We start from the raw sequence: 60,948 nt of genomic DNA on the forward strand, positions 1-60,948 counted from the left end.
GGGAGCGAGCGGGGCCCCTACTCCGGCCCCTGCCCCTACAAGAACGAGGACGACGAGGACCCTGACGTGGGCCGACGTAGCGGCGATGGCGGCTGGTATGGGACCGCCGGCGCCGACAGCGGCGAGCACGGGGCCGCCTCCTACCACGGTGTCTGCGGCGACAGTGGCTTCGGCGGCTCCCTCGACAATGAGTTCCGCGAGTACCACTTCGACGGCAGGTACCGGACCGGTACCGTCGGGTGGGGCTCACGGGTCGAGCGGGAATCCGAACGTGGAATTGCTGGCGCGGGTATTGACGCGGGTATTGACGCGGGCTTTGAGCACGCCCCCACCGGCATCCTAGGGTCCTACGGTTCAACAGGGAGGAGGAACGAGTCTACCTCCGCCGACGGCGGGAGGCACGGGATAGGGGCCGACTACGTCAAGTGCGGCCGCCCAAGCGTATCAAGCTCCGAGCGCGGCGTGGCCAGTGAGCCAGCCGGTGGTGTCTGCGCAGCCGACGGTAGCGGCCCGGCCGACTCAGAGTGCGCCCGCACGGGGGAACGTGAACCCCTCGGCAGAGGCGTACCTCGACTCGCTGGTGCGGCAGGCACTGCAACAATATCTTGGGGGAGCGGCTGGAACGGTGGCGGCCACGGGAGTGCCGACGCCAAACGCGGCTCCGATGCAGAGCGTGCCTGTGCAGACTACGACGGTCTTGTCTCGACCGGTGCCGTCCGTGCCGACACCGACGCACATGATGGTTCCGGCGCCGACTCCGAGCGCTTTGTTGATGGCGGCGATCCCCTCGTACGGAGGGCTGACGATCGCGCAGACGCCGATGGGCGGAGGCGGGGCGACGCCCGCGAGCGCGTTCTCCCCCTCGTTCCAGCCGGTGAGCGCGATGACGCCGGTGGCGAGTATGCCGATGAGCCAGTCCGCAGGGGCTGCGCCTGGTGCCTATAGTGGGCAGATGGCTGTGAGCGCGGCTGCAACGCCGATGGGGGCGGCCGCGTCGACTCCGTTTAGTATGAGCATGGGATCGTACGGGCAGCAGCCGGGCTACCAGCAGTACGTGCCCCCGGAGACGTCGGAGACGTCGGAGACGCCCGGGTACGGTCAGGGGTACGCCGGCTACACTGCCCCTCTTTCGGCTGGTCTCGCTCCCGCGTTTGGAGCTGGCCAAGGTGGAGGAGTAGGTGCGACCAATGAGGCAAGGAGTGTTGCGTATGGAGGCTCCCACGTGGGTGGCATCCCCACGGAGCTTCGCAATGCGGTGAAGGTGACCGTGCCGTTCTACTCGGAGGTTGCATCGAGCGAACGTGCTACTGCGTTCTGGCGGTCGTTCGAGAAGTGCACCGAGGGCATGGATGACGCTCTGCGACTGACAGCATTCGAGCGGTGCATAAGGGCAAGGTTGGCCAAGAGTAGTGGTTCAACTCCAGGATCGAGAACTTCATGACGCTCAAGATCCGCTTCCACAACCGGTTCGTCAGCCGTACGCCGGCTCAAATGTGGAGCCAGCTACGCACGGCGAGGCGGAACTACGGTGAGTCGGTCGAGGAGTGGGGCGACCGCGTCAACAGGATGTGCGAGGCGCTCCGCTACAACGAGCCGCGCATGCGGTACGAGTTCTTCGTAGAGGGCCTTCCCAACAAACAGTTGCGTGCCATGCTGAACGCGAGCGTGGTCTCGACGATCGAGGAGGCGGGTACGCTACTCTTGTTCAAGGGACTGCATCGACCGGTGGAGGAAGAGGACGAGTTCGCCGAGAGCGGGAAGGCGTCCGGCGGTGGTAAGACGGAGCCGTCCAAGCTGGCCGATCAGGTGCACGAGATGATGAAGCAGCAGCAGAGGGCGCTCGCGTCTGCGCCTCAGGCTCCGCGTTCTCCTCGCCGACCCTCGATCAATGCCGCGGCGCCGACACAGACGGCGGCTGCGAGTTCGGGTGAAACCGGTGGTGGTGGTTCGGAGCGTCAACTCCATATTCGCATGGCGCCTGACACGCGCACCCAGGAAGGCGAGACGGTCTGCGGTCGCTGCGAGCGACGGAACTGCAGTCGCTTGACGTGCTCCCGAGGTAAGGGGGCGTGCAACCGCTGTGGTGAGTTCGGCCACTTCTCCATGGAATGTCACTTGCCCAGAACGCCGACGAATGGCGGTTCTCGGGGCAACGGAGGAGGTGGTGCTCAAGGCCAAAGGACAAGGCAGTGCGGCATGTGTGACGGCACGGACCACTTCATGGCGAAGTGCCCGTACAAGGCGCAGTTGAAGGATCTGCTCAAGAGCTTGGCCGGGAATGACCCCGCAGTGCTAGCGGAGGCCCTGACCGAGCGTGAAGAGGGCAGGAAGAGGGGGAAGGAAGTGTCGCTCCTTCCTCTTGCCTGACGGGTGACACAGCGGAGCACGTCGTGGCGGCGATGGCGGAAATCGGCGAACGGTTGGGTGCTCTGCAGGACGAAGGCAGCGCGTCGCGTGACGAAGACGGTGGCGTGCTCGCCGGGGAATCGACGGAAAATGTTAGTGGTGAAACAGAAGCGAAGGTAGGTACTGCACACTTGCCGATGAAGGACTGGACGACGACACGAGCGAGAACGGCGAAGCCGAACTCGTCGTGCTGAAGGTGGCCGCGGACGGGCGCGTGAAGAGCTCCGTCACGGTGAAAGTGAACAAGGAGGTGGTGCGTGCGGGCACCGTCTTGACTGGAATGCGCGTCCCCGGAGCAACGAAGAGCTCGGGCGCGGACTGCGACAAGGACCCCGACGGCGCGATGAAGAACGCCGTCGTGGGCAACATGAAAGACCAGGGCGGTGCGAAGGAGGGCACTGGCCCGAATGATATGGCAAACGCGGGTGGTGCGACGGAAAGCACTGTCCCGATCAAAACGGAAGAAGCAGCATCGGGTCTGGACGCTGGAGGGTTACCCCGCGAGGTTACCTCTGGCACGGACACGCTGGAAGATTGCATTGAAGATGCTGAGGTCGCGCGGCTGGAGCGGTTCTCCACCGTGACCAAGGCAAACGACACGGCCGAGTCGGATACTCAGGGCCGTGCCGAGGAGGGCGGAACACCTTCGACTGAGAGTACCAAGGGTAGAGCGTATCAGGCTCGCTATGGACGCCTGTTCACCGACCGAGAGCTGGAGCTGCTCGAACAGGGTGAGTATGGGCTGGCGAGCGACGAACCTGAGGAGTACGACAAGGAGTTGGAGGAACGGCTGTTCCCCCGTGACGAAGTGGAGATGAAGCAGCGGATGCAGGAGAACGCCGCGAGGCATAAGGCGATGAGCATCGAAGAGATGAGCAAGATGCTCGGAATTCCAGTCGAGAAGCTGGAGCGGACGAAGGAGGTGGCGCGGCGTGCCGGCTCCACGCCCGAGTACTGGCTGGAATGGTACGATAAGACGCTGGCGGTGTCCAGCGAGGCGAAGCGCGCCAATCGTGACTTCAAGGGGCACGGGCCCTACGAGAAACCAGAAGCAAAGTCGACAGGCCCGTTGGCGGCCGTCGCTGACAGTCCCAACCCACGCGAAGGAGTCGTCGAGGCCACGAGTGCCGCGGCTCGGGTGAGCGGTGGAATGGAAAAGGGGATTATCGAGTCAGCGAGGGACCACGGGAAAGATGAGGCTGCGGTAGAGCAGGAAGTCGTGAGAAATGTGTGCTCGAGTCTCGCTAAGAACGAGGCAGCGTCGGAGATCGAGACCAAGGACGAGATGGACCGTGAAGACAAGACGGTCCCATTTACCAGTCGGTCGGTGATACGGAAGGTCGTTCACCGACGGCTGAAGGGTTGGTGAGGGACGGTGAGGATGGCGCCGACGGCAAGGTGCCCCCGTTCCGTGACAAGAACCCAGCCGGCCTGGCCGAGGACGAGAAGGAGTGGCTACGTGGGCAACTCCGAGTCTCGTTCAAGGGGGTCGACGAGAGGCGGCTGCGGGTATTGGCAGATTGGTCCGAACGATATTACGCCGGGGAGGCGGCGGCCATCTGCGAGAAGCTCAAGCTGCGCGCGAAACGAGGAGTGGCTGAGGCTCGCGTGGGCAAGGATAGTGCCCCGGGCAAGGCCGAGAAGCACGTGTCGTTCCAGGTGGGCGGCACGGTGTGCGTGGTGAAGGGGCCTCCTGAGCGAGACAAGGCTCTGGAAGAGGATAGCCCTCACTGTGTTCACGTGATCGGCGCCGTGGGGCGGCCGAGGCGTCGGAAACCGGGGCTAAGGCCCGTGGACGATGGGGATGAAGACGACGAACGAGTCGTCCCCGAAGGCAAGCGCGTGATTGGAAGTGTGGGTGGTGTTGAGGCCCTGGCGGGAGGTTTCATCGGCGACGTACCGACGGAGATGATCATCGACACGGGCGCGATCGCGAGTCTGGTGGACAAGAAGGTGCTCAAGTGGCTCGGGCGTTCTGCCGAGACGTTGAGACCGTACGCGGGCGGACTGGACAGTGTCCCGGGGCAAGAGGTCCAGATCAAGGGCGTGATCGACCTGCCCGTGACACTTGGCTCCGTGGGGAAGTTGTTGCCGTTCGCGGTCGTGAACCGCCTGCACGTCGATTCGATCCTGGGCCCGGACTCGCTGCAGTCGTTCCGTGCCGTGATCGACATGGAAGCGCAGACGATGACGCTCAAGGATACGGGCGAGGTGATCCCGTTGGGCGAAACTCGCGTGGAGGAGTCGTACTCCGCGAGTGTTGCGGCGACCGTGCATCTCGAGCCCGGCTCGCAGGCGTTGGTACGATCGAGGGTGCGCGGCGGCGCCAGGCAGGCTCCGTCGTGCTCGTCGAAGGACTCGCTGGCGGTGAGGCGTCTCTGCGAGTGGCCAGGACGCTGTGCACGGTGCATCAAGGGCAAGTCCTGGTTGGGGTTTGCAACGCCTCGACCGAGGAGATGGTCATCAGTGAGGGCGCCGTGATAGCCGTCGCGTCCGCCGTGCCTGAGTCGGCCTTCTCGTTCGAGCGTGAAGAGCCGTCCGGGTCGGAGGACGTGAGCAAGGTCATTGGGTCGGTGTCGGCCGAGACGGATCCGTCGCAGGACGCCCGCGAGGCGAAGATGGAGTCGGAGCTGGCCAAGGTGGCTGCGGAAGACCTCCAAGCCGACTTCAGCGACTCGGCCATGGACGCCGAGCAGCAGGAGCTATTCGCGAGCATGTTGGGCGACTTCAAAGACATGTTCGTCGAGACGTCGAAGCGTCTGGGGCGGACGGACTTGCTACAGTTCAGCATCGACACGGGGGAGCATGCTCCGATCAAGCAGCCCCCGTACCGAGTGTCGAAGGCGGAGGGTGACGTGATGGAGGCGGAGATCCAGCAGTATCTGGAGCTCAACCTCATCCGGCCGTCTACGAGTCCGTGGGCAAGCCCAGTGTTGATGATACGCAAGCCGGATGGTGGAATTCGATTCTGTATTGATTACCGGAAGCTCAATGCAGTCACTGTGAAGGATAGCTACCCTATACCTCTTATCGACGACATCTTGGACGTCCTGGGGCGGGCGAAGCTCTTCTCGACGATGGACATCGCGTCCGGGTACTGGAGCGTGCCCATGGAGCCTGGAAGGGTCGAGAAAACGGCCTTCACGAGCAAGTTCGGCCTGTACGAGTGGCTCGTCATGCCGTTCGGGCTGTGCACGGTGCCGGCCTTCGAGCGCTTGATGGAGAACGTGCTGGTCGACTTGAAGTGGAGGACGTGTCTAGTGTACTTGGATGACTGCGTCGTGTTCAGCGACGACTTCGCGAGCCACTTGGTCCGCGTGCGGCAGGTACTGGAGCGGTTCCGAGCGGCGGGCTTCAAATTGAAGATGAAGAAGTGCCATTGGGGTCGTGCCCAGGTTGCGTTCCTGGGTCACATAGTGACGCCCTTGGGCATACTGCCCCACCCGGAGAAGGTGAAGGCGGTACTCAACATCGCGAAGCCGTACGACTTACGCACGCTGCGTGCCTTCCTCGGGCTGACGAGCTACTTCAGGAGATATATCCCTGGGTACGCTGCGATCGCTGCGCCACTGGAACAGCAGAAGCAGAAGGAGACGGTTTTTTGCTGGGGTGGAGACTGCGATTTGGCGTTCTACCAGCTGCAGCGCAGCTTGGTACGCCCGCCGATCGTGGTGTATCCGGACTGCACCAAGAGATTCAAGCTGTACGTGGACTCCTCGCACCTGGCGGTGGGGACGTGCCTGATGCAAGAGGTGGACGGCCGAGACCGGGCCATCGCCTACGCGAGCAAGATGCTGGTGGGGTCGCAGCGGAACTGGATCCGCAAGACGGACGGTACAACGGAGATCGAGTGCTGGGGCGCGGTCTGGGCCACGCGGAAGTTCCGGTGTTATCTCGACCACGCGGAGTTCGACCTGTATACGGACCACCAGGCCCTGACCTGGATCTTCGGTGAGAATACGCGGACGACGAACGCGAATTTGGCGCGCTGGGCTATGGAGTTGTCCCAGCTACGCTTCAAGATTCATCATCGTGCCGGGTCGCTCATGGGTCACGCGGACGGCCTGTCGAGGCTTCGACAGCGGCCCGTTATTGGCGCGGTGACCATGAACGACCTGCTCAACCCGCCCGGACGTCTCGAAGGTGACGGTCCGGGCCGGCTACGACCTTTGCGGCTTGAAGACGTATGGATCCCTGCGGCGACGCCCGAAGGGCGTGGCGCCGACGAAGTCGAGGAGCGTTCGGGCCGAGATGAGGGCCGCGGAGAAGGGCGACGACCGCTGCGTCTGGAGGACGTGTGGATGACTGGAGCGGCTGACGACGAGGGTACGGCCGTCGAAGTCGAAGAGCAGCATGAAGGCGATGAGCGCCTGAGCGAGCGGGTCGAGCCGGACCTGGCTCCGAGAGCGGACGAGCGAGATACCGTCCCAGCCAGAGAGCGGGGCAACGACGAGAGAAGAACGGAGGTCGCGCGTGACTCCGAAGAGGCCGCTCGAGGCGAGGGTCCGCGTCTCACGCAGGAGGAGCAGGAAGAGGACGAGGGCGGCAGGACGGAGGCGGACTCTCCCTCCGTCGTGGACTCGTTCGGGCTCGACAGCGAGAAGTTCGTCGAGGAGCAAGGGCGGACTCCGTGGATGGTGGCGATGAAAGCGTTCCTCGAGAGGGGGGGGCTCTCTCGATGGACGTGCAGCTACGCGTGCTAATTCTACGGATGTCACCGAACTTCGTGATGAAGAACGGTGTGCTGATGCGTCGCGTATACCTGACGGCACGGGCTGGACCGGCGAGCACGATCACGGTGCCGGTCATCCCGTTACCGTTCATCGAAACCGTGCTACACTTCTGTCATGCAGACATCTTTTCGGCCCACTTGGGCAAGACGAAGACTATAGATCGGGTGCGGCGTCACGCGTACTGGCCTGGATGGAAGAAGGACGTGGCCGAGTACGTGCGCTGCTGCCCGATATGCAATGGCGGAAAGGGGTCGCGGCCGTGGAAGGCCGGACGCATGCAGAGGATGTCGATCATGGACTTGTCGGTGTCCGTTCTCGTTGTTGGTCGTGGACGCAATAGGCCCGCTGCCCGCGACGGAGCGCGGCAACAAGTACATCTTGGTCTTCGTGGACTACTTCACCAGGTGGGTGGAGGCGTTCGCGGTGGCGGCGCTGGACTCGATCACGTTCGTGGACGTCATGGTGGACGGGGTGATCTGCAGACACGGGGTGCCCGAGCGGCTACTGAGCGACCGCGGCACGAACTTTACGTCCGAGCTAGCGCGCTCGCTCTACCAGACGCTTGGCATCAAAAAGCTGTTCGGGTCGGCGTACCACCCGCAGACGCAAGGACTGGTCGAGCGGTTCAACGGCGCGCTGCTGGGCATGCTGAGGATGTTTGTGCACGAGTCTCAGGACGACTGGGACGTCTACTTGCCGCGTGTGTTGTTCGCGTATCGGTCCTCGTACCATGAGGCCCTCGGCGACTCGCCGTTCTTTAGCCTCTACAGCCGAGACCCGAAGCTCACGCTGGATTTGGCCTTTATGAACACCGGTTCGGACTGGAAGTCGAGTGAGGTGGCCGCATACAGGCGCCAGCTGTACCAGTCACTGCACGACTCGCGACGCATGGTTGAGCGCCAGCTGGTCAAGGCTCAGGACCGTCACGAGAGACGGCTGAGAGGGCAGAAAGAGGTCGTGTTCGCAGTGGGAGATGCTGTGTGGGTGTACCAGCTCTTCCGCGCGCGAAGAGGGGAGCGGAAGACGAAGAAGCTCGCGTTCACTTGGCACGGACACAACCGAGTGCTCGGCCAAGTCGGGGAGAACGCGTACAGGATCGACATCCCGAGCCATCCCGACAAGGTCGTGACCGTGAACGTGAATAGACTGAAAAGGTTCAAGGGGCGATGGAGCCGACCCTTTGTGGACGACGTGCCCGAAGGTGTGGACGGCTCGCCCGAGGTCGAAGAAGAAGGGCCTCTCGAAGAGGACGACTTACCGGAGACGAGCTTCGTGGAACGCGTAACCATCGGCGGTGAGGAGACGGCGTTCACGAACGCGGGCTCGCCTGTGATCGACATTGTGGGGAAACGCGTCGAGAAGAAGGAGGTGCAGTATTTGGCGCTGACTGCAACGTACGAGACGTTCTGGCTGTCACGCGCTGCGCTCTCGCCCGAGTATGACGTGCTGATCACGGCGTATTAGAACGCCATGCGGAGACGGAAGGTCTACCTGAACTACGGCGAAGCGTGCGGCTAATGGAAGCCAACGCCTTGGTCGACGAAGATGAGCTCCTCTTCTGGCGTTGGGGTCGTGCTCGACCCACGCTAGGAAGATGGAGGCGGTAATTGTGGATAGCTTGAAGGGGAGGCAGTGTGCCTCGAAGCTCGTGAGGATTGGATATTGTGTTTTATTGCTTTTCGGGAACTCGGCTTGGAGATGTGGGCGTCTTGGGGAATGCGGCGCTGCTGTGAACATGGAAACAGAGACGACAAGATGAAAGAAGACTCAAGTTGAATTAATCGGAATTACGGGAATTAGCGTGGCACATGCAGGCGTCTGGGGGACGCAGAAACGAAGGACGCCTTACGCGTCGTCAGCAGCAGGGGCGAGCGCGGTCGGCTTGCCTTCATCGTCCTCGAAATCGGAGAAGTCGCCGGTCTTGATGTCGGAGGGCGAGAACGTCGTGATCGACGTGGGCTGGCACGAGCCGTCCTTGATCGCTGGGGCCAGGATGGCCTCGGTTTCTTGGACAATCTTGCTGTCGATCAGCACGTGCCATGGACCGACGTCCTCATCTCCCACCCAGTTGGCGTTTCTCGGCGCGTCGCTCTTGATGTCCATGCGGATGCGTGCGAGCGCGTCGAGGGAGAGACGGTGCTCGGCTGGGGCCTTCGGGTCGAGAGCGCGCGTGGACTCGAGTAGGTGGCGTAGGCTGTGATAGCCATAGTCGTCGATCAGCGCCGGGTTGAGAGCGTTGTCGATGACGAACTCGAAGCGCTCCGAGTCCGTGCGGTAGAGCGAGGCCAGGTCTTCGGCGCACACGCCGTTGTCGGTGCGCTTCTCGCCGGAGCCCTTGCTGCCTTGCCCGCCGTACCAATACAGGTCGTCGTGGCCCTCGAGCAGCCGGTAAAAGCCGAAGTAGCCCCAAGTCTCAATGCAGAGACTGGTGAGGCGGAGGCGCGCGATGGCCGCTCGGAGCTTCGATTTGCGGCGGTTGTCCGTGTCCTTCTTGATCATCAAGGGCGCGTTGAACGCCCAGTGCCAGAAGAGCGCGCGGAACAGCATGTAGAAACGCCAGTGCTCGCGGTAGACCTGGGGGTACTTTACCGGGTCGTACCAGAGGCTGCGGTCGCACCACGGATAGGCGACCCGCTACGGCATCTTGCCCTCGGCGACGCACTTGGCCAGCACGGCAGCGATGGCGTCACGGACGGTCTTGCGCGCAGCTGGGCTGACGCGAAGAATCTCGTCGATGTCAATGGGCTGGACCTCGTCGTCGGTCTCGGCGCGAGCCTTTTTGCTGGACGGCGTGCTCGCGGGGCTGGGCGACGCCGCGCGTTTGTTGCTGCGGCGGGGCGCCTTGCCCTTGCCCTTGCCGGACTTGGGCGGCGGCGGCGGAGAGCGCGACTTGGGCGGACGTGGCGACGACGGAGGATCAGCGGGAGCGGCGGAATCGGTCGAGGGAGGAGCGGAAGGCAGTGGCGGCAGCACGAAGATGAGACCGCCGAGGATCGGGTCTTCCTGCTCCTCGAGCACGGCGCCGACGACTGCCTGTAGGTGCTCGAGTCCCTGGGACTGAGGGTTCGCGGAGAGCACGCAGCGCACGCGCTCCCAGAACGCCGTCTTGATGGTGCGCTGGTCCGTCCCGAGAGAGTCATCAAGAAGCCCAATGATGAGCTCCTTGATTTCCTCAATCTCCTCCGCCGAGAATGCGCAGCGAAGATTGGACATCGTGGCGAGTGGCGAGTGGTACGTGGCGAGTGGTACGTGGCGCGTGGCAGATTCTCAAATGAGAGATTCGCCGAAAGAGCGGCTGCATGCTCGCCAGGAGCGGTCCTACTAAGTTCTTGCAGAACGTTCTGAATGGAGTGGAGTGCGATAACGGCGTCGGCAACTTGCCGAAGAACGGACCTGATGGCAGTTGACTGCGGCAACGGTTGGTTGCCCCCCCCCCTGCATTTTGCGAAACTCGGCGGCAGCAGCTCATGGACGATTGGCCGCTGGCCGTCACGATACTCGCGGACGTGCGTGACTACTTCGAGAAGGGCGTGCATCCGATGGTGTGGGCGGCGCTGGGCGTTGCCGCATGGCACGTCATTACGCCCGTGTTGAACGTGTTGTGGGTGTTTGGGGCCTCGGTGCGCGAGACTGGGCTCGTACTCTACTTCTTCGGGTTCACCTGCGTCGACAGGTACATGTCGGCGATAAGGAGCTCGCGTGTCCAAGGGCTGGAAGCGTCGGAATACGCGTGGGCTGCGCTATCTCTACTGGTGGTGGTGCCGATTGCTGTGCTGCGGGAGCACGAGCAGCTTTTCGGCATGGTTGGGGAAATGTGGCATGCTTGGTGTGTGGCGATACATCAAACGGCGTTCTTGTTCCTGCCGGATGCAGGACAACTGATGCTGCAGGTCGCGCGGCGTTAGGCGTGTGCGCTCGGCGAAGCGGCTGTGGCTGGCCGTGTAAGTGATGGCGCCTACGTGCTGATTGCGCTGTGTGTGTCCGTCGTGGTTCACGCACCTCGCATTGCGTATGACGTCCTCGAAGTACTGCTGCACGGGTCAACGGGGGTCGCTGTGGTGCTCGGCGTGTGGAACGCCTGGTGCGGATTCTCGCTGGTGACCACGAGGGTGAGCGGCGTGCTGCTGCTTTGTGGGCTTTACAGCCATCTCGTACGACGCTGCCACGGGCGCATGCCGACAAAGGCGCCGAAGAAGGTCGCAAGGTCGGGGTTGGACGCTCTGCGTGAGCGCAAGGACGCGAGGGTGCGCGCAGAGAAGGCAAGTCTCAACAAGCTGCGTGGCGTACGTCGTCGGTCGGCGGTGGTACCGTCGAAGCCGGTGACGAACGGGCCGGAGGTGGCCGTGGTCGTCGACGAGGCGGACGGGCAAGGTCCGACGTGCCCCGCGACTGCGACGAGCGAGGACAAGGGCGAGGCTGGCCGAGGACGGCAGCCTGAAGTCGGGGAGAGTTGTCACGGGTCACGTCTGAGACCTCAACGGACAGCTTTCCTGACGATGCTCGAAGGCGCGTTAGAGCAGGAAGAGGCGCGACTTCAAGAGGAGCAAGGGCAGGACGGGCTAGCATATCAAGTGTGAGTGGTTCCTGGCGTTCATGACACCCGTCCTTGGCGGCTGGCGACCGAACGTTCCGCGCCCAGCCCGCCATCTCGCGTCATCTTTGCCTTGAAGAGTGGGATAACCACTCACACTTGATATGCTAGCCCGTCCTGCCCTTGCTCCTCTTGAAGTCGCGCCTCTTCCTGCTCTAACGCGCCTTCGAGCATCGTCAGGAAAGCTGTCAGTTGAGGTCTCAGACGTGACCCGTGACATCCGCTAATACGCAATACGTTGTTCGTCGTAGTAGTTGATGGAGCCCCACTTCCTCTGATGGCATCTGACATCAATCTACAGTAGAAGGAAAAAAAAAGAACAAGCATCCATCAAAACCTGTCAGACCGATTGCTGTATGATGTTGTGTGAATGTTGTTTGATGTCATCCGCACGGGGTGAAATGACGAATGTAGCGTGAATGTCGTTCGATGTCATCCAAAACCCTTCCCCAATCGACAGTTCTTCGAACTGCGAATTGTTTTGCACCTATTTGGTATTTGGTCGTTTACCATCACTTATTACTGAAGCCAGAGATAACGAAGACGACGAAGGAAGAAGCGCGCGTGAAGACGAAGAAGGAAGAAGCACGCATGGAGATTTCACTTCTGTGGGTTGATGCGCGCCAGCCCGCGCAGGCTCTAGTTATGAAGCCAGATGACATCGTGTGGGATCTCTTCAAGGCCATCGAATCCGAAAACCCAACGTTCTTCGCTGGGGTTTTGCCCTGCTACGTGTTTCTCTACTTGGCCAAGCAAGAAGACGGAGAATGGATCAAGACGGAAGGGCCGGAAGCAAGGGCGTTGATGGCTGGTCGCGGGCCAGTTGTTGAGGCCATTTGCCGGACACCGCTGATGTTTCACAATTCACTCGACACACACTTTTCCGATCTGGGAAGTGGCAACACGCATTTGCTTGTCAGGGCACGAAGACCGCCAGAAATGCTAGGAAAGCGCACAAGGGAAGCACCTGAGTCATTCGATGAAGTTTCCTACGAGGTTCTTTGGTGCAGACTCGTGGGCGATTCAGCCAGGTCCAGCTTCCCAGTGGTCATCGATATGACAGGTTTCGTGTACGACCTGCAGGTTCTGCTCAAAAAAGCAAGATTCGGTGATGACGATGAAGTTCACGCAACAGACATTTATTCATGTAAAGCGACGGACCGCGAGGGGAACTGGCTGTCGAGATTTTCGCCTGACGTATCCGAGTTCAAGGAGATCCAGAGGTCGACAGAAGTGCAGATCTTTCGAAAGGCACTTCACCCTGGGCTAAAACTACGAGATGTATTTCGCTCTTTAGGTCCAGACGATCTCAACGTGATATTTATGACAGCGCCGATGTAGGTCGTGGTCCCTACCTTGGAGCACTGGCACCTCACAGAATCGTACCAGTATGCTGCTCGTGAGTTAAACGCCGACAGCAAAGTGGAGGAGCTTGTGGAGAATGTCCAGCAAATAAGTGAAGTAGCTGCAATTAATCCGTACCTTACCCCTTTCGTCGTCTTGCAGAACTCGTCTGGCACCGGCAAGACGCAAATGGCGTTTAATCTCATGGCTCGGAAGGACGTCCAAGTGCTTTATATTTGCTGTGGACAACAGCAAGGAGGTGTGGAGCTGGCATTTGGACAGCGTTCTGAGTCGTTTTTGCGCTGTATGGAAAAGGATCTGCCAGGGGTATACGACGCAAGAATCTTTACCATTTTGCCCCAGATGAATTTGTACACGTTTGGCTTCATCTGGGCGATATTGACCGGGAGATCTTCGTTCATGGACCCAAGAAGGCCTGTAGAAGTTCGGAAGGAGCTGAAGGCGCGGCCGAAGGGCAGCAGGCAAATTGTTGTTTTCTTGGACGAGTTCCCTCGACTCGACAATTCGAGCATTCGGACCAGCGACATTGCGCGTCGGTTTATGCTGAACGTGTTCCGCTCGTTTGGTCTGGCTGTGGTTTTGAACACCACTAGCGGTGCCGCGAGAGATCTTGCAACATTGGACATTGGTCGATGCCTTCAGCAGAGCGGCAGACTGTGGTGTACCATCAGACCAACGCTTCTAGCTTTTCGGCCACATCATGCGCAGGTAATACCGCTTGAGTTGCAGCTAATTTTTCGGAATAGTCGACCGTCATTTGCGGCGTTGGTCGTGGATTATCTGTCCAAACACCCATTTGCTACGGATTTCGTGAGCTACATGGATGGAATTGCTGGCACTGTGGCGAATGCGTTTGCTCCCAAAGAGCGGTTTGCGTCCGAGGTGTTTAGAGTCGGTCAGTCATCGCTGTTCCTCCGCGCAAGTTATGGTACCGATGATTTCACAAGCAATATGACCAGAGCTGAAGACACGAGTCACCTCATTGGAGACCATTTCGCTCGTCTTCATGAAACGGCACCATTGAAGCTCGCATTGGGTTGTGAAGACCATCCGAGCAACTTTGACGGTGGACCAGAGCCATGGCAGTGCCACAGCGAGTTACCCACAACGGAGGAAGACTGCTTGCTGCACCTCTGTTTATCCGGCGGAAAGCATTTTGAGGCCCTGAAAGATTCTACCGGGACATCTATTCCGTTTATCCGAGCATTTCTGGACGCTGAAAAGGCTTTTTATTCAGTGCTGAAGTACCTTAGTACCGACCAGAGTCACTACGACCGCCTTCGACTGGAGATGTTGGTAGCTGGCGCAATTGTAGCATCAAGTCACCGAAATGGCTTCGCTGGGATCAAGTTCCCAGAGTTTTTGTCTGCGCTGCCGTATGAGCTGAGAATTCAGTCGTCGCCAGATTTACAGATCCGGTTTCCCGAGACCTTAGCAGAGTCTGTGGTTTCTCTGGCAGTCCCCTTCCTTGCCTTGCCTGGACCAACTGGCCAGATCACCTAATGCGGACAGAGCTAAATGTTGGGGCTTTCGAGATGGAAAGAAACGAGAATCGAACGACCATGTGCTTGCTGGGTGGGAGGATAACAATGGCGTGTTATCAGGGGCGACCGCAACTACGCCATTAACGACATTTTGGAGCATATTCCACGTAAAAGTGCCGTCCACCTGGTTGTCATGAAGTCCCTGCTTAGTCTTTGTTTTCGAAAACAAGACAAGAACCGCAAGAAACGAATGGAAGATGTGCTCAAGAGCAAGGATTCCTTGCATCACGCAAACTACTATCGTGTGTTAGCCTCCGAAGGTTGTACCAAGTCGGGGCGCGCCGATCTGGTAGCCATTCGCTACATGAAGAATGAGTGCCGCTCTTCTGTCCCCTGCGAACAGCCAGCATGCAAGGTGGAAAAACTCGTTCTCTTCCTCGAAGTTTCGAAGTAGTTGGTCGAGCATGATCTTTACAACATATGCGTACGGTTAATAAATCGGAGTATTACGGGACGTGTTAAGTTAATTTGCTAGAAACACAGTTTTTGCATTGCTGGCAGTGCCGTATTAATACATTCAGTGCTCCGAGTCTGAGCATGTATCAGGCTTCCGCCCAGTTGGTAAGAATAGATTTATTTTTTTCGAGTCATTTCATTTGAATGAATGATTGGCTGGATCATGAATAAAATATCCTGATTGGCTTATTACACAATTGACATCGCCGCCATCGACCATGGTGCGTCGTCGTCTCCTGCGCCTCTTGCTCGAGCTCTCTACACGCATCTGACGCTTCTTTCACTGTTCATTTAGTCCGTCACATTGCACACGACTCTGGGCGACATCAAGATCGAGGTGTGCTGTGATACGGCACCTCGTACAGCCGAGGTAGGCTCATAAACCTCGCCCTACTGATACTTTTCAGGTCACTAAAACATTTCTATCGTTATTTTTGCAGAACTTCCTGGCACTTTGTGCTAGCGGCGCCTACGATGGCACTAAATTCCATCGGTACATCATTTTTACAGTTGTATTTGGGATGACGGTGAGCTCTAAATTTAATTTTTTTCATTTTATTATGACAGCAACATGAAGGGGTTCATGGTGCAAGGAGGAGACCCGACGGGCACGGGCAAAGGCGGTCAGAGCATTTGGGGCGGAACAATTGACGATGAGTTCCACCCGCAGAACAGAGTACGTTGTCAAGGCGGTGGACATTTTGGAGACTGATTAACCTTATAGTTATTCTTTTTGAGCAGCACAACTGCCGGGGCATCGTGTCGATGGCCAACAGCGGCCCCAACACCAACAAGCAGCAGTTCTTCGTCACGTACGCCAAGCAGCCGCACCTGAACAACGTCTACACGGTCTTTGGCAAGTATGTGGAGATGATTTTGTTTTTGTCTTAGATAACGATCTGTGTGTTGAATGTACTCGCGGCGTGCGAGTTGAAGTCCTGCTGGTTATCAACTAACTGTTGTGAGAGACTTAAAAAATAAATACTAACCCTTCCACGTGACTTGGGTGTTGCGCAGGGTCATCGACGGCATGGACACGCTCGACGCCATGGAGAAGACGCCTGTGGACGCCAAGAACCGACCGCTCAAGGAGATCGTGATCAAGTCCGTCACCATCCACGCCAACCCCATCGCCGATATGTGAGACTGGGACAAGCAGACCCGTAGACAGCGGCAGCGTAACAGCAAAAAACCATCCGCTTTACACAAAACGCGTCATGAAGAGCGTGATGTCGTCCGGCTTCTTCGTCTGCATCTCGGCCATGAGCTTGAGCTGCATGAGCGAGTAGTGGTGCTTGCGCGACGGTCTGCGCAGCATCAGGTGCCGGTCGAGAGTCTTCCTGCCCTTGTGTCGCTCCATAAGCTCGCGTGCGACTTCTAAATGGTCCACACCGCTAGCGTCCAACGGAGCACCTTCAGCCAGCTTGGTCTCTTCCAGTGTGCGTTCACGGTATTCCAGAGCCGCCGCCGTAGCGAACGGATACAACTGACGTTCAGTAGTAGCGCCATTATCAATATTCTCGTGCACCTTTGACAAATTCACAAGCTGGTCACACACGCTCTGCAGTCCTGTGCCCTTCGAGTCCCACAGCTCCGGCGCCGCGAGTGCAGCCGTGATGTCGTCCTTGTAGACATTATCTCCCAGACCATCCGAGAACGTAAGACACACGTCCCCCTCCTGCAGACCAAAGCTCTGCACCACGTAGTCCTTGGGCACCACCTGTTCCCGCAAGTTCACGACCGTCGGCACGTTGAACTCGCGCAGCACCGCCAGCGTCTCGTAGACGACATTGCCGTTCCTCACCACCAAGCACTTGCAATCTCCGAGCGAGAACGTCATCAGCTTCCCCGTCCACCGGTTAAAGTACGACACTGCAAGGGTCGTGGCCAGCCTCGACTTCCTGTACTGGAAGCAGTTGATCCTCGCCGTCTTGATAGCGTCCACCACCGCGCTCTCGAACGCCGCCTGGTCCAGCGGCTCTCTGTTGTGGTTGGTCAGCTCCTCCAGCATCACCTGGACACACCTCACCACCTCCGCGGACAGAATAGCAGACGACACGGGTGCTCCGTCGTAATTAGCGAGCGACTGTCGTCCAAAGGGGGACGACACGCCGTCCGCCACAATGTGGAAGTAGGCGGACGCTGCGCCGGCGTCCTCTGCGTGGAACTCGAACGCCGCCTGTGCGTGTTGCAGCTGGTCCTGCTCGCCCCACCTGAATCTGTGCGCGCCCACGGGCGTGGCTCTTCTAATGGGGTTGTTAACTTTAATAGCTCCGGGCAATCGCCAGCCTCCGTGGGCACCTTTGACACTGGATTTCTTGATAAATTGGTCCGATTGCGAGCGGAACATGGCCAGCTTCTGGTGCGTCCTTGAGGACACCGAGTGGAACGCGTTGACCAGCGCTCGCGCGGGCGACTGGGGCGTCTGAGGACGCTGGAAAAGGTCCCCCAAGGAGGACGCGCGACGCTTGCCCGACGACGCGCGCGACGCCGGGGACGGCACCGGAGCGGGCACGGAGGAGGCGGGCGCTGTGAGCCACACGGCGTGCTCCTCGTCGCGCGTGGGGGGCGGCATGGAGGACAGCACGGGCCGCGGAGGCAGCAGCGCGCGCGGCATAGCAAGGTGTTAAGTGGAGACTTTGGGCTTGCGGCGCCAAATGTAGAATGCGACGTTTGGGGTAGAGACGGCGGTCTTCAGTGACGTTTAGGGTAAAGGTGGCGTTCTTTTGCGTCACGGGTGGAAACAGCAGATGGCTCGGAGGAGCGACGGCTGCTGGGATTTAGTGGCGCTGAGGTGGAGGTTTAGGCTAAACCTTGCTTCTCAAAAAATGCGCTAATTGAGAGCTTCGTTGGCATGTCGTTTGGCTGGCCAGGATGTATCTTGGGGGGCAAAGCGAGTTTTTGATCATTTGATCATGCTCTCGGTGGAGAACTCGCACATAGCGGCGGGCAATGGCGTTGCAAATGCAAGGAGAGAGGCAGAGAGGATCCAGCGAGAAGCTCGACCGGGGATTTGGTCCGCCGGCGCTTTGCCTCGTGCCACTCACGCTGCTCTCTATGGACACTGACTCGACTGCGGTGCTGTCGCAGGGTCTCTGCGGAGGCAGCTCATGCACTTTGGCCGAGAAGGCCGAGCCGTGGTCGAGTTACCAACGGCGCCATGTGTGCTCAACGGATGGCAAGAACGAGGGGTGACAGGCGCCAACGGGCTGAGCTGAGCCGAGGTGAACGTGACGAGCGCCACTTGGACGTGTATCCACTGTGCAGATGCATTCGCGGCACCGACTAAGACGCACTTTCGCTCCAGGTGCCGGGCGCTGCTGTTGCCGCGTCATCCCCTTGTATGCATTTGGACAATCACCAGCAGTGAGCACGAACACCACACCACAGCACACCACAGGCAACAACCAAACGCTGGCCGTCTTATCCCTTCTCGTGCCAGCAAAGAATCGAGCCCCCCCCCCCCCATCCCGACCGAAATGATTATGTGGCGCGCGGTACCCTCGTTGAACGAGCGCCGTCATGCGTGCTCATGATTATCGGTTGGCTGCGGTCCGAGTCGACGAGGATATCATCGCCTTCTTGCAGTCAGTCAGTCAGTCAGCCGCCTACCTCACTTCTGAAAACGCCTGGGCTCCAAGAGAGGAAGGAAGGAAGGCCTCTGCTGGAATAACTCAGCCATGGCGGCGGCAGACCCGGCGGCCAAGCGCCGCCTGTACGCGTGGATCGCCTACAACGTCGCTCTCTATGCTGCGATCGTCGTGTCCGGCGCCATCCTCTTCATGGTCATGGTGGGGATGATTACCGTCGGCGGCGGGGACGCGGACGTCAAGGACGACTGGATCGAGGTCAACTCGCAGATCCTCAACGGGGTCTTCACGTGGATGGCAATCACCAACCACCCCTTTTTCCTCTACCGACTGGTCAAGACGCTGCAGGTGCTGGGCGTCCGGCGCTGGGACTGGGCGTCGCCAATGGCCACGCGCGTCCGAGCCGCGCGCTACTTGAGCCGCCACTTCCCCTTGGTGTTCGTCGACACGGTGGCAATCCACGACCACAAGCTCGAAGCGCAAGAGGCAGATGACAGCGAGGTGTACCTGCTGGCGGAAGCGGAAGAAGCGGAGCAGCTGGAGGAGGTCGCGTACGTCCGCAGCGACGCCGAGCACCTCCGCAACACGTTCGTGATGCTGAACTGGAACTGCTTGTTCCAGTACCCGATCACGGCTGTTATGTGGGCCTACAACTCGGACACGCGCCCCGGGTTCGTCATTGGCGTCTTCCTGCCGCTCTCCTTCATGTGCAACTTTGGGGGCCAGTACCGCATCTATAAACTCAACAAGGACATCAAGGCCAGACGAGCGAACGCCGTGGGGAACCCCGACCCGAATCCTACCGAGATGACGAACAGCGCGGCGGAGGTGTAAGCTCAGCTCGGATGTAATTTTTTACTAAGTATTGAAGAACGTAAGGACTGCAATCCCATTTTCAACAACGCTGCGCACGAGTATCTAAGCAATGATGAAGAATGCTTGACACTGCGGTCAAAACTGCGTAGCGAGTCATCGTCACTACCCCGTGGTTCGGCGCACAAGTGCTGCTGGATTAATGGGCAGGAGAAAAGTTCCGTGATACCAAGCCGGTCATGAAAATTACTAGTATCCTTTTAGATGACTTCCGGTAAAGAATTGTTGAAGTCGTCGGCGTAGTAATCGATCACTTTCGGCGGGTGGTGGAGGACGTGTTGTTGCACTCTGCGATGATCTATTGTGTCTCAATGGTGACGCCGATATTCAACCTTGAGCGCGGGGTGATAAACCACGAAAATCCACTTCATTGGAGTGATCTCGTTACACTGGTGCATTATGATCCTGTCCAGTTTGGACAGTTCCTAGTGCGTTCGTGGTTACTAATCGATCGGGCAAGATTGCTACAGTACAGTGCAGAAAGATTGATGACGCTTTCGTTATCCAAGAATCGATAATGCCGAACGCCAGCAAGTTAAACAAAGGCGAAAGCGACCCCGGAACATTTCGACAGATAAATTGGCCACGTACACTTTCAAGTAAAATACTATTGCTACTTCTGCTATCCGGATATGCACGTAGTCTTTCATTGTAGTGTAGCCTTTTGTAGAATTGTAGAGTGTAATGGTAAGGGAGAGAACCTTAAGCTCCAATGTAATGCCTTGATACGATACGAACAGGAAACGAAAAACTTTTAACCAATCCGCCCGGATAGCTCATCTTCGGGATGAATCGGCCTTTGAATCTATCAACGCGATGGACGGCAGCCCCTCGATGGGAATGGCATCGACAGTGGAAATTTCAGTCTTTAAGTTACACATTCCAACCTAAAGCACAAGCCGTTCGCTCTGTCAGTTCCGAAAATGCGTGCTCAAGTTTCGATTGCCACTAGCAGCCAAGCCAGCAACATCATCGCAATGATGCTAAGCACCTGCGGACAACGTTCACCATCCTGAACTTCAGCTGTCTCTTCCAGTACGTTATGACGGGGTTCATGTGGGGCTACAGCCCGATGACAAGACCTATCTTCGTACTGCCAGCGCTGCTTCCACCTACGACTCTGTGCAGCGTCATCGGCGAGTACCGAATCAACCGTCTGAGCAAGAAAATCAAAGAACGGCAGGTTGTCGTGGACGGCGGGGTCCCAATTCTCGGAGATCTGTCAAGTAGGCGGGGCGGGATGTCGCCCACTTAGATGTCTACGCTCAGATGAACTGGTCGTGTTAAAACAGTGAGGTTTTGTACTAGGTATCGTTGGAATCATACGTAGCTGCACTATATTCCCCACGTCACGTTCTGCATTCATCTTCTCAATGTCGGACCCATTTTAATTAAAGCGCTGTGCACAAACTGTCGTATATTCCTAATAATGCTACTTGATCCTTCGCATTGCAAGTTTGCAGCTTGCCATAGAAGTGCGATTATAATGTAGGTATGTGCATATCGGTGGACTGGATACGGGTGCCACATTGGTGCTTTAAGCCCTTAAGGCCCTTGGACTGATGTTGAAAGCTGGTCACCAGCACTGTTCCGCCCCCTTCTCCTTCATGCCGACAATACAGAGCCTGCTCAATCCGTATGCAAAAAGAAAGGAAGCCAGCCATAGGGAAATGTCAAACCGAGCGAGCGTTGATGGCAGTAAAGGATCGTTGAAATGGACAGTAGAGTAATCACGTCGAGGTCGGAAGTGGTACATGTAGGATAACACAAAATTTAGCTCCTTGTTCATACCCGTGAAGCCTGTCATTGATCCGTCTGTCCAGAGAGAAAGCGAGCGAGATCCATACTACGTTTACCAAAGCTTTAAGATCGTGTCCAGCACCGGTAGTGGACAGGTGCTCGGATGCGTGTGGCTACTAATCGTTGATGATGATGTTTCTGTTGTCCCGGTAAGACTGTACAGTACTCGCATGTATAACCAACCACCCGCCGCGGCAAAGTCATTCTGTTTCACTTCGCTTTCACGTCTGGCTCATTGTTTGATGCATGCGGCTTCTGTAAGTATAACCCCATCGTGGAAGGCCGTATATTCATTCTTGGTACTGTAGTGCGAAAGAAAATATTTTCTTTTTTTTAAAAGAAAATCATTTAAAAATGAAAGAACTATTATATATCAGGCGGTTTAGAGAAGTTTGAGGCTCGCCCTTGATCCAGACACAGCCATGAAGAAATCAACATTTGTTAACCCACCGTAAGTACTGTCGTAGAGTAGGTATGATACAGTGCCTTCTGGACTCGATCTTTACAATCGACGGCAACTCCTTGACGAGAATTGCATCGACGGCTGAATGTTTATGCCTCGAGCCAACAAGCCAGTCGTACACGCTGTACATGTACTGTGCCACCTGGACTGCTCTGTTCGTACTGGCATTTATCGTATGCCAAGACAACCATCACTTCCGAAAAAGCGTGCTAACCACCATCACCAAGGCGGTCATATTCCAACATGTACGTCCAGCCTGATCAAACACCTGAGCCAGCTACGCCCATTCTGGAAGAGAGCCACAGGCAAACTAACGAGTCAAACCAACAATGGAACCTCGCGTCGGTAGCATATCACTCTCTGTTGAATGCCATCGCCATCGTCGCTGGTGTATCCATGATGCTCGTGAAAGCTGGCGTCCTGAACGTGGGAGACAAAGCCGCCCAGGACACGTATACAGAGTATGCCTCTCAAGTTGTTAACGGAGTCTTCACGTGGACGGCCTTGACCAGCAACCCTGGCTACATTTATCGAGTTATCACGCTGTCGCGGGTGCTGAAGGAGAAAACCAAGTTGGAGTCAAGAAGTCAAGCTGTGCGCTATTTGAACAAGCATTTCCCTCTCGCATTCGTCGACACCAGTCCTACGCTCACCAAGACTACACTAGACCCACTGAAGTCGCAACGCAGGGTTGGTGGCGCTGATACTGATACGTACATGACGTCCAAGAACAAACTCGTGGTTTGTCTTGGAAACATCGTATTCCTCCGCAACGACGCGAAGTATCTACGAACTACCTTCGTCATTCTGAACTTCAGCTGCCTCTTCCAGTATATTATGACGGGATTCATGTGGGGCTGCAGCGCGGCTACTAGGCCTGGGTTCGTGTTACCTGCGCTTCTTCCACCTACGCTTTTGTGCAGCGTCATTGGAGAGCACCGAATCAACCGTTTGAGCAAGAAAATCAAAGAACGACGAGTTGTTATCGGCCACGGGGTCCCCATACTCGGAGAAATCGCCATCAAACGCGAGTCGATGCCGCCCGTTTAGACGTCTACAAGTAGTTGTTGACTATTGCAAGTAAAAAAAGCAAAAAAAATTAATACATGTACTGAAGCAGTTTCCAGGAATTCTCGCCTTGTCCCAAACGAAAATTCTCCATTCATCGTTCCTTAGCTCAAGGCAAAAAAGAAGAGCAGGAAGACCCAACAATGTCGGAGTCGTCAACTACCGCGGATTCGCGTCAAGTCAAGCCCAAGACTGCTTTGTACCTGAGCGTACTTGTGTCGCTGCTCCAACCTTTCCAAAGCGGTTGGTCGACATCCCAGCTCAATCTGGCCCAGTTCAACGACACGGCTCAGTGCAATGCTCGCCCCGTAGCGGAAGGAACATGTTTGACGTTCCCTGGACACTCAAAGCTCGAATGGACTTTCGCGGTGAACGCGTGGATTTTCGGCGCCATGCTCGGCAGTTTATTCTGCGGAAGGTTCAGCGATAAATGGGGGCGGAAGAAGCTTTTACTTGCGAACTGCGGGTTCATCGCTGCGGGAGCGGTCGTGCAGAGTAGCGTCTCGAACATTTGGCCGTTTGCAGTTGGGCGTCTCATTGCTGGAGTTGCGTCGGGTGTTGCTACGGGTACAATCGGCGCGTACGTGAACGAGCTGTCGTCTCCACACTTGCGGAACATCCTCGGTCTGGGGCTTCAGATTTCGGTAACTTTCGGCATTATGATGCCTGCCGTCGCCTTCTTCTTCGCGAATACAAGCACTGGCTGGAGATTTCTCGCTGGATTCCCCTTGGTACTGGCCGCATTGTTCCTACTGCTTGCTCCGTCACTTTGCGTCGAGAGTCCAGCGTGGTTATTGATGAAAAACCGTCGAGAAGAAGCCGAACACGTGATAACCCGACTGTACGGCGTGGAGAACGTGAATAAAGTGCTGGAGTGGCTGGAGACTGCCAGAGAGAACGAGCAGAGCTTCCTGAGCGCCAAGGAAGAGGCGAATGAGTCCACGTATGACCCCAAGTATCGCCTACAACTGGCTGGTGCTATTCTGCTGTCGTGCTCACAGCAGTTATCGGGTATCAACGCTGTTTTCTACTACTCAAGTGAGATTTTCTCGGCTGCTGGCATCTCGGACCCGCGGGTGGGCACCCTCATCATTGACTTTATCAACATTTGGCCGGCGTTTTTCACTGGGTATTTGGCTGTTCGCTTCGGGAATCGCACTATGATTTTGTGGGGGTTGGCGGGTATGTTGGTCATGGCGGCTGGCATGACGCTGGCATTTCTCGTTAATGTCCCTGCGCTTTCCGTCCTGTTCACAGCTCTGTACGTGATCAGTTTTGGCGTGACGCTGGGCCCGCTGGTGTGGGTTATGACGGCTGACATGTTCCCGGATGCGATTCGCGCAAGCGCGTCGTCGCTGTGTATTGGGATTAATTGGCTCTGCAACCTCGTGGTGGGGGTGTCGTACCCGTATCTGGCTGATGCGTTGAGAGACTACAGCTACGTCCCCTTTGTGGTGTTGCTGGCTGTGTTCTTCTCCATGGGACTGAAGCTGGTACCCGAGACGTCTGGTAAGACGAGTGCAGAGATCCAGCTCGAGTACGAGCAGCGCCGCCGGAAGTGAACTGTGTCCGAAGCTTGGAATTTACTATCAAGTACTTGGTACGGTTATTGTCGCAGCAATTATGGAATTGATCCTTGGGTACGTTTTAGTTGCATTGATTTTGTTTAAATTTATCGCTTCTTCCTGACAAAAAGCTTAATTAAAAGCTAAACGAGTACAGATGTATCCCCTTCCCTGAGGGATCAACTCAAATGTAAGTGGGGACTTCGTTATTCATAAATAATGATTTCCATTTTTATTAATCAATCTGTCATTTTTAAATTATTTTTTTCTTTTACGAAAAATATTTATTTTAGATTATTTATTTTAACTTTTATTTATTGCATATATTTTAACTTTTATTTATTGCATATATTTTAACTTTTATTTATTGCATATATTTTAACCTTATTATATTGATTTTTTAAAATTTAAAAACTTTAAGTGCTCTCATTGCCGGACAGTAGATTTGAAAGTGTCTTGCACAAACGCTGGTACAGTGCTGTATATGTAAATGATTGTTGCACGCTCCATTTTTTCTCACGAAGTTTTGTTTACGTTCAAAATTAGGTTTTAGGTTCCTGATGTTTGAGAGATAAACTTCTTACAGTCCAAAGACAAGCCGCCACATTCATGACCCTCTATGATAGGACCTCGAGGCAAACGGATGGCAATGTGCATGTACAGTCAGTATTATTTTATTGCACAAGTGCATTCATGTGTTGCACCAGGGTACGCACGCAGTTCCTCGGTAACTGTGCCTTAGGTCCAGTAGCAAGCTACTGCCTACGGAATCAAAAGCTTGTCCAATCACCAAAGTTCGGAGTTTGCAGAACAGATTCGGACCAGGTTTTCGTTTTCATCGCATGGTTTATCGCGGAGCATATGACATGGATGTTGTACAGTACGGCACGGTGCAGTACATGTATTAATACCAAAAACTGGACTTAGAAAAGACAAGATAAGGCGAATCTGTAACAATTCTCAAGTCGAGAATATGATGATTGTGGCATGTGCTCATCTTGACCGAAAGTTTACTCGTTGGTGCCGGATTCGCTGTTCGAAGCTCTTCATTCTGCTTTTTGCCACCACTCAGAAAAAGCCACACAGCTAATTACACTACACATACCTATCGATGCGCGTGTGCTACGTCCTATTAGCTGCCGCGGCCGCCCTCCTCGCAAGCCACCAAGTTGTCGCCATTTCAAGTCGCGCGGAAGTGTCAAGAGTGGCTGCAAACGAAGAGATCCAGTCGATCGACGCTGCTCCGAACACACAGGCTGCTGAGGACCGGCAAAGCTGCGGACGAAGAGAGATTGCTGCCCCTAGGTGTGGTTTCGTTGAAAGACCTGACGAGAGTGGATGATCTTGTCGATAAGAAGCAATTTGGGGCTTTCCTCGGGAAAACGGAGGATGCCATCAACAACAGGCGAGCTACCAGAATATCGAGACCACGTGCTGAAGGCATTCGACGAGGCAGGACAGTTGAAGTCGCTCAGGGTGGGTTGGAACTGGTATCGCCTCTACAGAGGCAAAAAGTACGAAAAACAAATTGAGGACGCGGCTGCGGCGCAAAATAGAGGGGATCTCAGAGATGCAAGGTTAATCCTAGCTCTCTGAGATTTATTTCAGAGAAGATTGCGTTTCCAGGTCAGAATATAACAATAGGAAAATACTTCACCCGTAGTGGCTGCATATGAACTTAGCGAAAAGTATCAATCGTGCGGCGTCGTTGGGTGCATTGCGTGTTTTTGTTATCTCACCAATTTTCTACTAGAGCAAGCGACCCACCCAAGTCGTGCTAAGCTTGCCCGCGCTATTCAATTGCCGCAGCACCACTAAGGCCTCAAGGACGGGCTATTCGTAGCTCCAACTTAATAAGGTTACTCGTTCGAATTACGAACACTAGTGATACTACCACTATAGGAACCCACGGTAATGCTCATCAAAAACAAACTGTGTGGGCGCCTAGCCTGCTTGGACTGATGGTATTTCTGTGGTTGCGGATGTTGGTGAACGATCCGCCCGAGCGTCCAGTCGGGTGATCGCTCCCACGGGCGCCCCGCTCCAGCAACCCAAGAGTCAGAAGGAAAACGCTGCTACTGATGCCACCACCGCGGCTGACGGCGATGCTCCCAAGAAGGGAAGAAGCTGGACGAGCAAAACGGCCCATGCAGGCACAGGCGACTCCGATAAGGCTGGAAGCAAGCAGATAAGCAATCATAAGGCAAGCTGCAGCCGCCCCGTCGGATGCTGATCTGCTGCTGCATCGAGACGAGTTCCAGCATCAAGTGCTGAGCTCAGCTCAGTGAGATCTGGCGCACAGGTCGTCTTGTTACGGACCCGCATCCGCAGGTTGGATGCTCAAGGTGACCATACTTAGTCGGGGTGGAAAGGTGAACGTGGACATTTTAGCTTAAGTAGTAGAAGGGACACTAATTATACCTAACATCGAAACTAGACGAGTAAAGTGGCGTAGTATTGTCTGTAGCGCCATACTTCTTCCTCAAATTCCAACACCATAGTACCAATGAGAATAAACACGTAAAAAAACTCAACTTTTAGAGCTTGTTCGGGTCGGAGGCACTACTTCGTGGTCGTGAAAATATTATCGGCAAGAATACACAAACGTAAGAGCTTTGGAACGTATCTCGATGAACAGTTGTCGACTATACGAGTCATCCGGAGGAATCAACTGCAAGTCTACAGCTCTATCAGTTGGATCCCCGGTATGACTTACAGCTCAAACGAGACATATGCGATGAACTGAAAAGTAACGAATACAACCACTTACTCTATTGAAGCTGCCGTACTCGCACTACTCATACTAGATGAGCACCACTATCATTTTTTTAAAAGTTGTGTATTACTTAAAAGTTATATTGCCGCTTGCAAATACTTTGCCCTCTAAAATAGACCACGCCGGTCTCTTAATATGAGTGGACACGAGATAGGCGAGGGCTGATTTAGCTTTATGCTTTGCTGGGGGCCGCTTTTAGGCCCAGAAACTCGGTTTGGCCCGTCTAGAATGGCATTTCTGCGTTTCCAAGTCGTAGAAAAGCGCCTTGGTCGAGAAAACAGAGCCCCAAGCTCGGATCTTAGACCGTACTGGCGAGATATATAAATCAGACCTAGGTTTTAATTAAGAGCTGGCCGGATTAAAATCGAGATTATTAACGAGATAATAAGCATGCGTTGGCCAAAATATCTGCAAACGGCAATACACGCGTTACGCGTAAAATGGTCTAGTTCGAGGTTAGAGGGGGGGGGATTCTAAGAGGTGTTCGAATTTGTCGATTATGTTAAAAGGTGAGAAACATGCTGATACAGTCAAACCTGTTTATATGATCCTCTCTATTTGAGCCATGCCGTTTATTTGATGCAGGCTTTGTCGCTACCAAATGTTTCACTTAGTTTTTGTATGATCTCTGTTTATATGCATACAAGGTATATGAGTCACATTTTTAGGGACCAAATTAGGTCTCACCTGTTTATTTGATTCACACTGCTCACGGCCACACACTCTTCAAAGCACCACTGCTCAACACTCAACGCCTACCGCAAGCCTTCTTCGCTCGCCATGTCTCCTCGCACCTGACTGACGCTAGAACAAAAGCTCCAAGTGCACCTAAAGCTCAAGCAGAATCCTGGCATGAACAACCCCATGCTCGCCGAGTGGATCTACGCAACTTTCAAGGCCCGGGTCAGCCGTGCCACACTCGCCCGACTGCGCAACCTGCCTTCTTCCTACTTCAGCCACGTCGACCTGAGTGCGACCAAGCGGCGCCGAGTGAAATTCCCTCAGTTCGAGCGGGAACTGAGGGAATTTTTCTTTCAGAACGAAGCTAAAACGGCGATGGCGGACGACGTGCTCCTGCTGAAGGCGCATGAGCTGGCGGTGCGCTTAGGCATCGATGCCACGCAGCTCCGGCTAAGCAACGGCTGGCTTCAAAGCTGTAAGAAGCGCAATGGGACCCGCTCCCATACGCTACACGGCGAAGGTGGTGCTGTAGAAGCTGATGAAGTACGAGATGCGAGGCTAGAGCTACAAGAGTTGGTGGCGCAGTTTACACCCGATAATGTGTTCAACTTCGACGAAACGGCGCTTTTCTATCGCTTAGCGCCTAATCGAACGCTAGCTACGACTATTCGCAAGGGCAAGAAAAAGGAGAAGCAACGTTTGACTTTGGCCTTCTGCTGCAACGCGACTGGCTCCGACAAGCTCGACCCAATAGTCATCGGTACGGCCAAGAACCCGAGGTGCTTTAGAAAGGGAGCGGCGATTAAAGGTAAACCTATATTGTACAAGTCCTCCAAGAACGCCTGGATGACATCCGTCATTTTTGACGAATGGCTGCACCTCTCCAACATGAGAATGGCGGCCGCCAATCGCAAGGTCCTACTTCTAGTCGACAATGCTTCATGCCACAAGATTCTACGAAACCTGACTCATGTGACTGTTCACTTCCTCCCTCCTAACATGACATCCGCCGTACAGCCGCTGGATGCAGATAAATATTTTATCTGTATTGTGGTGTAGCCTAAACTAACCAACTCTATTACGATGTTATTTTTATTCAGGTATTATCCGGTCGTTCAAGGCTCGGTACCGAAACTATTTTGTGCGGTGGTGTTTGGATGCACTTGAAGCTAACATTACACGCAAGCTCAACGTACTGGAAGCTGTCCAATTCTCCATTGATGCTTGGGCGGGTGTGACGCCAACGACAATTACAAATTGCTGGGTCAAGACTCGCATTTTGGGAGGAAAGATGCTAGGAAGGACCCGTGCTGGCACGGATAACATTGAGGAGGTATCCAGCAACGAGATGGAGGAGTTAACGGCGATGCTATCGAGGTGGGAGGGCGCTGTTAGCGCTAGTGAGTATCTGGCAGTGGACGAAGACGTTCCTGTGCACGAGCCAGATGTGCTAGTGGACGAAGTGGCAGGAAGTGATGCAGTTTCGCAGGACGAGCAGGAGGAAGAGGAGGAACAGGAACCCGCAATTCAACCTGCCATTGCTCTGAGACACTGCATGGAGCTGGCTGCATTTCTGCTGCAATGCGGAGAGCAGACTGACAGAGAACGAAGAGCTTTACAGACCGTGACCGCTTTGGTTCGAGAGACTACGGTGAAGGCAAAGCGGCAGCGAACTATGCACGATTTCTTTACGTGCACCACATAATTTTTTTTAACTGAGTCCATTTTATATGAGTCATTGTAGTAGATGGTCACCAACAGGCCTCATATAAACAGGTTTGACTGTAGTTGTCTGTTGGTCAGCAGCATCGTAACTTGTAGGTTTGATCATGATCATGTTGATTATCAACTTCTTCAATTGCAGCTTTCAGCTTGTTTCGTACCCTTATTTTAAATAAAATAATGGTCTAATCTTGAGCCCCTATAATAAATTGTCCAGTTAGAAGATACAGAGGACTCAGAAGATCCAAGCGTCAATCTTTCTCTACAGTCGACCGAAGTATGTACTGTAGTGTGCACGTCTGAGGTTGTTATTATTTTAAAGAAAATGTGCAACAGTATTAGGTTGGAGGATTTCATAATAAATGCACAAATACTGAGGCTCGCCTCGGCCGCTGTTCAAACACTACTGTAATACCATTGGCAGGAATTCGCAGGTTACTTCGTACTTCTATAAAGCTACATACGGTAACCACCTTTTGGCAGCGGAGAGTTATGATGTTTCATAAAGGCGAGTGGGTCGCCAAGTAACCTACATATACCGGTAGTTCTGTGTCATACTCTGGCCCAGAGGGCCTTGCTCAAACGGTGGTGAAGTACATGTAGGTTGCATGCAAATGATTCTTGAACGGATTTTACAGGACATTACCAGGACACACAAAATTGTAGTATTTTGTCCAATCAGAATTAAATTAACATAGCATCGCAGTTTTCCCTGTGTTTGGCCTCACCGCAACAGCAAACATGCCATAGGCTGCCCCACCTGCACAATAGTATAACTTTACCTCTTCATCATCAAGAAAAGCTGGCCGAGACTGGGCCGGCGTAGGCGGTTGTAATTTATTGCCAAGTCGGCGTTGAAGCACGCTAATACGGCCAGCTCTTCTTCGACAAGGACATCGTCAGCGATATGGCGCTCAACAAAAGTCTAGTTCTATGCTCACCACCCACGCCAATGACTCCGTTCTACTCGTATCAGGAAACAAAGTGGCCGAGGGCTTCGAGTACAGGTGATTCGGTCTCGGGTGGCATGCTGGCCTGGATCTCGACGGGCAGGAGATGACGCGCGCAGACCAGCAACCATCAAGACTGAGGGCTCGCTACGGTAGCGTCGTGGGCGACTTCGTTGAGGACGATCACGATCACGACAACTAGCTGGTACGGCAGCTCTGGTATGGGCGTTCAGCGGAGGCTCGAACGTGGGCGGCTTCAGCGGGTCAGACCCTAAGGGAAGGTGCTGCAATTGCTCTTCGCTATCCAGGGACACTACACATACAACAGTCATGGCAAGCGTCGACACAGCGTGTGCCCCCGCAATTAAATGTTGCGATTAGCACTGGGTAATGGAGAGCTATTATTTGTACATCTTTCAGCGTTCATATACGTACTGGTTCGACTCGGCGTTACTGCTGACTTAGTTTAAAAAAAGTGTTGAGAATGTATGAAATGTATGGCTGAGCTTAGATTTCTTTAACTGGTACGACTAAAATGCTCCTTGGTCTACAGAGCGAGCCATGAATACTGTATCTTCCTGGTGGGCACGCTACGCTAACGGACACCACGTGTGTGTTATATTCTGCTTGGCGCATTAGCTCGGAAGTTTGCTGCATTGCGGGTGCGGCATCCGCAATGCAGCAAATCTTGCAGGACAACATGTCCTGCAAAAGCACAAAAGATTGACTTTGCCAAGCTTGTGCCAATAATACTAGATTTTGTGTAGGATTTGACGCCGGGATGTTTCGATTTGGAAAATACAGGACATTCCGTCCTGCGCTTATGCTCGTGAGCCAGCTGCAAAATCTGGAGAATGATTGTTGCACGCGCCATTTTTCTCACTGTTTACGCCCAATATAGGTGTAGGTGTCGCTCAAAGTTGGGCAATCTGTATGCTTGAGCCGTATCCCGAATTGTGATATCCCCTGGTTAGTAATAATAGAATGGCGGACAGTAAACGATGTTCATCAGAACAATCACCTTGTATCTAACGCTTTGGCCACGTATTGAGTATAATACAAACTCACGAAGTGCGTACAATGGTGGCACTGTACCTTTCGACACCGTCAACCCCACCGCTCACGACAAGAGCGTCTAAAGTACCGTCATTATGGTACAATTACAAATCTAGATAAATAGCGATGCCTTTTGTAAGTGATAAAATTGGGGTCTCAATGAGAAGCCTATCACTACGGAGAGGATTGTCTTTCCTGGACCATCCCGACACCATTTATCAATTAGGCTTAAGTCTACACAGCGATACAGCGATATCAGGACTCTATAGCTTAATCCAACGTAAATAAAGGACCTCAAAACACACATGATTGTCTTTACTGTAAGAGCGGCGAGTGCCAAATTGCGTTGCCGACTGAACAGCGCGGTACAGTAGCTTGCCGCGTCCATTGTTCTGGAACCAGCTTCGAAGCGAATTGATGGTACGTATAGCATATGTACGGTACGGTACAGTACAGTACATGTATAATAGGTACAGTATTATAGCAAGCAGTCTCCAGAATTGATGTTTACATGTACGAACGCTTGTGCACTCGCAAAAGTTGGCAGCTCGAGAACAGATTCGGACCAGCTTTCATTTCTTTCGCATGGTTTATCACAGAGCATATGACATGGATGTTACCGAAAATATGTACATGGAAACCAAGTTGAAAGCATACAACGACACATCCTAGGAGCCCAACAGCTCTCGACTTGAGATCATGATTACGGTGTGGGCCTTCCCACTGACGGGAAGTATTCGTCAGTACATGGATTTGATGCCCGAAGTTCTTCATTCTGCTTTTCACTCAGCATTCAGAACACCACCCAATCAACTACACGTGCCGATGCGCGTGTGCTTCGTTCTACTAGCGGCCGCGGCCACCCTCCTCGCAAGTAACGAAGTTACCGCGGTTTCAAGTCACGCGGGTTTGTCAAAAATGACTGCGAAGGAAGAGACCCAGACGATCGACGCTGCAGCGATGGCTGCCACCGGACACAGGCACTTGAGGTCTCACGAAGCTGCGGGCGAAGAGAGAGCATCGGTGCCTGTCAACGCGATATCGTTCAAAGACCTTTTGAAAGTGGAAGACCTAGTCGACCCGACGAAGCTCCGGGCTGCTCTACAGAAATCAGCGGAAGCCTCGAAGATCCGATTGGCTATGTTCGACGAAATGTTTGGCAACGCAGATATCAAAAGGGAGGTGTTAGCCCGCCTCAACAAGCTCGATGACTTCAAGCCTCTCAAGTCGGCTTGGACGGTATACATTCTAAAAAAAGGAGTCGAATACGAGAGACAGCAAGAAAAGGCCGTGGCTGCGGCCGCGGCTGCCAGACGCCGTGGAAACTAGGTCAGACCACTGGTTAGCTTACCCCACAGAGGTATACGTTTCACCTTTTTTCCGTACTTTTCTGGCTTTAGTACGTACCAATACTGATCGCAGCGCCATAAAGACCTCTGTTGGTCTGGGAGGGAAGTGTAGGTAATTCTCCACCTCCTGCGAAGCGCGCCGTGGATCATGCATTTAAAAGTGCGTCGACAATACGAGGCGCTCTATCTTGGTGATCCGAGCTCGAATATGACCGCCGTCGCTCTGTTCTAGGGCAAAAATTCTTGAATCGCTAATAAGCATTACTTCAAGTAATGCTCAAATTCACCCGGGGTTCCTATACTTTTAAGTAAGTGTTTGTGAGCCCGACCGTGCGATATCAGGGCAATAAGCATAGCGACACAAAAAGTATTAAATTATAATACACTATCGTAGCTTCGATACGGGGTGCCTGTTCACATGCCACGCTGTTTCGGATAACGATGGTGATGTTGGGATAAGTCTGCAAAACGTATTTGCAGGGTTTTGAAGGCCAACTGCAGCTAGCGGCGCGGCCACACCAGTAGCTTCTAGGTTAAGTTTTGCTATACTTTAGTACTTAGGGCCATTCCTAACGAGATCACCGGGGCATGATCTCGGCTGTGGTTTGGGGTGGAAGGAAGCATGATCTCAAAGCCGTTCCTAACGAGATCGTGATCCATGTCCAAATACATAACGAAAGGCTCGAGTTCGCGTTGAGGGCGGCCGCCATTATGAGCTTCACGAGCTGTGTTCGTGTGCATTTGCGATCGAACGCTGCTTTGCACTTCGACAATGCACTTGATGCAAGCTGCTTCAATGTGGCTACAGTAGAGAATGACTGCGCAAAACTGCAGTAGTGCTATAAGTACAGCCTTCTAGGTTCCACAATAGCTTTAACGAACTCCTTGCACTCATAGAGTGTACACTCGGGCGAACATTAGTCAAAACCGTGGCTACGAAGGCTGCTGGAGTCTAAATCCTTTGACGGCATTTGGCAGTGATCCGTGATCCGAGATTGGGGCATGAGCCATTGCTTGGATCATGGGGTCATGGCACCAGGCTCCATATGTATCTATTTTAGCCAATCAGGTAGCATAATTACGGGTCCACATGATCCCGTTAGGAACGGCCCTTAACAGTAAATACTATCTTGCCCCACATCTTGCTAAATGGCCTTCTACATACCGGTAATTTAAGCTAGTCGGTATTTAACCGGTATGTTAGTGCTCCAGCTCGAGATGTCCGGATTCTGAGCACGCCACCCCATCATCATTGCAAGCGAGGCCTCAAACCCGAGCGTCATGCCTAATACAATAGTTGTGCCTTTAGTTAGGCAGTGATGACTTTTTTTTAGTTTTCATTCAATTTTCACCGTTATTTTACTTGATGCACGTACAAGGCAATACTGCGGCTGCGAAGCAGGGACAGGAGATGCCTGCGTATCGTAAAAGAAGTTCCTCCTAGCTCAAAACACAAAAAAAAACAAAGTCGAAGTACACGTATTCCGAAATCCTCCTATCCCGGCCTTCGCTGAGCCCTGGGTTGTGTATCATTCAAGGAGTCACAATTGCTGTTTGAAGCTAGTCTATAAACCCGCGTATATAATTTTGGCGGGTCGGAACTTCGTATTGGTTATTGGCATCTTATCGCTCCTGAGAACTGCGAACCCCCCGGACCACCAGTCCGGGTACCTCGAATGGGGATTAGCTGTCCATAGTTTTGTCACCTGGACAGAACCATTAATTTGTATGCGAGCTCCTAAAGATGTTAGCGGACAAAATCCCCTCGGTAGTCATAAAACCACTTTGTTATTTCTAGTGGAAGGTGCTCCTGTCATGGGGTGCCCCATTGAGATGTCAATGGTGCACCATCTTGAACCATACAAATTCATAAGTATATAATATCGTACAGATTCTACAAGCTTTTAGCTGTACAATGATGAAAACAAATTGCTCAATCTATTGGAGGACACAAGATTAATGATGTTATCGATCCATGAGTTCGGTGATACGGAAGAGTATGAAAACACCTACCAGCTTAATAATGGCTGCTGAACACGATGTAGGTACTGATACTGAGAGCAAACGAATCTGGCATGATAATATTAAGTCCGTAGACAACATCCTTTGGATTCGAACGGATGCAATTAGCACTGGTAGTAGCAGGTCTTGTGCGCGGTTCCGTAAGATCATGCGAGCATTAACACATGAATTGGCAAGGAAATAAAGACAAGAGGAGCTAGTGTCCTAGCTCAACTTATCAGACGTCCTTTACAAATTGGACTTCTACCATAAGCACCTCAGAACATTCATATTCTGTGCATTTGCATTCATTATTACGAACGGTGAGGGGAATCATTATTAATACTTGGATTTGTATATCAGAAATCTGTTGGAGTCCCAACTTTTGACCCACACTTATATGCCTGATAAGAGGTATCCTTACCTGGGGATTACTACCGAGGGGATCGTCTCTAAAGATCTTTCTCGCGTGTTTACCTTGAAACGATTCAAATTGACAAGAATACAGCCACCTGGATTAAATAGGGATGTCCTTAAACTTTTGTCGTGGAGTGTACCGCAAGCAATCGCCTGTTCAGATTTGAAACGTGTCGCCTATGATGATACCTACATCGTACATAAGGTACATAGTTTTTAGTTCTGGATAATATCTACTGCACCAGAATGCTCCATTTCTGCTTCGTGTAATGTCATTTCTTGTACAAAGTCGATCTGCAGGTCGGAACGCTAGACCGAAGTGTGTTGTAGAGATCAGTGATGGCCAAAAAAGTATTGCAGGTATTGACATTTACCAATACTTATTGCAATGCCATACTGCAAGCTTGCAAGCTATTGCAATACATGTTGCAGAGCGCTGCGGAATTGCAATTCTTACTGCAGTCTTAAGCCAACCGAATTAACTCTTCAAACCCTAGTACTTTTCACTTAGAAGCAGGCAAGGCTGTCAATGTCAAGATAATAATGTCCTCAAAACCCAGTTCCGACGGCATATGTGCTATCGGCGACCTCTACGACGACAGAGTAGTATGGTTATTAGTATTGCAGTAATTATTGCAAGAACGAGCAGTATTCCAGTTATTATTGCTGGCTGCCTTGGTACTGCAATTCATATTGCTACAGATCGCTTTATCTCCAATGCCTTCCCGTACATTTTTGGCCATCACTGGTAGATACCAGAAAATGCTGCTCGATCTTCTAGCTCTAAATGTATATCTCAGAGGTCTCGAACGTCATGAGCATTCTCATCATGCATGCACGGTTGGAGCCGGACTTACGACAAGCTAGCTGTTGGGATTGGAGGAGACTAAACTGGATCGTGACGCGGGAAAGCATACACAATTGAACTACTGGCCCTCACCCTCAACCTGGACTAACGGAATCGTTATTGGTAGTACATGTACAGTGATCTTGGTTGCTCTCGCATTAGCACGTTAGTAACGTGTCTGATGAAGATCGGTTTAAAAGGCACCCTCCTACTGTTTGTATTCGTAGGTGCAAACCGACAAGCTTTGCACGGTCCAGTGGAGCGGAATCATGTCCACGACCATGCGAATACGGAACAACGTGCCCTTCGACCCCATTCCTACCGATTCGTATGAGCCTTTCGGCGGTAGTTCCAGGAAACTCACGTACTTGTCAAGGCCCGTCAGTATTGACTGGGATCGACCTGCTGTCTACATGGCAGTTGGCCAAAGGGGGTGTTTGTGCCTGGGGCTTTCCTCCTCGTGCCCGAGAGTGTGGTACGTTGCATGTAGTTGAGTGTGGTTGGCTAAGAAAAGAATGAATCACTTTGGAATTTGCCTCACTCAAGACAAGAGCCACTTCTCCCTCGTCGACTGCTTCTCCTCGACGTCAAGACTCTACACTACTCGCTGCTACTTCCGGGCGCCGCGCTGCCACACTCAAGGCTCGACGCTGTTCGTCTCGGAGCGCAATAACTGCTAGATTATGAGCCCAAAGCTCTAACTGTTGGTGACGAGTCTCTTAAAGTGAAAGCGACGCAAGAAACAAAATGAGCAATGCTGGAGCTGGCAACGTGCAAGGCCAGCCGCAACAACAAGCACAACCTGCCGTTAATCCAGCGCGGGCTAGCAACAAAGCGCCCCGGTTCGAAGGCACGTTTGAGCTCTATCGCGCCAAATTGGAGCTCTATCTTGCAGAGCGCGACTCGTGGGCTGTAGTGAGCGGCGGGGAGACACGCCATGCTACGGATGTGGGCCTGCAACGCCAGTATGACGAGCGAGATCGAATTGCACGTGCGGCTATCCTACGCGGCCTGCGCGGATGCAAGAATGATGATGCTGCCAAGGTGTGTGGAATGGCTACGGCTGCGGAAATGTGGAATACACTGGTGGCGGATAACACCCAACGCGACTTCTCCTACGCGGTACTCCTGCGGCGACCAAATTGTATCAAACCTCTCATAATGAGGGCCAATTATTGGCCGAGTACATCACGACAATGAGGCAACTTCGGCAAAAGCTGCGCAATATGGGCCCGGACCATGCTATTACGGACAACGACATGGCCCAGTTGCTGCTGATGGGCGTGGCAGTGACGCATCCTGAGTTACTGGACCAGTTCGACCTGCCTACGCGTCAAGGCAACCCACCCACGCTGCTACAAGTGACCAATGCTCTAAGATCCAAGGATGAGCGTACACGCATGGCCGAGCAAGTGGGTGGGACGCGAAATGGAAATGGAGTGGTGATGAACACGATGAGGGCTGGACCACCTGTGAAGCCGGGTCTGAATGGGGGTAACGGTGGCAAGAAGAGCAAGTGTTTCCACTGTGGAAAACCTGGCCATTTCAAGCGGGATTGCTGGCACTTGAAGAAAAAGTCGAAAAAGGTGCAAGCTGGCGGAAAGGAGATCAAGAAGACTGCCAAGCTGTCAAAGAAAAACACTGAAGGGAAGGCCAGTAAAGGAGATCGTGCAGAGAAGAAACCGGGAGTAATCCAGCACATGCTGTGGCTGAATGGCAGTGCTCCAGATGTCCCCGGTCGCGGATCGACCAGCGACAGTAGTAGTGACAGCGACGGCGATGAAGAAGCTCCTGCCCTGGGAATGGTTGCTGGCCTGGCTCGTGAAGGCGCGGTGGGCGCTTGGATGCTGGACTGTGGGAGCACTACGCACGTGTGTGTTGAGCGAGGGCAATTCTCTAGCAGCAAGAAGTCGAAGGCAATGTTCAAGGTCTGGACCGGTGAAGTCACGCAGGGAGTTATGAGTGGATCCGTACTGGTCACAGCTGCTAATGCCCGTACAGGCTGCGGCAATGAAGATACTGTATACATCAAGTGGAGAACGTGGAATATTCTCCCTTCGGATCGGTCAATTTGATCAGCCTCGGCAGGATGGAAGAAGCTGGCTGGCTCCCATCATTCTCTCCCTCCTCGTTTGTGCCTCGCAGGTGCTGGCTGGACCGTGGTCAGCAACGGCTCGAGTTCGTAAAGAAGGGTCATCATTATTGGCTGTACACCACAGAAATACCCGCTCCAGAAGACATGGTGATGGCGAGTGTCGACAACGATGCCAGTCCTCTTATGTGGTGGCATGAGCGGTTAGGCCATCTGAACGTGGCTGCCATTAAGGGAATGTTGACTCGCGAAGTGGTTGTAGGCATGGAGATACCGGAAGAGCTCTTCAAGAAGTTCTCGTGCCTGACCTGCATGGGCGCCAAGAGGAAGCGCATGTCGTACAAAGCAAGCGCTGCCGAGAAGCGCACCAAAGTCAACTATGAGCGCTTGAGTTCGGATGTCTGTGATATGCAGAAGTATCTCCCCGGTGTGAGCAACTATCGGTACTTCCAGCTCATCCAAGACGAGGGATCTCGGTATAAATGGGTGTATCCGCTCAAGCAGAAGAGCGACTCCAACGCCAACTTGATGGAGCTGATGTCGGAGCTGCGTGCGCAGGGGCACAAGATCAAGACGTTCACAAGCGACGGCGGAGGCGAATTCGTGAACAACCAGCTCAAAGGGTTCCTGAAATTACATGGGATTAAGTTCGTGCCTACTCACCGGCACACCCCTGAAGAGAATGCACTCGTTGAGAAGCTCAACGGTGTGCTGGTGAACAAGATGCGCGCCGCGATGCATGCAGTAGACTTGCCGCAGAAACTCTGGCCGGAAGTACTGCGGTATGTGGTGGACATTGACAACATGACGGCAACACGGGCACTCAAGGGCAGAACTCCGTCGGAGAAGCTCTTCAACAAGAAACCTGACATCAGCAAGATTCGGGTATGCGGGTGTGTTTGTGCCAAAAGCGGTGCGAAAGCACAAGTTGAGCCCAAAGGCAGATCCGGCGCTGTTGCTGGGATTCGCGCGCTAAACTACGGGCTACAGACTGCTAAATTTGCGGACTGGAAAAATTGTCGAAGCCCGAGACGTACAGTTCCGCGAAGATGCCACGGTCAGTAGCAAGTACCTGAACAAGCTCTTGGTGGGCAGACATCAGGGCGAGAAGATCCCGTACGTGCCACTGCCAGTGGAGTACATTGCTACGGACAATGAGCGTGATGGTGCTGATCGCGCGGTGGAGAACAGTCTACCAAAGGAAGTGACTCCGAGTCACGGTGGGTCAGCGGTCATGGACGACGCGCACGGGCCCGGGGGAGCGACTTCGTCGAGCAGCGACGAGTCGGAAGTGGGCGAAGTTCACGACACGCGAGCGACTGGACATGGTGCAGTTCCAGCACATGGGTCAACTCAGCCCCTAGCACCAAGACGACGCCAACCACGGCGTCTGCAACCAGGAACAGGAACCCCACTAGCGGCAACTCGAGCTTCGCAACGTGCGAGGAGACCAAATGTCCGACTTCGAGATTACCAGTTGATGGTGGAGGAGAAATTTGTCGGCGACCCAGCGACGGTCGAAGAAGCCCTGGCCTCGCCTCAGCGAGATGAGTGGTTGGCTGCCATGAAAGCTGAGTATGATGCCCTAATTCGAAACAACACCTGGAAGCTGATCGACCCACCGAAGTCGTTGCCAGGACACCCCGTCAAGACTCTCACTTCAAAGTGGGTGTTGCGCGTAAAACGTGATGAACACGGCGGAATATTACGGTACAAGGCCAGACTTGTGATACACGGATTCAAGCAGCGCTACGGGGTGGAGTATCGTAAGACTTATGCCGCAGTGGTGAGGATTATTACGATTTTGCTGGTGCTCCTGATTGCGCTGACCCTGGAACTGGAGGCAAGGCACGTTGATTTTGATACCGCGTTCCTTAACACGGTGCTGAAGAAGTTTGTTATCCTGATGCAACAGCCGGACTTCTTCCAAGACGGCACCGATCGAGTATGTCGGCTGTTGAAGGGACTTTACGGGCTGAAGCAGGCGGCCCGGTTGTGGTATCAAATGCTACACAAGTCTCTGGTGAAGCTCGGATTTTCTCGCAGTACGTTTGATGTTGGTCTCTACTACAAGTGCGTTGATGGACGGATCATTCTCATCACAGTGTATGTGGATGATATGGTCATCGTCGGGAAGCCACATGACATCGACCAAGTCATCGCTGATTTGATGGTTGAATACGCGTTGAAGGATCTCGGCCGCGTGCATCACTTGTTGGGAATGGAAGTGCATTACGAGCCCGGTGTACTGTTGTGTATCTCCCAAACAGCGTACATCGACAAGATTCTGCGCCGTTTTAATATGACGGAAGCTCGAACGGTGCGATTGCCTCAGATGATGAACGAGAAGGGTCCGGCAATTGAAACTGACCCAGCCAAAGTGAACGATCCATCGCTGCCTTACCAAGAATTAGTTGGGGCTTTGCAGTATTTGGCAACGGGCACAAGACCCGATATCGCCAATGCAGTTCGAACTCTTAGTCGGCACACCAGCTGCTACACGAAGGAGAACTACGCAAGTGCCAAGCGAGTGCTTCGTTATCTTCGGGCAACTCGCTCGTTTGGATTAGTCTACAGGCGCGGTGATGCTGCTCCGTCTACAAGAGCATTTAGCGATGCAGATCACGCCAATTGCCCGGATTCCTCTCGTTCGGTGACTGGATTTGTGCTTCAGCTGAATGGATTTAGCGTTGGATTCAAGAGCAGAATGCAGAAGAGCGTTACCGACGACACGTGCAAGTCGGAGCTGGTCGCTGCCAGCATGTGTGTAGAGGATTTGCTGTGGGCCAAGAAGCTGCTGAAGGAGCTGGGACTGGATCAGCAGAGACCCGTGCTCCAGATTAACAACCAGAGCACGATCAAGGTCTGCAGTGAAGCAGGCAACTTTCATGGTGTCAAGCGCTACGCTAAGAAGAGTCGCAAGATTGCAGAACTTGTTGAAGCGAAGAAGCTCAAGATGTAGTACGTGCCTACGTCGGATAATATTGCGGATATGTTCACCAAAGCGCTCGGACCACAGCAGTTCGAGACGTTGAGACGCTTGCTTGGAGTCGAAGACGTCGTTGCTGCGATCGAGCAGCGTGTCGTGGTGGAGAACGCGCAGTTGAAGTCGACGCTGGACGTGCACCAAGCCGATGCTGAAGACGACAAGGATACGTGAGTTCCGGGGGAGTATGAGCCTTTCGGCGGTAGTTCCAGGAAACTCACGTACTTGTCAAGGCCCGTCAGTATTGACTGGGATCGACCTGCTGTCTACATGGCAGTTGGCCAAAGGGGGTGTTTGTGCCTGGGGCTTTCCTCCTCGTGCCCGAGAGTGTGGTACGTTGCATGTAGTTGAGTGTGGTTGGCTAAGAAAAGAATGAATCACTTTGGAATTTGCCTCACTCAAGACAAGAGCCTGTTCTCCCTCGTCCACTGCTTCTCCTCGACGTCAAGACTCTACACTACTCGCTGCTACTTCCGGGCGCCGCGCTGCCACACTCAAGGCTCGACGCTGTTCGTCTCGGAGCGCAATAACTGCTAATGCCGCTTAGCCTGTGCCGCTATCTAACAACACGCTCCTGAGGAGCAACTGGAAGTGTGATCCAAGAAGACGATCCAACCCCAGCGGTAAAGAAAGAAAAGGAGGCGTCGACGACGGCGACGACATCATCGACGATCTCGTACCAAAAGGCGAAGCCGTTCGAGGAGCCGGAGCCGTCTTCGGTCACTGAGAAGGCTGCGACCAAGTTCAAGCCCCAACTCCACGGTGCCACGCCTACCCTGCTGAGAACGAGGCCGGTCAGATCAGCACTTGGCTCAAAAAGGCCGACGCCACGCAAAAAGCAAGGGTTCGAAGCTGGGCTCGCAAGTCTACGGTCGCTCCGCTTGGTTCGGTCGGGTGTGGGCTATCATGTACGCCTGGTGCTTCCCAGACGTCACCCCCGACTGGGAACACGTTATCGTGTGAACGAACAACTCTAATGTCACTGACCAGGTGATCCTAGCGGTTACGACGTCCAGCTCAAATGGCGGTTACACCTCGCAAGCCCCCCCCCCCTGACGCGAGTATGGTGAGCGGTACCAGCGTCAAGGTCGGCTACAGTGACAATACGCTGGCGAGTACGACGGAGGATGGCGACACGCAGGACCTGATCATGTGGCACCAGCTGACCGCCGTGGCACAGGAGGCGCTCAACAACGACCAAAGCTTCGACAACGTGCAGGTCCCGGTGAATGACGACTATTTCTTGCTTCAGCTCGCAAGGCCTGGCCGTTCGCCTGAAAACAAGGATATATAGGTGACTTCCAACGGCAATGCACGGTACGCTGTGCACCACCATGGTTTTACACCAGCCTGTGCATCTGCTACGTACTATTAACCATTTAATGTGCGAACCCTTGTTGCCTTTTCGTGTATTCTTTACATGCCGCGCTACCGAAACACGTACAACACATTCCCATCTCTTTTCTTCTGCAAAAGTACTCACAACTCCAATTGGTCTATTACTCGATGTGCGTCTCGATTAGCTTCGGATGCACTTCAAGAGTGGCAGTGGCAGGAGGGGGTGGGTTAAGTGCATCGAGACACCGAGTTCGAAAGCAAGCGGGTTAATTGGTATCATGAGCTGGTTAGGCCGCAGGCTGGCTACTACCGCGGGCTCGTGTCCGGAAGGCACGCATCCCGTAGGCGAGGCTGCAGCAGCGCGCAGTATCGGGGGTAGATAGCCGTCTAAACCGCAACAAATACAAATAGAAAGGGTTAGGCTGCAGGTTGGCCCTGGGGTGACATACTAGTCCGTAATTTCAGCTATCTGTGCTCGTCTGTACACTTACAGAGCAACAGCCCCAGGAACATTAGTCTCACTAGTTAAGGTCTCGTAATACGGCGACCAAGCATCGAGGATCAAACGTTGTTGGGGTTTACCAATCCGACTAGCAAAACTGAGGCTAGCGCAGGTGTATTTAACACCGAAAGCATTGCATTGCAGCTTAGTATAAGGAAACGTTGTGGTGACTCTGGTGGGGACGGATACGGTCGAAATTACGATCTTGCTGCATTAGGGGCCCGTAACTGCCTGTTCATGCCCTTCGCAGTTCGCCTTCCAGAGAGCACCTGCAACTTTGCAAGTCCTCCAGTCAGATCAAAATCAAAATCGAGCCGATTCCTCTTCAAGTGCAAGGTGTCAACCTCGTTTGCCGCCGCTGGCCCGCTGACTGCTTTGCATAGGAAGCGGCGGTGTCTTTCCTCCTTTTTCTTCTGCCACCGTCGCTACTTTCTTTGGCTCCAACAGTGGTGTTGGCCGATCTCTTCTTTATTTGCCTCAGCCATGCTTGGTTTGCTTCATTTGCCTCCTGCTCTTCTTCGTCATTCGGTGCGTCGTAAATTGGGTAAATTAAGATCATTTCCTCCAGGCTGCGGGCAAACAGTGTCAAACGATAATTCGCAAATGTTTGCAATTTTTACCAGAATAATATGGCTGACCCACAATAAAAGCTGAAAAGTAAATAATGTGTACCACACATCTCTCACTCCACCCTGTCTCTACCCGCAACACTTGCGCAACTTATCTTCCGGCCCCCTCGCGACTCCTCCTTTTGCCAGCGAAGAGAGAAGTGAAACCGCGCGGAAGCATGAGCGCCCCCATCGATGACCTGCTCTTCGGCGGCGACGACTCCGGGGACGAGGACGACATGAACAGTACGTGCGCGCGCGCCCCCTCTCTCCACCCGCACCTTTCCCGCCTCTAACAACGCTCTGTACGCCGACTTACGCCCGGAAACCCGTAGCCTCCATGCCCGCCATGCGCTCGTACAGCGGCGTCCCGCTCGCGGCGGCGGCCGTAGCGCCCCCGGGGGGTCTATTGGCGCCCGCCTCAATAGTGCCCCCTGGGGCCAAGCCCCTCACGCCCTCGGGCGCCACGCCCATCCGCCCACAGCCGCAGCCACTGGCGCCTTCGCCCGCCCCCGCTGCGTCGCCCCCCGCCGCGCTGCCCCAGACCAAGCAGGCGCCCGGCTCGGGGCAGCAAATGTTCCAGCAAATGTTCGCGCTGCTGAAGCAGATGCTGCCCGTGGAGCAGTACGCCACGCTGCACTCGGAGATGCGCAAGGGCAACGGCAACGACATCAAGTCCATCGTGGACATCATCAAGCGGATCGCGGGCGACGCCATCTTCTCCAGTGTCATCCAGAAGATGGACCTTACGAGGACCTTCCCCACTACCAACGCACCGGTAACATTGTGCTGCTGTTGAGAGGTGTTGAGGGATACCAACTCAGTTTTGATTGGGATTTTTGTTGTTGCAGGGTGCCTTTAATGCTGTCAAGCCCGAGCCTGGAGTTGCTGGAGTTCCAGCGCCCACTGTTGCGTCGCCGGCGTCGTTGGGTAGACCGCTGGCCGCGAGAACCGCCGGGATGGCGGTGCCGACGACCACTACGGCGTCGCCGAAGAAGACCATGCCTACTGCTATTGCGCCCAACACGCGGCCGATTGCTGCTGCCCCGCCGACTCTGGCAGCCGCGCCGGTGGCGATGCCAGCGTCTATTGCTGCTCAGGTTGCGAGACCGACGGCGATTCAGCCGCCGCCTGGGACGGTCAGCACCCCGCCGGCCAAGGCTGCGGTTGGTGTGAAGCCGGAGCCGGCCTCTACTACTGCTACGTCAGTGGGAGCCACGTCGACGACTGCTACTACTTCTTCACCCAGCGCCGCTTCTGCTGTTTCCCAGTCCAGGAACGAAGCTCTGGAGAAGATCATGTTCGCGAAGCGGCTATTGTCTCACGCTGCTACGTGCTCGTTGACTCACGGCGTCTGCCAGGTTAAGAAGTGCGACGACGTCCGCCGCGTGTTCAAGCACAGCTTGTCTTGTGGAGGTGCGAATGGCTGCTCACATTGCGAGCAGCTGAAGGGACTGGTGAAGTACCACGCCAAGGAATGCGCTGTTGGTATTACCGATCACTGCTCGATCCCGTTCTGTGACGGCTTGCGGCGCACATACGCTCAGAACCAGGCTACGTTGGCGGCGAAGGCGAAGGCAGCTCAAGCGGCTGGACGAAAACTCAGCGGTATGGGGAGTGACGATGATGATGACAATACGCCGCTGTCCTCTGCTGTGAATAAGGCCAAGAAAAATGCCAAGGCCAAGTCTCCCAAGAGCACGCCTACTCGAGCGCCGGTCGCCCACCCGCTGAAGCGCAAGATATCCAACGCATCGCTTCCGAGAACAAATTCTCCTGGGCCATCGTCGACGGTGTCAACACCTGTGGCGGCTGCACAGACTGCAACGTCCACCCCAGCCAAGCCGCAGCAGAAGAACGTGACCGCCAATATGACACAGGAGTATGGACGCCTGCTGCAGCTGATTCTTCACGTGGAGAAGTGTACAACCAGCGCATGTCCTGTTGGCGAAGAGTGTGCGGAGTCAAAGTCGATCATGAAGCAGATAAACTCTCCGAATCCCCCGGTACGTGCCATTTGCGCTTTATCGACGGTATTGACCTGAATGCTAATATTTTTTTGTTTGATGCTAGCAGGCCCGCGCTAAAACTTACAAGCAAGTGTACGGACACTACAAGACGTGTGTGGCGAAGAATAACACGGCCAACTGCCCCATGTGCAAGATTGGACTATTGCCGATTCTGCCCGCAGCTAGCCCAACACCGTCACCCCACACACAGGTCCTTAAGGCTGGGGTACCCGCAGTGAATACGACGCCAGGATCGGCCGTAACCTCTTCGCCGTCCGGTGGGTTGAACAAGCGGAGCAGCAGTGCTGTGTCGCCTACACCGCGCTCTCCTTTGAAGAAGCCGCGTACCAATTCTACAAGCCGAGGCAAGGCTACGGCTGCAGAGGTGGCAGCTCAGAGCGCTGCTGCATCCGAGCTGGTCAGTCAAGAACTTGCCCAGGCTAGTGTTGCAGATATTCGCAAGGAGGCGGATGTGCTTACGCACACAAACATTGAGCTGGGCACGGAACGGCGGATCATGATGGAGGGAGGTGTGCGACGCGTGCGCATGGCGGAGCAGTTGCCATGCCAGAAAGAAGAGTGGGTGGAGAAAGACTTATTTAATTCGGAGAAACTGCGCACCCAGATGCGCGAGGTCGGCCGGCGGTCAGGTGTCGAGCTTGGAGTCCAAACAAGCGAAGTGATGGCTTACGCTCTCCACGAGTATCTCAAGCAGGTGATCGAGGAGATGGTGGAAATTTCCAAGCAGCGTGGTGACTCGTACGCGCACTCGCTTGAGGCGTTGCAGAAGGCGCAGAGGGTAAGAGCGATGATGGACGGCCGGCCCGGAAACCACATGGAGCTCACCGCGACAGATATTTTGCGCGTAAGTTGTGAGGACTCGTTTGCCAAATTGCGGCAGGAGGACTTGGCACTGCGATCACAGTTACTGGAGGATGCGAAGCGTGAAGAGCAGATCGAGAAAGAGCGCGCCAAGAAGCGCAAGAAGGTGGATCGCAGCAAACTTAACCAGGATGAGCGTGACGAGGCCGAGATGGACATCGAGGAGCTGGCTGTCAAGGACCTGAAGGAGCGTCTGCTGCAGCAAGACAAGGGCGGCGTGGTGAAGGTGGACGGCCGAGTCAACGAGAGCATCTCGACGAAGTATGCGCCGCGGGAGGCTGACAGCCAGGTGACCATGGACGACGCCACCTACTGGCTGCAGAGCCAGAAGCCGTACATCCGCCCGAAGCTCTTCGTGCGTGCAGAAGCTGCGCGTATCGTGACCAAGTCGCTTATCTGATCTGCAGAACTTCGAAGGCGTTCACGATTCCAGCCAAACCATGACGGCTCATGCAATAAATTAAAAAAGCACCCTGCTGGGCCCATCGCAGCGTGCGGTGTCTAACCTCGGTGTGGGGAGCGTGCTGGGCTTTTCTTCATTGCTGGCGGACTATTCGAAGCGCGAGTGGATGCGCACTTCGCCCTTCTTGGCCGCCTCCGGGATGTTGGCCGTGCGGAACGCGTACACGTCGGACTCGATCATCGACGCTCCTGCAGAGCAAGCGAGCAGCACCATTTTGATAACGGTTAGGAACAAAAAATACGACAGCACCTTCCACTGAAGCTTGTGCAGTAGTAATTACCTGGAATTACTGAGGAGTCCGCGACGTAGATATCTTGTCCGTCGTTGCGCAGCTCCACGAAGTGCGTGCGCTGCTTGACACCCTTGGATTTAAGTCTGGGCGACGACGGCTGCAGCTTGCCCGACGGGGTCATGGCCATGTCCACCCCCTTGTAGAGCCCCTCCCCAGTCTCCACTGCAATATGGTAGGCGTGCCATGGACACTTGATGGTCGTCTTGCCGCCCATCTCCTCAATGTCTCCATTGACCAGAGGTCCTCCGTGGTCTGCCAAGGTAAAGTTAAGACAAAAAATCCAATATACATGTACAGATTATTACTTAACCACCACCAGAACGCGGATATCTTCCCCCTCCTTACGGTAACAGGCTTGGTCCATGCAGAACACCTGTCCCCGGATATTGAGCAGCATGACGCTGCGGTGCGAGGTCGGCAGCTCGACGCATTTCTTGGAGCCGGACGGCAGCTCCAACAGCTTGCACACGAACTCGTACGTCAACAGGTCCGCCATGTCCGCAGTTTAATTGGGAATGCTCGGAAAAAATCCAATTGGGTCATTTCGTACTTAAATGATTTACATAATGTATGGATCGATACTGCGGCGCTTACACCAACGGAGCTTCACCGACTCGAAAGCTTTCACCGTCGCCAGCTACGGTCTGTCCTCAATGTGCGTTACCCATACCACATCTCCAACGCTGATCTCTACGCAACGTGTGACGAGCGGCCGCTCTGTCACCGGATCACGTCTTCGGCTTCTCGGGCACATTCTACTGCGACCACAAGATATCCCGGCGTTTATCCAGATGAAGGCGTATTTCTCTTCCTCAGACAGCAGCAAGTGGAGAGGTAGGCCCCGTACCACACTGCCTCTTGTCCTTGATCAGGACCTTGATGCTAGTGGGTGTGGGTACCGCCTCCGCACCAGCTCAGACTTGGAGAGACTTCGACTGCTTGCCCAAGACCGACGTAAATGGAAGGCCCTCAAGACTACCATTGCTGACTCACTGCCAGCCAAAGGAGACTCGACGTATGCGGACACCACACTATGCCGCCGACTAGCTAAACTGAGACTAGCGCAGGTGTAATTTGGCTACGCGAACACGTAAATCATTGCATTGCAATGTATGGATTGATTACGCCCACGCGATGATTAGTCCCATTTCTGAAGTTTTAGTTGTCGGACGAGTCGGGGGCGAGCGGCATGCGTTCCTCGACTTTGGGAGGCAGCGGGGCGATGACTGCATGGTGCTTGGACTTGTTGGCCGAGAAGTAGGAGCCCAGCTTGGTGAAGACGCCTGCCAGCACGGACGCAGTCATGAGCGACAGCGCCCACACGCCGTAGCCTGCGGTGTCGATGATGCCCCCCATCATGGCGCCGGACAATCCCGTCGAGAAATAGCCGACCGCAGTCATGATGCCAGACGCGCCAGCTGCGATATCACGAGGGAGATCCGACGGCACGGTGTAGCTCAAGAGAGTGTAGTTGCCTAGCAAAAAGACGCTCGACAGGAAGATGAGGCCGCCGAGCATCGTGACACTGCAAGTGGCGCTGACGAAGTAGATGACCCCGAGCATGAGCGCTTGAAGCAGCGAGAAGATGAAGATGGGCATGACGCGGTCGGAGTGGAAAATAACATCACTCAGCCAGCCGCAGAGGATTCCTCCCACGAAACCCCCTACCGTCCACGCACCACCGATGATCGCCGTATCACTTGAAGAGAGCGGGGCGTCGCGTACAGCGTCGAAGAAGGAAAGGAACCAGTTGAGGAAGCCATCTCGAGCCCAGCAGAGGAAGAATACGGCTACGAGATATCCCAGGAATGTGTAGTCCCGCATGAGCTGCTTCATCTGCTGCTTCGGCGTAAGTCGAACCTTCTCGTCTTCGTCCTCGTCTTCTCTTTGGGTTGAGGACGACGTTAATGTGTCTTTTGATATGCCTTTGGCCGGATTCTTCAGCGTATCCGGTGTCTGTTGCTGTGGAGCGACAAGGATTAATTGCTTCGTTGTGTGGTTGTGCGTGTCGGACGGGGAGTTCTTCGCGTAGCGTGAGATCACGAGCGCCATTTCGAAGAGCACTGCGCCCGGGATAACAAAGACGTAGGGCCAGCCCAACGTCCCAATGATACTGCTTCCCGTGCCCAGAGCCAAAAAGTACCCGCTTGTCAACATAATGTTGAACACGCCAGCAAACATCCCGCGCTCGCTCGGTGCATACCACGCTGCGTTGATTTTCACAACGGCGCTGGTGCCGAACCCTTGAACCAACACGTTGGCCGCATAAAGCACGACGAAGAGTATTTGCTGGACGACTCCGGGTGAATTCAAGAGGAAGAGACCACCGAGGAGAAGGTTGCAAATTGCAGCCCCGATACACGCGACGAGCATGCCTCGCTTGCCTCCAATGCGATCCGTGATTTGGCCTGTGAAGGGACCGCTGATGGCGTACGCCCAGGAGCCGGCCGACAGCACCCTAGTTACACACAGAAGGTTAACAAAAAAATTATGATCGTCTAACAGACAAAACCTACCAGCCCATGTACGATGAGGTAAAGCCAAGTTTATCGCGCACCGCCGAGACATTCCCAGCAGCTACGTTGTATCTCGCCATGTAGAAGGCAGCGTAGGCAACGCCCATAGGGAACCAGTTCTGAAGTCGGCGCCATCTACGTACAAAAACTTTGTCACCAAATACATTTTGATCGAGGCACCTCTGACGGTGTACTTACCGATAGGCTTGCGAGTGTAGCAGACGTCCTTGGGGACTAAACAGCGCATCATAAAGCACACCGCACGCCACAAATGCGAGGATCAACAGCGAAATGACCACTTGAGCGCTCATGGCTTGGAGCAACAAGCGTAATTCGAGACTGGGAGGTCGAGCAGCATGGAAACTTTTGGCCAGAACGTGCTGCTGATCTCTTTGTCCCGTCACATCGGACCCTATTTTCAGTTTTGTTGTTGATGTTTCTGTGGTAACGCTTCAAACGCATAGATTGATCACCGGAGCAGAATTCGGAACCCTGCACACGTCCAATCAATGGTTTGGACTTTCAACGTACACCGAAACTCACTGGCATTGAAAAACGTATCTGTATTCTTAGCGAGGTTGAAGAATTGTGATCTCCCAGCGCGAGTCAAAACGATGCCGCTTCATCTTGCTCAAGTAGCGGAGATTTGCGTGGTAGCGGCATCGGCGAGACGACAAAGTCACTGTTAAGTCGGACGATGGAGGCGCGGCGACTGCTAACACTGCCAAGGGACAGCGGCGTCATCTCTTCAAAGTCCCCTGGATGTGGCGTCCCCGCTGCCTGCTCCTTTGTCATCATCATGCCCTCTTCAGAGAAGTACGAGCCTAACAACGTGAAAACCCCAGCGAAGACCGACGCCACCATCAGGGAGAACGCCCACACTCCGTAGCCTCCACGTCCAACAACATTGCCCATGAAGGCACCCGACAGCCCCGTGGAGAAATAACCCACAGCCGTCATTACACCAGCGGCACCGGCAGCAATATCTTGCGATAAATCCGACGGTACCGTGTAGCTCAGCAGCGTGTAGTTGCCCAGTAAGAAGACGCTCGAGAAGAATACCAAACCTCCTAGCATCATCACGCTGCACGTTGCGCTCATGAGGTAAATCAGGCCAAGCACAACGGCTTGAAGCAGCGAGAAGATGAAGATCGGCATGATGCGGTCCGAGTGGAAGATGACGTCGCTCAGCCAGCCACACAAAATGCCGCCAACGAATCCCCCCATAGTCCACGCGCCGCCGATAATTGCCGTATCGCTCGACGTGAGTGGAGCCTCACGCACCGCGTCGAAGAAGGAGAAGAACCAGTTGAGGAATCCGTCGCGTGCCCAGCAGAGGAAAAATACAGCACCGAGATACCCGAGGAAAGTGTAATTCCGCATGAGTTGCTGCATCTGCTGCTTCGGAGTAAGATAAAACTCATTATCTTCGCCATCCGAGGAGGATATCCGCTGGGAGTTCATCGTAGTGGGTAGTATCTCCTCAGAAAAGTTGTGCGTATCGGCTGGGGAGCTCTTCACGTAGCACGAAATGACGAGAGCCATTACAAACAACGCGGCACCAGGGATTGCGAACACGTAAGCCCAGCCGAAGGTCCCGATGATACTGCTGCCAGTCCCCAGTGACAAGTAGTAGCCACATGTGAGCATGATATTGAAGACTCCAGCGAAGATTCCTCGCTCACTGGTGGAATACCACGCCGCGTTGATCTTGACCACAGCACTCGTGCCGAAGCCTTGCACCAGCACATTGGCGGCGTACAGCACGACGAACAGCACTTGCTCCACGACAAACGGCACCTTGCAGAGGAAAAGGACCCCCAGCGAGAGGTTGCACAGAGCCGCCCCGAGACAGGCGACGATGATGCCGTTCTTGCCCCCAATGCGGTCCGTCATCTGACCCGTAAAGGGCCCAGAGACGGCATAGGCCCACGATCCAGCCGAGAGGACCCTGACGGAGCAGCAATACCAGCGTCAGTGCGCGCGACTCAACCAGTGCCAATAGCCGACGAGACGTACCAGCCCATGTACGCGGAGGAGAAGCCGAGCTTGTCACGCACAGCTGAGACGTTGCCGGCCGCCACGTTGTACCTGGCCATGTAGAACGCGGCATAGGCCACGCCCATAGGGAACCAGTTCTGCAGTCGTCGCCATCTTATACGCAACACGCCAGAAATATCAATGACCCTGCGTATACTCCTGATGATTGTAGGGCGCCCTACCGATAGCCGCGCGAGTGTAGAGCGCGTCCCTCGGGACTGAGCTCCACGTCGTAGAGCGCGCCGCAGACGACGAACACGAGGATCAGCAGCGACGTGAGCGTCTCCACGTCCATGGCGCACAACTCGCTCGGCGTAAGTTGGCTTGGGCTTGTGCAGGCGGGGCAGATCAGGGAGTGAGCGCCCGATATTGCGCGACCAGGCAAGGCGTGCAGGGCACCGACGTCAGTGATGGAGATGCGCAGTCGACCCAGCCAGTCGCGTCGAGCTGCGTCATGCCTGGTACCTCCGCTACGACAAAGGGCGGTAGAATGCTCCCAGTGTATGTTAGCGCATTGCTCTTTAGCTTGAGCTCGTCCGCTGGTTCGCAAGCAGAGATGGCGAAGCGACTGCAACTTGCACAACGAAAGACTGCGTAACGGTTCAACGAGGAGAAAATCGGAACCCTGTGAGACGTCCAATCAGCAGCGTCGATGACTCACCGTGAGCTTTTCGACGTTGAGCTTGAATCGCAGCGTTTAGTGCAAACGAACGTGTGCAAGCTGCATCGAGAGAACAGGCCAAGATGTAGCATGGCTACTGTTGACTTTGCCTACAAACATAGTAAAAGTCTCGTGAAAAAAAAAGTTTTTGATTTTTTGCTATTGTATACCGTCCGTACGGTGATTACACCTGTTGGGTGATTAGTCCGACCGAGTGCAGCTGAAGTACATCCTGGTTGCCCAGTGGGCGACTACAACTACGGTCATGACACTCGTTGATTACACAACATAAATCCAAACCTAGTAGTCAAAAAGATGGCGAGGCTGAGCGCGGTGGCGTCGCGCTATCAGGCTTCGGCGACACCACCATGATAAAGTCGCTGCTGTTGAACGATACGGAGGAGGTCGAGAGCTCATCGGAGACGTCCGTCATCGGCGTGATGGCTGCCGGCTGATGTCTGGACTCGGCTGTCCGGTCCTTGGCGAAGTGCGAGCCGAGCTTGACGAACACACCGGACAGAATCGACGCAACAATGAGCGACACCGCCCAGACGATGTAGCCCGCACCATCGATGACATTGCCCATGACGGCGCTCGAGAGGCCGGTTGAGAAGTACCCGACCGCGTGCATGATGCCCGTAGCCCCAGCTGCAATGTCTTGAGGCAGATCCGTCGGCACCGTGTAGCTCAGCAGCGTGTAGTTGCCCAGAATGAAGACACTCGAGAGGAACGTGAGTGCTCCCAGCATCGCAACGCTGCACGTAGCGCTCACGAAGTAGATAACTCCGAGCACAACAGCCTGCAACATGGAGAAGATGAAAATGGGCTTCACTCGGTTCGAGTGGAAGACGGCGTCACTGATCCAACCGCAGAGAATTCCCCCGACAAATCCCCCAATGGTCCAAGCTCCGCCGATGATCGCGGTGTCGCTGGACGTGAGAGGTTCCGAGCGGACATCGTCGAAGAAGGACAGGAACCAGTTGAGGAATCCGTCCCTTGCCCAGCACAGGAAGAACAGCGCGGCGAGGTATCCGAGGAAGGTAAAGTTTCGGAGTAGCTGCTGCATCTGTTGCTTGGGAGTGAGCGCCTCTTCTTCGAGACCGTCACCACACGACATGCACTGAGGCTCGAGCTGAGCTGAGAACGTTGGCAGATCATCGGTCGAGAAGTGGTTGGTGTCCTTAGGGGAGCTCTTCACGAACGACAGGATGATGACCGACATGACGAGGAGAGCGGCCCCCGGGATGACGAACACGTACGCCCAGCCCAGTGACTCGATGATGCTGCTACCCGTGCCCAGCGACAGGTAGTACCCACTTGTGAGCATGACGTTGAACACGCCGGCGAAGACGCCGCGCTCGTTCGTCGTGTACCAGGCAGCGTTGATCTTGACGACGGCGCTGGTGCCGAAGCCCTGCATCAGCACGTTGGATGCGTAGAACACCACGAAGAGGATCTGCTTCACGAGGAGCGACCCGTGGCTGAGGAATATCATCCCCAACGCCAAGTTGCACAGAGCAGCCCCGACACACGCGACGATCATGCCGTTCCTGCCCCCGATGCGATCGGTGATCTGTCCTGTGAAAGGGGCACTGATAGCATACGCCCATGAACCAGCCGACAGGACCCTATAACGGATGAGCAGCTTAGTTAGCAAGCAGATAACAAGTAAAATATCGAAACCGTGAACGTACCAGCCCATGTAGACGGAGGAGAAGCCAAGGTCGTTGCGCACTGACGGCACGTTACCGGCAGACACGTTGTACCTCGCCATGTAGAACGCGGCGTAGGCGATGCCCATGGGGAACCAGTTCTGTAGTCGACGCCACCTACACAACAAGAAAAGGTGTTAGCGAACTCGAGTGAACACAACTTGTAGGTACTGACCGTACCGATAGCCCCTGGAGTGCAGCTTCCGCCCTTGGGGGCTCAGCTCGACGTCGTAGATGACGCCGGCGGTCACGAAGGCGAGGATCAGCAGCGAAATGACTACCTGGGCATCCATCCTGAAAACGAGGTGGAGTTGGTCTGCCCAGCACGGGGAAACTACAGGAATGAGAGCCTCCAAGCAGCTCCAAAAGTCCGGGCCCCTGCAATCCGAAGCCTTCGCCGCCCATGCGATGCAGCAACGTGCGTGACTCTTTGCGCGCGTGCGCGTCACATGCGCCTCTTTCTGAGCCCAGAGTTCCTCCTCCAGCCATTGACACCCGCAAGTTGCTGTGTCGCCTATTTGAAGTGCGGTAACGGCCACAGAAAATTCGGAACCCAGTCCACGGACCAATGGGGGCGCGTGTTCCAATTCGGAACCCCATCCGGCGACCAATCAACGGCGCTCTTAGGTTTCAGCACTCGACTTCAACATCAAAGACGGTTACCGCTGGCGGTCAGCGCTGCATCTTCACTGACCACGCCACCACGTCCATTCTTGTACGCCGCGGCGCAGGCATAGCTGCATTTGAAGCGAGATCTCGACGCCACATGCTTGGAGAAGGCTCAGGAGAGCTCTATAATACCTGTGCCTTCGCTGCTAACCTTCGCCCGATAGGCGCTTGCTGGTCAACAAGCGGTAGCGTGATGCAAGGCTGGCAAAGGGCTGATGAGTGGTCAACAACTCAGCCACTAGGGGCAGATCTTCTGTGCGACACGTGCGTCGCACGACATGGCGGCGCTAGTCTTTTGCTTTCGGAGAGCGAGGTGGGTTGGTTTGCCTCGATCCGGCGGAATGACCATGCATGCCACAGCGTATTCAGGAACTTGCGCTCGGGCCACGAGCACTCGCGTAGCGTATTTGCTCGAGTAGTTTTATGCTAGAACAGCACTCCATTTGGTTCGACGTACAAACCAAGCTGAATGGTTATTGATTTCTTTCGTCCCGGGGGATATCATATCGTGCCATCGCGAGGACAGGCAATATTTCTCCGCCAGATGAGCCTTGAAGCTCCACTTCAAGGCGCTCGCGTCCAACGACGATTGCGTCCAATGGCAATAAAGCGCATACACGAGCTGTATTGGTCATGCATGCGGAGTGGGTATCCTCGGAAGCAAATGACGTGTAGGCACCAAGACTTTGCGTCATCGGCTCGAAGACAAGTTGAAGTACTAGTAAGCCGTAGAAGCTTGTCCGCCAAATAAAAAAAATACCCATTGTCGAGATTAAATTGATAGTTCGTACAGCTTATCTTGGCCCCCAGGCGAATTTGTCATCGATAGGAGCATCCTCGCAAAGGTGCACAACTTTTGGGGGTAAGTGAGCCACTTCTAGAGCAAAACGAGTAATTCCTAGTAAGCAAGCACGTAGACAGCAAAATAAACGATAGAAGCAACCTCTTTCTAGCAAACAGAAATAGACAGCAGGCGAAAAAAGGCAAGGCAGGATAAGCACATATTTTTGTCCCCTAGCAAAGTGGAAGCCTGCAGAACTGCAGCAATAAAATATGTTTCGTCGTTCATTGCTTTCATTTTTTTTCATGCATGAAGGGTTTAAGCGGAGGAACCAGTGCTGGGCTGTTTGCGTAAATGACTGTATGCAAATAGACTTCGACAAAATAAAACAAGCGTATCGTAGTGCTAAGATACTTTCTCTTGCTGCAAAAACAACGGCAAAAACATTGAAATGCGGATCCTGAAACCAGCTGAGATGTCATCGACAACCCCTACGACAGTTATATAACTTTTAGACAACTTGAGGATTGGTATACAACATGTCCTTAATTCAAATCAAAGAATAGATGCTGACGCGGCGTTCAGCTCTTCGCTCCCTATTGAAGCTATTCTTTATTTTCCCTCAGTGGTAGTACACTTTATAGTACACAGGTGCGCTGGTTGGATTCAATACACATCATCCGAGGAATGACCTCATATCCACGTACGCAAGCACAAGGATTTCGTGTGATACAATGCTATGCTGTCTTCACAACAATCAATCCTTCAGATCGACCAGTTGCAATGGAAGCTGGTATCTCCTCCTATATGTCGGATATGTTGTGGATGGCAAGAGTAGGAGAGGAGCGTGGGTTTTGTTGGGCGGCTACCCAGAATCGAAGCAGTCGGCTTTGTACACGTGATTTAAACACAAGATGGAGATGGCAGCATCACTCAATCTCTAGAGCGGGCGATGAACCAGTTGACACACCGTGCACTACTATCGACAGTTCGACTAACACTCCAAGGCACCTTTCCGAATACTCGCGGCAGTACAGCCGCGCCAATCTCGAGTGTTGGAATGCTGGTAAGGAAACTGCTAACGAATGGACCACGAAAAGCCGTAAAAGCCTTGGTGAAATCACGCCAATTGGCAAGACACACAGACACAGTACTCCAGAGAGCAGATATTCCGCAACACTTAACCGCCAGGTTAGAGAACGAAATGAAGACCAGTAGTAGCGAAAAGGGGTTGCAGGACCATTATTCGATTCGGAACACCCTACAGAGATTCCAGGACTCTATAGTTTCTCGTTAAACGTAAATAGAGGACCTCCTAACCACGGTTGGATGCAATACACCATTTAGGGCATCTCTATAGTACGTGTTCAGTAAAAAGGAATCTGGATCTCATTTATTTATCGTGCTTGCAGTAAAGATCAAGTTTTGAAGTCCAGTTTGCACACAAGGTCCTACACCGGTGTACTCGCTCCACCATAGTCATTTGACCTGTAAACCAGGCCTGGGGAAAATGTAATCAATTGGCCTCACAAAATTCGTCAACCACCACTCCTGCAACGGTCGGTCAAGCATTCCAGAAGTTGAGCTCCACCGAGAAGACCCAAGACCACTTTTTGTGGCGGAAGTTAACCAACCATGCGATTGACCGAGTTTTCTTTGCTCCTAGTGGCCATTTTAATGGCGTGCTGCGCCACCCTCGCCAGCTCGACCAATGCAATCACAGCACTGGGATCCCGCCCCAACATTGCGCCCGCGGGTGCGGGTGGCAGCGTGCAGCGTTCCCTGAGACGAAGCAATTCAACGGTCCGCATCGAAGGTGACACGGACGAAGAGAGGGGTGTGTGGACACGACTGAAGGGCATGGCCAAGAAACTTTCCTTCGGTAGCAAGCGACTCCAGAAAAGCTCCAGTGCTCTCAAGACTTCCGAAAATGCGATCGTCCAGCAGGCGGAGGCAGTGCTGATGCGTTGAAGACTGCCCAGAAGCAGAAGCCTGGTGAGATTGCCAGGGCGGAATCGCTGGCGAAGAAAAATCCAGAGTTCGTTAAGGCCGTCGAGAAAAGTCCGTCTTTCCAGCGTATCGTTTCGAACATCGCAAGGGACCCTGCTGGTGTGCGCAAAAAACCGGGTGTTGGCCTCACTATCGGTATCATCGTGTTTATCATATTTGTCCTCGGGTGGGCGGGTTTGCTTAGGTGGAGTATCAAGGCAATTATTGCGAGCAGCCCGTAGGTCGATTACCGCAACTTGCATGGTGGAAGCTCCTGTCTAACCAGAGAGTCGAACATACTCTTTATACTAGTATCACATTGCCATGGAAACACACAACTCATCTCTATTGTCATTGAAATCTACCGGGTAAGGGGGTAAGGAGGCAAAATCGTTGTGATACTTGAGTAAATTCATCTACGACGAGCTTCCCGCTTTTGATGCTTTGTTGTTTGCGTCCGCTTTTGTCATTTGATCAATGGCACGCGCGATATCTTGGGACTTGAAATCCACGCGCATGCGCAGTAAAGTCGCAATAGTCTCTAGCGACAGCTCTTCACGCACACTAGCAAGATAGTCTAGAACGTGCGATGGCTGCATCAGGTTCAAAATGAACACAATCTGGAAGAGCCGCGTGAAGGCTGAGCGTAAACTCTTTTGGGGCACAAGTGTCGACACACGAGCGAGCATGTTCGTAACTTCGCGCTCGAGCTGCAGCGCACCCAAGTCATTGCAATGTTTCTTGGTCGTAAGAAGCGCGCGTTCGACACCCGACGTCAGGTCTTGTGTAACAGCCTCGACCAGATCCTCGAAGGGGGCACTGCACAGGGCACGCTCGTACCGCTTCAGCTCCCGGTTCTTCAAAACTTCTTGCTCTACCAGCCGAAGCAATGGCGAGCCCCGAGAGCCCAGTGCATCGTACTCAGCTGAGGTGAGCACGTACTTAAGCCTCTCCTCCATCTGACGCTGGATCACTTCCAGTAGCCGCTTACGCAGCGATCGGGACAGCACTTCTTGAACCTCGTTCGATACAATGGAGTGGAATGCATCCGTCATGTCGCCAATTGGAGTTGGCAGGCACTCGAGGATCGGCGCATCATTGGGGAAACCTGCGCGGGAGTACTCGTCGATTTTCTCCTGCAGCGCGCGAACAAATTCGCCACTCATGAAGGCCGAGTTGATCGTCATAATCAGCCTCGCCTCCTCCTGCAAAGTCCGCTCCAAGTCATCGTCGACTGCCTGCAGCAGCATTTCTGAGAAAGACACCTCGTCTTCACCATCTCCGTCACCATCGAGTCGTCCGGACCCATTGTCCTTGTCAGACGTTGCATTGGCGACACTCAACGGAATAACGCACGGCCGACTAGGCAATGACAAGATTGCAGGAAGATACTGCGACTCCAACGCGTCCACAAGCGCGATCACGATAGATAGAGCCGTATGGTAGTTCATGCTGCACCAAACACAACAACAATTTCGTTAATACCATACTATAAAAGGTAATAAGCTCCAACATCGAACTCACCACTGCGACGCCCTGAAGAAGGCCTTGTTCAGCACGAACGAGACGTCTTCAACAACACTTGACACATAAACTCCCTGCTCCAGCTCCTGGGGCTCCGCGATTGCCGTGGCCTTGTGCACGGACTGGAACACGTAGAATCTCTCCAGCACCACGTACACGCCGCTGAGCTCCTGCACCTTTACCTGGAAGCCTCCTTCGCCACTTTCCATCTGCTGTCCCAGCCCAGCACACACCGTAGCCAAGAAGGCAGTGTAGCTCACGAGCACGCGGATGATGAAGGCCAGCTCGTCCAGGAACAGGTCGATCATCTGCAGACTCTCGTCCGCCTCCACGTCCTCGCCCTCCAGCGCCTGCCTCGGGTCCCTCTGGGCCTGCGCGTTGGCACGCCGTTCCCACGCCACCATGCGCGCGTCGCCCGCGTACATCTCGACCATCTGCAACGCGATCTCGGCGCACGACGCGTGGATGGGCTCCAGCACCTGCTGCAGCACCTGCGCGTCCCCCGTGACGTCCGCCACGGCGTTCATAATGTCCGAGGCGCCCGTGAGCAGCTCGCTCAGCGCCTCCACGTAGAACGCGCGGTCGATGTAGCCATGTTCGTTCACCTTGGCGGCCTGCTTGCTGCCGCGCACGCGCTCGAGGCTGGCGCGCGCCTGCGTGGCGAAGATGCGACTCAGGCAGCCGCCGAAGCGCGGCGCGGCGGCGCGCGCGGCCCCCAGAGCGGCGCAGCGCGGCGAAGGCCGAGAGCGCCGCGTCCAACGTCCACGTCGGCGCCCGCGCACGCGTGCTGGAGGCGCTCGAGCGCCGGCTCCTGCAGACTCTGCGCCTTGGCCTCGCAGCTGCGCAGCATCTCGTCGCGCACGGCCGCCGTCTGCGCGTCCCCGTTGGCCGCCGACGCCGACACGCGCATGTCCCCGAGCGCCTGGCACACCTGCTCCAGCTGCTGCTCCGCGAGCGCCACGTAGAAGCACGTGACGCTCTCCTCGAAGCTCATGGCCGTCGTCCGGCGGCGGAAGTCTGAGTGAGACTTTCTCACGTTTTGTTAAGGGAATAATATTAAAATGCCCCTCAAAGTTTGGGTGTTTACTAAAATGTCACGATGGATACACATCTTACTACTGTAAAATGCCACAGAAACTATGTACCGATATTACATGTATATGCATGACAACGCTCCTGGAAACGAGCGCAAGAACAAGGTGAACGGTGAACAATGGAAAGCAACGCAGCCTCAAACAGGAATAAGGTTGTGGATTGAATGGTATGTAAAACTATACGCATTTCAGTCAGCTCGTCCAGACCTATGCGCAATATCGACCTGAGCAAGTTTGGGGGAAACCGATGTTTGTCGTGGCCAGGAATCTCCCGCATAACGAGCAAGAGAATTAACTTGACCGCGCACGATCAATCGCATCGTGGCCGACCAACTCCGGCTTGACGCGGCGACTTCTGCGGAAGCAGGGACAGCCATCTTGCTTGTCCAACTCCGTGCCACGCAAAATCAGTCAAGGAGGCACGATCCACGAGCTTCGACTTGTTCCGGCTCCGAAATCCAAGTGGCTGGATACGAAACCTCCCCTGTAATCGCCGATCTGACCCCACGGATGAAGAGCGGATGCTTCGTCGTGCCA

General features: G+C 54.3%; 19 protein-coding genes across 19 annotated transcripts; 12 read left to right on the forward strand and 7 right to left on the reverse strand.

The window, feature by feature from the left end:
* Positions 1–8,984: 8,984 nt before the first annotated feature.
* Positions 8,985–9,767, reverse strand: PHYSODRAFT_505039 (hypothetical protein; the record flags this gene model as incomplete). Its single annotated transcript, XM_009530882.1, has 1 exon — positions 8,985–9,767. A coding segment is annotated over one exon (783 nt), but the record flags the coding sequence as incomplete, so codon positions are not given.
* Positions 9,768–13,263: 3,496 nt separating this feature from the next.
* Positions 13,264–14,598, forward strand: PHYSODRAFT_507565 (hypothetical protein; the record flags this gene model as incomplete). Its single annotated transcript, XM_009530883.1, has 1 exon — positions 13,264–14,598. One exon carries the CDS (start codon positions 13,264–13,266, stop codon positions 14,596–14,598), a length of 1,335 nt encoding a protein of 444 aa, XP_009529178.1.
* Positions 14,599–15,313: 715 nt separating this feature from the next.
* On the forward strand, positions 15,314–16,239 carry PHYSODRAFT_315734 (hypothetical protein; the record flags this gene model as incomplete). Its single annotated transcript, XM_009530884.1, has 6 exons — positions 15,314–15,316; positions 15,391–15,465; positions 15,536–15,588; positions 15,663–15,771; positions 15,837–15,955; positions 16,113–16,239. 6 exons carry the CDS (start codon positions 15,314–15,316, stop codon positions 16,237–16,239), a joined length of 486 nt encoding a protein of 161 aa, XP_009529179.1.
* A 57-nt stretch (positions 16,240–16,296) lies between these two features.
* Positions 16,297–17,445, reverse strand: PHYSODRAFT_561228 (hypothetical protein; the record flags this gene model as incomplete). The annotated part of the gene is made up of 1 exon (XM_009530885.1): positions 16,297–17,445. The coding sequence occupies one exon, from the start codon at positions 17,443–17,445 to the stop codon at positions 16,297–16,299; it is 1,149 nt and encodes a 382-aa protein (XP_009529180.1).
* A 1,330-nt stretch (positions 17,446–18,775) lies between these two features.
* Positions 18,776–19,519, forward strand: PHYSODRAFT_509026 (hypothetical protein; the record flags this gene model as incomplete). Its single annotated transcript, XM_009530886.1, has 1 exon — positions 18,776–19,519. One exon carries the CDS (start codon positions 18,776–18,778, stop codon positions 19,517–19,519), a length of 744 nt encoding a protein of 247 aa, XP_009529181.1.
* A 2,545-nt stretch (positions 19,520–22,064) lies between these two features.
* PHYSODRAFT_301953 (hypothetical protein) lies at positions 22,065–22,871 on the forward strand (the record flags this gene model as incomplete). Its single annotated transcript, XM_009530887.1, has 1 exon — positions 22,065–22,871. The coding sequence occupies one exon, from the start codon at positions 22,065–22,067 to the stop codon at positions 22,869–22,871; it is 807 nt and encodes a 268-aa protein (XP_009529182.1).
* A 161-nt stretch (positions 22,872–23,032) lies between these two features.
* Positions 23,033–24,451, forward strand: PHYSODRAFT_506240 (hypothetical protein; the record flags this gene model as incomplete). Its single annotated transcript, XM_009530888.1, has 1 exon — positions 23,033–24,451. The coding sequence occupies one exon, from the start codon at positions 23,033–23,035 to the stop codon at positions 24,449–24,451; it is 1,419 nt and encodes a 472-aa protein (XP_009529183.1).
* Positions 24,452–25,565: 1,114 nt separating this feature from the next.
* On the forward strand, positions 25,566–26,687 carry PHYSODRAFT_301954 (hypothetical protein; the record flags this gene model as incomplete). Its single annotated transcript, XM_009530889.1, has 3 exons — positions 25,566–25,759; positions 25,813–25,930; positions 26,403–26,687. 3 exons carry the CDS (start codon positions 25,566–25,568, stop codon positions 26,685–26,687), a joined length of 597 nt encoding a protein of 198 aa, XP_009529184.1.
* Positions 26,688–28,286: 1,599 nt separating this feature from the next.
* PHYSODRAFT_506497 (hypothetical protein) lies at positions 28,287–29,616 on the forward strand (the record flags this gene model as incomplete). Its single annotated transcript, XM_009531884.1, has 2 exons — positions 28,287–28,956; positions 29,012–29,616. The coding sequence occupies 2 exons, from the start codon at positions 28,287–28,289 to the stop codon at positions 29,614–29,616; spliced, it is 1,275 nt and encodes a 424-aa protein (XP_009530179.1).
* Positions 29,617–32,464: 2,848 nt separating this feature from the next.
* PHYSODRAFT_286322 (hypothetical protein) lies at positions 32,465–32,968 on the forward strand (the record flags this gene model as incomplete). Its single annotated transcript, XM_009530890.1, has 1 exon — positions 32,465–32,968. One exon carries the CDS (start codon positions 32,465–32,467, stop codon positions 32,966–32,968), a length of 504 nt encoding a protein of 167 aa, XP_009529185.1.
* A 4,032-nt stretch (positions 32,969–37,000) lies between these two features.
* PHYSODRAFT_507014 (hypothetical protein) lies at positions 37,001–37,453 on the forward strand (the record flags this gene model as incomplete). The annotated part of the gene is made up of 1 exon (XM_009530891.1): positions 37,001–37,453. The coding sequence occupies one exon, from the start codon at positions 37,001–37,003 to the stop codon at positions 37,451–37,453; it is 453 nt and encodes a 150-aa protein (XP_009529186.1).
* Positions 37,454–39,080: 1,627 nt separating this feature from the next.
* Positions 39,081–39,444, forward strand: PHYSODRAFT_505168 (hypothetical protein; the record flags this gene model as incomplete). The annotated part of the gene is made up of 2 exons (XM_009530892.1): positions 39,081–39,240; positions 39,371–39,444. Coding segments are annotated over 2 exons (234 nt in total), but the record flags the coding sequence as incomplete, so codon positions are not given.
* A 4,514-nt stretch (positions 39,445–43,958) lies between these two features.
* PHYSODRAFT_301957 (hypothetical protein) lies at positions 43,959–47,070 on the forward strand (the record flags this gene model as incomplete). The annotated part of the gene is made up of 4 exons (XM_009530893.1): positions 43,959–44,025; positions 44,115–44,557; positions 44,631–45,785; positions 45,853–47,070. The coding sequence occupies 4 exons, from the start codon at positions 43,959–43,961 to the stop codon at positions 47,068–47,070; spliced, it is 2,883 nt and encodes a 960-aa protein (XP_009529188.1).
* A 150-nt stretch (positions 47,071–47,220) lies between these two features.
* PHYSODRAFT_505338 (hypothetical protein) lies at positions 47,221–47,921 on the reverse strand (the record flags this gene model as incomplete). The annotated part of the gene is made up of 3 exons (XM_009530894.1): positions 47,221–47,321; positions 47,414–47,677; positions 47,771–47,921. 3 exons carry the CDS (start codon positions 47,919–47,921, stop codon positions 47,221–47,223), a joined length of 516 nt encoding a protein of 171 aa, XP_009529189.1.
* Positions 47,922–48,583: 662 nt separating this feature from the next.
* PHYSODRAFT_333689 (hypothetical protein) lies at positions 48,584–50,252 on the reverse strand (the record flags this gene model as incomplete). The annotated part of the gene is made up of 3 exons (XM_009530895.1): positions 48,584–49,883; positions 49,942–50,076; positions 50,140–50,252. The coding sequence occupies 3 exons, from the start codon at positions 50,250–50,252 to the stop codon at positions 48,584–48,586; spliced, it is 1,548 nt and encodes a 515-aa protein (XP_009529190.1).
* Positions 50,253–50,547: 295 nt separating this feature from the next.
* PHYSODRAFT_251056 (hypothetical protein) lies at positions 50,548–52,276 on the reverse strand (the record flags this gene model as incomplete). Its single annotated transcript, XM_009530896.1, has 3 exons — positions 50,548–51,892; positions 51,961–52,095; positions 52,164–52,276. The coding sequence occupies 3 exons, from the start codon at positions 52,274–52,276 to the stop codon at positions 50,548–50,550; spliced, it is 1,593 nt and encodes a 530-aa protein (XP_009529191.1).
* Positions 52,277–52,949: 673 nt separating this feature from the next.
* Positions 52,950–54,647, reverse strand: PHYSODRAFT_506804 (hypothetical protein; the record flags this gene model as incomplete). The annotated part of the gene is made up of 4 exons (XM_009530897.1): positions 52,950–53,774; positions 53,841–54,270; positions 54,337–54,471; positions 54,535–54,647. 4 exons carry the CDS (start codon positions 54,645–54,647, stop codon positions 52,950–52,952), a joined length of 1,503 nt encoding a protein of 500 aa, XP_009529192.1.
* Positions 54,648–57,439: 2,792 nt separating this feature from the next.
* PHYSODRAFT_286323 (hypothetical protein) lies at positions 57,440–57,775 on the forward strand (the record flags this gene model as incomplete). Its single annotated transcript, XM_009530898.1, has 1 exon — positions 57,440–57,775. One exon carries the CDS (start codon positions 57,440–57,442, stop codon positions 57,773–57,775), a length of 336 nt encoding a protein of 111 aa, XP_009529193.1.
* Positions 57,776–58,209: 434 nt separating this feature from the next.
* Positions 58,210–60,311, reverse strand: PHYSODRAFT_315742 (hypothetical protein; the record flags this gene model as incomplete). Its single annotated transcript, XM_009530899.1, has 3 exons — positions 58,210–59,245; positions 59,318–59,970; positions 60,084–60,311. 3 exons carry the CDS (start codon positions 60,309–60,311, stop codon positions 58,210–58,212), a joined length of 1,917 nt encoding a protein of 638 aa, XP_009529194.1.
* Between the last annotated feature and the right edge of the window lie 637 nt (positions 60,312–60,948).

The sequence above is a fragment of the Phytophthora sojae genome, assembly GCF_000149755.1.
Source record: "Phytophthora sojae unplaced genomic scaffold PHYSOscaffold_5, whole genome shotgun sequence".
In the NCBI taxonomy this organism is placed as follows: domain Eukaryota; phylum Oomycota; class Peronosporomycetes; order Peronosporales; family Peronosporaceae; genus Phytophthora; species Phytophthora sojae.